Here is a 72,089-nt window from a genome sequence, read left to right as displayed (position 1 = left end):
CATTTACAATTTAAACACATAAAGACAGATAGCACTTTTGGCCATTCTATTTTTATGAAACAAAATGTACTTATACAGAATTGTGCCCTTGTAATACAATTCCAGCTGTAAATTGTTTCAACCCCAGCCACAGTGGCTGCAGAGGAATGTCCATTGGGGAGAGATGACCTTCACTGTTCCTCTGGTGACAGAGCTAAATCAAAGCTGCTGCTTGTTTAAGACAGCCACTGCACACTGGCTGCACGGCCCCTGGTGAATTATTTATACATGAAATGAAATGACCTCTGACACTTTGGAGACAGCAGGGATAGGGCAAGGACAAGACATGGAGTAAAAGGTAGGGTAAGCATAGCGAAAGTTGCAGCATCAAAGAAAGGATTTACTGTATGTATGTGGATACGTGACATTTTAAATTAGAAAAGGAAGAGAGAAACTGAGGGCTCAGCTCGCAGTAGGAACCTGCAGGGGTTTCTGTTTTGAGGTAATTCCCGACCTGTTGGAGCAGTAACTCCTCCTCTTAGCATCTACACCTCCGTATTGTTTTTAAGTCTGCTTTTGGATGTTTACCTTTGTGGAGACCTTTATGACGTTTACACTTGTGTGAAGGTTAAGACTTCATTTTAGATAAAGGTTAAAGTAAGAGCAGAATGTATCATCCGTTAACACACAACTATGTATGAGTGATTATTGGTGAATAGAATGTTCCGTTAGTGGCCTAAAGCGAGAAATTAATACATCGTAGTAAAAAGTAAAGTCAGGGCAAGTGTTTGCCTTTGGCTCCAGATTCCTGTGTTTGTGTCCCCTGCTTCAAGTCAGACTATATTTATAACATTACAACTTGACAATGAAACTTTGCCAGACCCTTACCGAGTGGTTCTAGTTGTTTTGAACTCCACATTTACTTCTATTCATAACAAATGTGCAGGAAAGGCAATTGATTGAGTGCTGAGTAATTTTGGCTGGCTTATCAGCTGATTTATTTATGTGCTAAATAAGACCTTCACAAGATGTTACCTACAGTAGTACATTCTTAGACAATTGACCAACTTAATACAGTGAGTCTGTCCGGTCAGTCAATCATGGGAATTTGACAAGTACAGGGTTTGGCAGCAAATTGTGTGAAGACAACAAGCACCAAACACAACAGAAGGCCAAACACTAAAAGGAGATGTGCGGGACAACATTATTATAGGCAAGTTGGCAGGGGGGGCTGACTGGTATGACAGCTTGAAATACCACATTCTATTCCAATGAACTCTCTAACACACACACACACACACACACACACACACACACACACACACACACACACACACACACACACACACACACACACACACACACACACACACACACACCACACACACACACACACACACACACACACACACACACACAAGTTTGTGCGTTTTGGATGAGGGTAAATCAATTATATTTAGCTGTAGTGAAAGGGAAATGACAGACTGTTTCGTAGGTTGATGTAAATACTACGTTGATGTAAATACTACGCAAGCTCTGTCTCTCTCCATATACTTCAAGTAATACTCGAGCACTATACTATGTTAGACATTGATGATTGTTATGTGTTAGGTAGATGCGAAAGTACTTTTCTAGCAGCCTCCTAAAAATAGCAGCTCAAAGCATCTGTCACCTATAGTCCAGCTGCAGCAGGCACATGGGCAGCAGTCACAGAACTACATGAACATACCAGAGGCCGTTACATTTGTTCCACTTTTACAAAAGGCTGAGTTATTAGACTCATTCTGTTCACATTTTGGTCAAATCTCAAAAAGGCACACACGTTTACACAACTACTAGTAATTGAGAATTGCCAGCACTGCATATTGGAGAGAAAAGGTAGTTAGAAAGGCCTCCATAAATGCATTCCAGGAAAAATAGAGCTGAATTGGCCAATAAACCTGAATATTGTTTTATATCAGCTCTAGAGTGTTCTTTGTGTTCCTTTTGTCTTGGCCCTGTCAACATGTATTTAACTGTGGAGGACTCTAAAGTGCTGTGGCAGATCGTCATTCCAGCTTTTCACATCCAGTTATGTTAGCAGAGAATGGAGAAGAAAGAGAAAAGGAGAGAAAGAGAGTGGGATTGTTTTCTATTCAAATTAGTAACAAATAAGCATTTAGAATTTAACCATAAATAAGAACATTGCAGACATCGTCGTATAGAACACAATGATCATTTGTAGGAAAACACTATCCCTACTATGCCTCAAGAGCCACATGGATTACACCATGTTAAGGCAATGCAATTTCCCACAGATGATGCATTATATATATGCCATATACCATTTAATTAACTTTTTCCATTTAAAGATGAGCAGTCTGTGTACGTCATTTTGTCTAGAAGAGAACATTCCAGCTATGTTTTCAGAACGAGGGTAGGCAGGACTCATAAAAAAGGAATTATTCTGCCTGGATACACAGCAGATACACACATAAACACACCACACCCACAACACTCACAACCAATAGGAGTTTATGGTATGTACAGCCTCTATAATTTACACATTGTTAATATTTCACTTATTAAAGTAGTTTGTGGTGCCTGCATTTGTGCACTAGTATTCTAAAGAGAAACTGAAGCGAAAGCAGTGGACAAAAGGACTGAGATTGAAAGTGTGGATTGGAGGAAGGTGGGGGGTCTTATTGTATTAGAGCAACAAGGACTTCAAACTGGCCCCTCCTTCAGATGCACTTATAGAGAAACACTGGGCGAGTGCAGGGACCGCCTTCTGTCACTGACCCCCTGCACGCCTCATTAAATCCCTTAACTTTGTCATAGATTCATCCCAACACGTACATAGGCGCACAAACGTTCATGCAAACATTAACACACACATATAATACACACAGTGCCCCACGCCTCCCCCTTCCCATGATGCCCCTGGCCCACGGGGGTGCCATATGTCCACCACGCAGGAACTGGCGGCTCCTCCCTGCTTTGTACTCTCTGCACACACCCTCCAACCCACTGCAACGTGTGAGGAACACCCGGCAGAATGAAGGCGACTACTTTTGTGAAAGATGGCGACTCAATTGATCTTGCCTAGACATAATCAAGCACCATCTTATATTACAGTTACCGACTGAAGGTTGTGGCAGTTTTATACCTAATGCATGACATATTCCCTTTTGCTTTGGGACATCAAAATTAGACTGTTTGCCCATAGTTTGTTTTACTTTGATAAGATATTTGTTTTGTGCCATGATTACAATATGTTTAGTTCTATTGGTGTAATCTCAAAATGCGCCCTGTAAAATATGAGTTTTCCTCTCACAATGCCTCTGTTTGACATAGAGAGAAATCCATAACCTTCCATAAGTGGATTATACACGCTTGAAGCCTTGTGGGTGTTGCTGTAATGTGTAACCATGTGCCCATCACTGAGACAATTGTGCTGCCCTCTAATGTTACATAGTACAACTTATGTGCAAGTCACCACTGTCTCTGCCGGGTTACTGTGTGCAGCAGGGTAATCATTTGACAGTGTTGATTTTCTTTTGTGTAGGTCATGGCAAACATTGACAAGAGTCCAACAAATATATTTTATTTACTTAGGATCTTGCTTTAAAGTGGTATGAAGTGACTTTGTTCCCAGTAAATTCATTCACCATGTGCTGTTTTGTTTTTCATAAGGGAAATGTCAAATGTCAAAATCAGATGAAATTGTCTTCTCTTGCAATATGTTTACACTACATTAAGAAATCTGAGATTGAAAGAAAATTCCCACCAACGGATATTATTAGGGAACAACATACTGAACTAACACTGGAAGTCACAAAAATAGGGGCAAGCTTTGAGGTAGCAAGGATGTACACAAAGAGTAGAGACGGGTAGCGCAGTGGTCTGATCATCGATCAAGGGGGGTGCTGGGGAACTCCAGTTCGAAACCCGCTCCTGCCGCCACTGCGTCAGGCCGTTGTGTCCTTGGGCAAGACACTTCACCCGGATTTGCTCCTGTGGGTATTGTCCACAGTACATGTATCATATCAATGTGTACTTGTAAAAGCGCCTCGATGACTTCGAGGCGTGAAGATGGACGGTGTGGCGCAGTGCGCTGTGCAATGATCATCAGATCAAGGGGTGAAACCCGCTGTGTCTGTAAAGCCGTTGTGTCCTTGGGCAAGACACTTCACCTGAACTTGCTCCTGTGACCATTGCATGTATAACAAAATATGTGTGTGTAATGTGTAAAGCGCTTTGAGCACTGGAAAAGCGCTATAATAAATGTAAGGAATTATTATTATTATTATGATGATAAGAAGAAAGGTCAGATTAAGTGAACAATGACGATGGGTCTCCCCCCTCCCCTTGGCAAACCGGCCTGGCAAGTGGCTGAAACAGGTAGAGTGAGCAGAGTGACTCAGCAATGGGCACTGGGACGCGACCCACATCCACACTGCTGTGCATTTCTGACAGAGAAGTGTCAGGTAAAGCAGGTCAGGACCGCCATCACTCAAAGTATTACTGACATTCAGAGGAAGCGAAGGAAACAGCATCCCTGGAACTACTTAGCAAGACAGCAAACTCAGCTGATACTCAGGGGAAGGCAGAGAGGGAGAGAAGCTGTAGTGTGTGTGTATTTGGGTGTGTGTCCATGCATGCGTGTAACTCTAAAGAGGTAACCTCCCAGAAAGGTTCCCAATAACTTTTCCCCCCTAGAAACAACAAGGAGTTATCCCTAATAATGTTTCTGTACGGCTTCAAGTACACACTGCTGACTTTCTCCTGACCCTTACTGCATCGCTTATTGAACACAGAGTCTTAAGGAGAATGACAAGATTACACAAGTGCATGTGCAAAAGAAGTGGGCTTTTAGAAATACACACAATGTGCTTTGTAAATTCACACTAACAATGAGATTACAGCTAGTTCACCTTATTAATTGTAAACAGGATTGGATTGTAAACAACACTAGAAACAAAGTTGTATTATTCAGAGCGATGAACGCAGCCTGCTGCAGAACATGGAATGTAAAACACTCCTTTGAGATGAGACGTCCTGTGTTTTTCTTCAAAGAGTGGCGGTAAGAGGGGAAGGGGGTGAGGCGGGGGGAGGCTAGTTGTGGAGAATGAGGGCAGGCAGAGATTGTACACAGTGGAGGTCGATAGTGATTCTGTTACTGGAGGATTTCTTGTGTTGAAAACAACTCACTAAATACAAAAAGTCTACGTTGTTAGCTTGATTGTCACCAAGAAAGGGCAATGTAGCATACTGATGATTATGACTTTAAAGGAACAATGTTTGACATTTTCAGAAATCCTACTTCTTCCACAAGATGTAGGAGAAACTGATACTACATGTCTGTGGTATGTAAAGAAGCCAAATCAATCAAGCGGATAGTTTTAGCGGCATTATAAAGAGGCACCTCCTAAAAAAGTGAAGCCAATGCCGAAAGGCCTTAAACTTTAATTCTTTCTCATATCCAGCAATGAGGAATCCTTTGAAACATGTTCCTTTTGAGTTAGTGGTCTCAATTGCTAGCTTTAGGTCTTTTCAATACAACATGATATTAATGTTGTAAGTTAGTGTCCTTTGCAGTATGTTTTTACTTTATGAAAGTTATGTTAGATTTTGGATGCATACATTGTCTTATTCAGCGTTCAGCCCAACTCTCTTAACTCTTCTGTTTCCAAAAAAACAAACATTGCAAAATCCAAAATGCCAATTTCAAGCTTCAAAACTGTAGTCGACAAACTAATGGGTAGGGTTGGGTACCGAGAACCGGTTCCGGTTCGGAACCGGTTCCAACATTTCGATTCCAACGGTATCATTTAGAAATGTGAATTTCGGTTCCGCTTTTCGATTCCTGAGGAACTGTTTCTCGCAGCTCTCCGTAGCCTGCTGCATGACTGCGGCGGGGCGGGAAATGTAGCGTTGTATCTACATTTCCTACAGTGTGTAACCTGAGACCAGGGCCGGCCCGTCGCACTGGCATTATAAATGTTCGCCTAGGGCGCCAGATCTGTGGAGGCGCTGCGCTGACAGCTCTGGGAGAAAAATAAATGTTTTGACCGTTGGGGCTCATCCTAATTTTCGACCCTTGATGTAACAACATTCATAATTAAGTAAATGTAACACCCTTTTCACCCCGGTTACACTTTTCATTTGCCCTGTACGATGGGCGCTGCAAGTGATGAAAATGGGGGATGTTGGCTTATCTGGCAACCGCAGCTCACAGCCAAAGTGCGCAGTGAGCGAGGGAGAAAGGGAGGGTGCACTGGAACCGGCGCTGTTGTTATAGAGAACCGCAGTGACGCGTCCTAAAACCCGGATGTAAACTTCTTCCGGTTCCTTCGTCAAAAACGCAATGCAATTTCTCCATAGGATTTTGGAAAATAGCTCGAAATAAGGTCTGTGGTTGACACACATTTAAGAGAAGGATCACGTTTTGTTCAGCCGGATAATCTCCACATGTCTCTCCTACTTTTATAATTTTTGAATCATAAATCTAGTCGCCAAAAGCGAAATGCTAACGTTATGCTATAAACGAACTACAAGCCAGTACAGCAGCAGGGTCGCACGACTTCAACGTCACGCCAACTTAAGATCGTTTCAACTGACTTGCACTGAAACTGCACTTTGAACACTTTAAATATATTAACATTTTAAACTGTATACCCCGTTTATCTAGGCCCTTTTTGTTTTATGTATAGGCTACATGTCACACTGTGGGAAACGATATTTCTGGATTTATAACACATGTAGAATTTGTTTACAATAAAGCTGACTTTGACTTCCGCGTGCTTGCATATTTTAACAAAGCTTTTCATTTTAGCCACACTGAATTTAACTAGAAGTCATGGCTGTGTCAATTACCAGTCTGATATCGTTTTACAAAGATGACAAGAAGAATGGAGATAGAGGAGAGAACCACTACAAGTCAGGACACGTACAACAGTGCAGCCTAGATGAAGGTGTGCTTACCGGTGTTGTCAGGGCTAGCATGAGGGACACGGTTTATAGAGTGTCGGTGAGTAGTGATAGCAAGAGTACCGTTAACCTAGAGTTAATTTATTCACATTAATTCCCATCAACAAATCCATTTTATGTGTCACATGAAATCTTTATTAGGCAAGGCAAGTTTATTTATATAGCACTTTTCAACACATGGCAATTCAAAGTGCTTTACAAAAAATGAAAGACATTAAGAAATGGCATTTAAAATCAGTCATTAAAAAGCAAAGCTAATAAAATAAACATTAAAAGAAAAAATACATGGATAAAAGTTACAGTGCAGTTTAAGATGTGAATAGTTCAATTAAAAGCAGCGACAAAAAGAAAAGTCTTCTTGCTGGATTTAAAAGTAGTCAGAGTTGCAGCGGACCTGCAGGTTTCTGGGAGTTTGTTCCAGATGTTTGGAGCATAATAACTGAACGCTGCTTCTCCATGTTTAGTTCTGACTCTGGGGAGAGAAAGCTGACCAGTCCCTGAAGACCTGAGAGATCGGGATGGTTCATCATTTAGCAGTAGGTCAGAAATGTATTTTGGGCCTAAACCATTCAGTGCTTTATAAACCAGCAGCAGTATTTAGAAAGCTATTCTTTGACACACAGGAAGCCAGTGTAAAGACTTCAGAACAGGAGTGATGTGATCCACTTTCTTAGTGTCAGTGAGGACTCGAGCAGCGGCGTTCTGAATCAGCTGCAGCTTCCTAATAGATGTTTTAGTGAGACCTGTGAAGACACCATTGCAGTAGTCGAGACTACTGAAGATAACGGGACAAGTTTTTCCAAATCCTGCTGTGACATTAGTCTTTTAATCCTAGATATGTTCTTCAGGTGATAGTAGGCTGATTTAGTAACTGTTTTAATGTGACTGTTGAAACTCAGGTCAGAGTCCATGACTACACCTAGATTTCTGGCTTTATCTGTTGGTTTGAACATTGCAGGCTGAAGCTCAGCGCTAACTTTTGTTCCACCTTGGCTCCAAAAACCATTACCTCAGTTTTATCTTTGTTTAATTGGAGAAAGTTCTGACACATCCAGTCATTGATTTGTTCAATGCACTTACTCAGTGTTTGAATTGGAGCATAGTCTCCTGGTGAAATGGTTAGGTAAATGTGTGTGTCATCTGCATAGCTATGGTAACTTATTTTGTTGTTCTTCATTATCTGAGCCAGTGGTAGCATGTAGACGTTAAAGAGAAGAGGCCCCAAGATTACACATTTTACACACCAGAAAACACAGAAATAAACATACAGTAGGCTATAATTGGGAAGGCATTACAAATGTAAATATATTTTAAATAATAAAACATTCCCACCACCACAGGTATCTACAGGAGAAGAGAGAATTCTCTCCACAGAATGTGAATGCCCATGTGGAGAATGGAAATGCAGTCATGCGGCTGCATTAGCCATCTTTGCCATCCACACTTTCAGCTGCACTGACGTGACACCCCGTCAGTGGAAGAAGCCAAAGGCAGCTAAACGTACGCATTCAGTGGAGGAGCTATTTCCTCCAACCAATAACTCACTCAACCCGCTGAAGAGAGCCCACCTCCGAAGATCGTGACTGGCTGAGGGACAGACTCGGGGGCAGGTTCTCAGGAATGTCTTGGCTTCTCTCCCCCGAGCCAGAAGAGGAACACTACAGCTTGGAGACACTTACTGTTCCTGAAATTCTCAAACCTGTTGGGCATCAGGGACCTGAGGCAATTGTGGCAAGCATGGCATTGTCTGAGGAGCAACAGAGGGCAATTCAGGTGGCTGCCACTGGTTAGCGAACCAACCCAAACTGGCATTTGTTCAGGAAAGGAAGGTTGACTGCCAGCAGCTTTGGAGCTGTCCTGAGGTGTGACGTGTGACTGCTTCCCTTAGTGCCAGGGTGCTAGGGCAACAACAGGCCCTTGATGGTGTTTTGTCTGTACAGTGGGGGACTATGAATGAATGTGAGGGCGTCAGGGCATTCACCACTGCATCCCAGATGCAGGTCCATGAGTCAGGTTTGTGGCTCTCCCAATCAGGAGTGTTGGGGGCATCTCCAGATGGTCTGGAAGGGTCTCCCGCTGTGCTGGAGGTAAAGTGTCTCTAGGGAGCCAGGGAAATGACAATTAGTGAAGCATTGCAAATCAAGGGCTTCTGTGTCAGTAAGGAAGGAGACACATTCAGCCTGCGTGAGGAGCATCCTTACTGGCACCAAGTGCAAGGTCAGCTTTGCCTCACTGCAAGAAAGAAGAAGAAATTAAGAAATTGTGAATCGTTTTTAATTTACATTTACTCGCCTTTGCAATGTTGTGGTTGTTAGAGTGTTACCCCCTAAACGCACCAGGAGCGTCTGCGCCGCGTTACGTTGCGGCTGCGCCACGCTGCGACCTCCTCCTGCGACCTAACACACCAGGTGCGTTTCAAAACGTTGCGGAAGCGGAGGGTCGTGTGTGCAGCCTCCCAGTTCTTAATTAACTTTAAAACATTAATATGTAGTTGTTACCTTCCACTCCACAAACTGCAGCGACTAAAAACCAGGCCTTGTCCTTTCTGATGTTGTCCTTGTAAAAAGCATTGGTTACATCGTATACAATGGTGTGTTTCTCCACTTCCATTATGAACTCCTCGTCGTCCATTGTGCGCATCGTAGTGGAGGTGTTGTGATGAAGGAGGGGGGTCTGCTAAATTAGTATATACGCGGGATGGGCCTGGCCCGGATGCTCACCTTTCCACTTCCTGCGAGGGGGGGGCTGCCTGCCCGACCTTACGGCTGCGCCGCGGCAAAAATAGGATTCATCCTAATTTTAGAGAAGCGCTGCGCCGAGCCGCTGCGCCGAGCCGCTTCTGGGACGCGTCTGAGCCGTAACGCGGCGCGTGTGGTGGAATAGCACCCATTGACTAGAGTGGCCGCGATCCTTACGACCGCCGCGGCGCAGCCGTAACGTGGCGCAGACGCTCCTGGTGCGTTTAGGGGGTTAGGCTTCCTGTCAGCTCGTCTGTTGGGAAGATATGAAATATTAGTTTCATGGAAGTCACATCGTCACAAATAAGAGCATTAAGACATACAGTACATAGGCTAAAACAAAACATCTAAAGATATAACCTTGCACTTTGTCTCGTGAACATTTTCACTATTTTGACATTTGTATAGATCAAAATTGAACTAAAGAAATAAAGGTAGATTAATCCATATTGAAAACAGGTGTCAGCTGCTACACTAATTATAATAGTTATATTTCTTAATTAATTAATATATTACTGTATTGATCCCAATTGGGGAAATGTTTGTGTTGCAGCAGCATAACAAGAAAAACAAAATATGAGTTATTATATATACAAAAGTATGTGAGGGATGGAATATTAAATTGAATATAAATGTAAAACGTACATGTGATGTTACGTCCAAGAGAAGCTATGGAGCAGAGTTCTCTGCCAGCCAGAGGTGATTTGTTATTAGTTCAATATGTCAAACTGATTTCCCTGACTACAATATTTAGTTACATGGTGAAACGTTATGCTGCTTGTACTAATTAGACTTATCATATAAGCCACACAGGTTTTAATAGGATGTATTCATTATCTTTACTTATTTTGCGGTCTTTTCAGCAGTGCCATCTCTAAAACGGCGATACACTACCCATCATTTACATTTCACCGTGACATGGACAACAATGTAACGTCAGCTTACCTCATGGCACGAATCCAGACTCTCCTTTGGAAAACATTGGTCGGGAAACGATAGAACGAGCACGTTTCATGCGAAGACCTGTGGCTGCAACCCGGAGCAAAGCAACAAACCATTGCGTAGCTAACTAGTAGCGCTAGCTTTAGCTAACGTTTGCTAACGTTAGCCAACGAAACGAACTGCCGAGTAAAATTGGAAAACACTGGTACTTAATTGTTCTATAATTTATAAAACTACGGTGTTAAAAATGACCATTTCAAAAATAGAGATTCTAATGGTAAGATATAGATATACAGATACTAAAGAGACTACAGATAGGCTACTAAAGATAGGCAGGTACTTGCTTTCAAGCAGAACACAGGGGAAAACAAACTTAGCGGGAGTGTTTACGTGTGTAGGCGTAATGACGTACAACGGACTCGACCATTTCTGTAGTCCTATTCAGCCACTCGGTAACAACCATCGTTTTTCAGACACGTAAACTCTTCACAAATCACCAGTGGGGTCACTGCTGATGTATCTACTGTCGTAGAACAAAACGTGATTTATCTCTTAAATTTGTGTCAACCACAGACCTTATTTCGAGCTATTTTCCAAAACCCTATGGAGAAAATACATTGCTTTTTTGACGAAGGAACCGGAAGTGCTAAAAATGCTAACTTACTTCCGGGTTTTAGGACGCGTCACTGCGGTTCTCTATTAGCATCTGGTGCTAGCTGCTCTTACGGAAGAAGAAGATGTTTCTTCAATGATGTGGAGGGAGAGTCCTCTCCAGTCTGACTGAGAGGCTGATAACTACAGCTCAGTGAGGTAAAGGACTCTGAGTGTTTAGATAGTTCACTTTAGTCTAAGTTATCTCAGTGGGTCTCAAACGTTTTGATCACAATTTATGTAAACACATATTTCCAAGGCTCTCCTTTATAATTATTGGGATAAAACAGGTTTGAAATCATTCCAATGTATACTATAGGACAGTAAACCAGACATATCGTTTTAAACTGGAGAGATAAAAAGATATGCATAAATAAAATAGTAAAATAAGATATGAATGAACAACAAAAATAAAATGCATTACATGTAGGCTATTTGTTATTTAATTATTAAAATGTAAACTGATCTTTTTCATATGGGTGTTTAGAGTTGTACCCCCTAGATCTAGTCTCTAGTAATTCTGCGTGTGCACCAGATTGAAGCATTTTACTTCAAAATGTTCAAACATTTCTTCCCGGTATGCCTGAGAGGCAAATATGCTTGTTTTTCTCAACAAGAACTGTTTTTAAAAGTTGGACTGTTGCAGCTTCAGTGGTTCTCAGGTTAACGTTACATAGCAGTGAATATAAACAGACTGATTAATGTGAATATTACTTTAAACTAACCTGTGTAAAAGTTTCTCAAATAAATGTAATTTTTTTGGTGGAAGAAGCATGTATCATTTTTTTACCCTGCCCCTCAAAGAATCGGAATCGAGAACCGTTAAGAACCGGAATCGAAAAGTAGAATCGGAATCGGAATCGGAATCGTGGAAATTCAAACGATACCCAACCCTACTAATGGGTGACATCACGATCACTGTCAGCCTGCATGTAAAACTAGTAAAAATCACTCATTACACAGGAAAGGAAAACAGCAAGTATGGCAAGCCAAAGTTGAATTAGGAAGCTAGGCTCTAAACTGTGGTGGGGGTTTAGAGTGTGTCTGTGTGTCAAAGTCTGTTTCCTCATCGATTAATGTTTCCCCTTATCTTAATCTGACCCCAACCAGTTATCTCCGCGAGGCCTACCTACAACATTAGCTGTGTGGGAAACTCTGATTATATGGGAAACAGTGAACACTGGAACAGAAGTTAACACAACACCATGGGACAGTTTGGGTAATGTTTTTATGGATGCTAGTTTATTTTATCTTCCAGATAAGTTTGACTTAACTGCTGTGGGTTTGTTTACAACCTGTATGATTGTCTGACTGCTTACTGAATGCCTCTTGCACCATTTCCTTTCTTTTGGCTTTGCTTATGATTCAAGATCTCAGCAATCAAACTAGTAAAATGGAGTAAAATGTGATTCACAGTAGAAAGGATGGACAGTCAATCCTTAACAAATAAACCAGAATATTTTTGACACATTGGGAAATACATTTATTATCATTCTTGTGGAGAGTTAGGAGCACTATCTTCCCAAAAGGTATTGGGAATATTTTCATTTTATACAAAATATATGAGTGATTTAAGCATGTCCTAACATCAAGTTATTTTTCAAATTTGATAGTAAAGGAGAAGGCAATATTGGAGAAATGGAGAGGCTGTAGAAACATGGTAACTGTAGCTCAAATTCACTCGTGTGAATGTGTGTGTTTGTCCAGTTTGGGACTCTGTTTCAGATTTGTTCGACATGTTTACAGAGAATCTTTTGGCTGAAAACTGTTCTGGCATGTGTGTGTGTGTGTGTGTGTGTGTGTGTGTGTGTGTGTGTGTGTGTGTGTGTGTGTGTGTGTGTGTGTGTGTGTGTGTGTGTGTGTGTGTGTGTGTGTGTGTGTGTGTGTGTGTGTGTGTGTGTGTGTGTGTGTGTGTGTGTGTGTGTGTGTCTCTGCATTAGATAATACTCTTACAGCAACAGACATCTTCCCCCCAAGCCCTGTGCCAGGCCTCAGTCTCCTAACATGGCAGTGCAACGCTCCTCTTGAATGTGATTGCACCACACACCCCCTGCCGTCTAATGAGAGGATTAGGCACTGCATATTTGTAAGGATCCCCTGTTGAGGTTGCCCCTTCCTCTCCCTCTCTCTGTCTCCTCCTCCTCTCTGCAAGGCTCTCTGCAAGGCTCTCTGCTGCGTTTATGAGTCTCTGCGGTTCAATAGAGTATCTACTGGCCTGCTGACGCATGCAAAGCACAAACATTCACGCACGCGCAAATTCAACCTTGAAACGCCTACACACACCCATACATGTGGGCACATAAAGGCCTGTATACACACACACAAACCTAGGCTACACACAGCAAAGGAGATATGTTTTGGTTTTAAACATGCAGTAGATGGGGGGGGGCTTTGTTTTCCCCTCACAAGCAGCCTGTTCCCTATAGTGTGGTGTTAGTGAACATAGAAGAATCTAAGGATGATCAGTACTATCCACGCATGTTTGTCGATAAAAGACATACAGCTGAATCAGACCTGCTAGTATAATTACAGAGAGGAATCTGGAGAATGCTGTGATCTGAACTGAGCTTGACATCATGTATAGGGCCCCCATGCAGCTGATTTACCTACTCCCAGAGTATGGGGGACATGTTGACCTTGGTGTTAGCGGGTGACATTTGTTATAAATTACACCGTTTTCCAAGTATAATGTATTACACAACACATCTGGTGGATCACTACTTTTTTTTTTTTTAAGTCAGAGTTGCATCATTCGCTTTTACAAACCCACTTTCATACTGTTTCCTCCGAGCCAATGAGCTCGCCTTAGTATACACATGTATTTCTTAGGTTCACCATATACAGCCTGCGGTGTGCTTTGCTCTCTCCTACATCCAGAACAGAAAGAGGCCATGTCACTTATCTGAGGAATTCACCCTGAACATCTCTTCATAAACACTCCCCTGTGGAGCTCATCCCTCTCACACAGTGTCCATCTTCACACACATATTCCCACCCCCCTGGATCCACACAGCGTACTTTATGAATTGCAGAATGCAAAACCTATACAAGAGTCTGTATAACTAAAACAAAATCTATCATGCAAACACAGCCACAAACACCTAGAACTTCCACAAACTGCCCACACTTCTGACATATTTCTTTGTCTCTGTGTTTTCAGTGTTGTGCGTGGTTTCACCAAACAGGTGGTCCTCATTAATGCTTGTCTTGGAAAATGAGTCGAGACAAAGAGTAACACGTGCAAGCGGATGGCTCATGTTGCTGGAGTTTTTTCGCTCTACTTTCATGAGAAAGACATCAGATCTGCAGAAATTCCTCACAGACCACTTCAACCCTCACACATATCTCCTCGTATCAGGAATAACAGGGACTGACAATGGTTTGTAGAGGTAAGGATGTTATTCGCCTCAGACAGGTTGATGAGTATCTGACAGCAGCCAAAAACATACATCTACACGGCAGCATAGAGGAAGGTTGTGTTTTACTCAAGAGTGGAATTCCAGGCGCTCCGTTTCCGACTGATCTCAGCGATGAGGAGAATGTCAGAGTACAACGACAGAGATAAGAATGGCACCTGGAGAATGTACTCTACCGCAAGTCATGTACGCCTGAAAGAAAACATATGCCAGAAATGAGCAAACATACCGTCACATACTGTACTGTTGCAGACCTTTCTACAAAGCAATGTTATAGATATACGAGCATTGGAATGTCTAAAATGTAAACACTTAGTAGTGCATCATGGTAGTTGAGAAGACTGCAGATGAATTCAGCATACTGTATAGTGGCTGCCTCAGACCTGTGAGTATTTTCACTGTACCCCATTTTGTGCAAACACAGATGTGTCTGAGCCTATACAGTAAGTGTGCATTAGTGTAACACGACACCCAGGTCTCGCAGGGGCGGCTGAATCTCTGACCCCATCTGGAGTTGCCGACTTCCAGACTCTCTAAAGGCCTGGCTGCTAATGGATCGTGAACCCAGATGAATGGATGCTAGCTGTGCACAGACAATAAGCCAATTAACCCCCCCTGCCTTCTAACATACAGAATACAATACTAGACAATCAGAAAAGATGGTTAAAAAAAGAGTGTGTTAGGTGGTGTATGGTATATTCCTGAATCACAGCATAATAAGTTTGAGATTTCATGTAGAGACATTTAGATTTTCACATCAGAAAACAATTTATGAAAATAACATTAACAGCAGCCATGTCCAGCGCCTTGTAAGCCAAATACCAAACAGAACACTGAAAATGAAGGAGCTAAATCCAAATTTAGCAATCATTTATTTCATGTATTATAAACTATGTGATTTTCTTATACTGTGATCTGTCAAAATGTCTCCAGGGACAAAATGTTTTAAACCTCAAGGGGTGGATACATTATTGACAGTAGCCTCATATGTTGTTTTCTGTCTCAGCTGTTTTGGCTCATAATATCAGTGCACTAACATTACATAATTGTTATCTACTTATGTCAGATATGATGCTTATTTAACACGCGTAGATGCACAGTGCACACACACAAACATATGTTGGGGTTAGTAATGTGGAAGTATTGCAGTAAACATAGTAGTGTTTGGATGTTTGCCAAGCAGTCTGTTTCGTGTTGTTATTTTACAGTACTTAGTTATAAGACGTTTAGCAAAATGAAAATGTCGACTTATAATCATTATATATTATATTCAGATGACTGTCTTTCATAAAGTATGAAATGGTTTCTCAGCTCAGCTCCAGAAACAATAATGTTTGGCAATTTTAAAAGGCAACATATTTAATGGTAATAGGATAGACCTGGAATTTATCATACGATGGACACATTTGCAACTTTCTATCATTAATGACATCTCATACATCATTGAGGGTCATGTCAAAAACTCCATTTTAAAATTATCTGAGCCCCACTGTGAGCCGTGAGTTTATTTTGCTAAGCAGCACAGACACACCCTTTACTCTCTCTCTCTCTCTCTCTCTCTCTCTCTCTCTGCTTGCTTTCCTGCATCATGTGTACATACTGAATTCTGTATTTCTACTGAAAATAGCCAGGAGAGGGGGATTGGTCTTCAAACACCCTCCAGTTCTGTAAAGAGGTCACAGTCATATCTCCTTCTTAATCAGAGGACTGGATACGAACTCTCCTATGTGCCTGTGTGTCACATGAACTCATTAACAATGCATCTGGAAAGCAGCTGTGACAGCTCCACCCTCACTCACGAGGCGGCTCAAACTGCCCTGCTGCTAGGTGTACAGTACACATAAAGCCTAAAGACCACATGCTAGTGTACATTACAGTGAAACATGTACAGGTGCTAATTTATTATTTCCTAATACTAATTTAGTACTTAAATTCTCTGTATTTATCATTTGTACGGTTTTAATGTAGTTTATAGTCTTTTAAATGTTGGTGGCATTGTTAAGTGTCTATTGTACCAATGCATTCCTCAGTCACAGCTCCATCTGTTTGTAGGAAGACTAGAGAGGCCCTCAGCAGACCCCTGAGAGGTCTAAAGTATGCTGGCCTCCCACAGTCTTGGAGAAAACACACTGAATACTCCACTCTGCTCTGGCAGGCCGGTTTTAATTCAGCCTGGGCCTCATGAGGAGGTGAACCAGTTGGACCCCAGCCAGGTAAATGGCTAAAACTAACGGCAACAAGCCATCAGAAGACATCATTCTCCACCTCCTCATGTCTTTGACTTTAGCTGCCTTCAGTCTTATCTGTCTTTGCAAAAACGTTTTGTCCACTAACAGGGTGTGACAAGGGGACATATAGTCCTCGTCCTTGAGGGAGATATGACCACCAGTCTGCCACCTTTACTGTGCAGTTTCCTCCATTTCAAGATGACTCATCCAGTTCCCTCCCCCCTTTTCTCTCCCGTTATTGCTTGAAGCGTCCAGTGAGAAGCATCGTTGGCAGTTTGGCCATACTGCGGACTGCGCTCCTGATTTACTGATTTATTTCAGCATTAACGACCAGCCTCTCCTCCCCCTCTACACACACACATATTATCTAATGTCGGGCCTGTCCTGTGGCTCTAAGATAAAGCAGTTACAAGCCGAGCTTGAATGCTGAAGTCTTGATAATGTATTGATGAGGCAGAGATGTACATGGAAGTGTGGTAGCATTTTCAATCAAGCTTAAAACAAATGTGTGAGGTAAGTCTGCGTGGATTTAGTTTTCACCTGTTTTTTATTATGAATTTGGTTGGTTGGGTTGTGAATAATAATCTCTCCTGGACGTGGATATAATCATTACTTTGTTTAAATGTGCAATGTATCAAATGACAAGTTAAACAATGTTGACAATGCAAAGGGGGTCGATTGTACTGAGGTATCTACAGATGATAAGCACCTGAATATAAACAAACCAAGTTCGAAATAAATGCAGCATATGTTCCATAACTGCTAGATGTGCAAATAAGCAACTGTTTGGTAACACATTTGCATTATTAACAAAGTGGTTATATTTAATGTTGTGTTCAAATACTGTTTCTGCTGCCCTATAGTGGCCAGTACATTTATTATTGCAGGTATAATGTAAGAATACAAACATTTTGGAGAATCAAAAGCACATTCCCTCTCAATAAAAAAGCTGAGCTCACAACAATAAAACAAGCCCTTGCTCAATTCCACTCATGGGTTTTTGCAGCTACCATTTTGTGGTCTGGTTCACTAGCGTGTGGCTAATATTAGCATACTTTAGATAATGCTGTGTCATTTGCCGAGTAAGTTTACTGACTTAATACTCCACTTCTGCACTACATTTTTATAATTTTACCATTATGACTTACTGTCATTTGTGGCCACAGCTGCTGTTCAGCGGAAGACACATGTGCTCACTTTAATGCAACAATGCTTAAGGCCACAAGGCTCTAATTCTAAATGGATTTGCATCAACCTCCTCCACTGCAGACTGTGTTGATGGTTCATAAGATCCTGAGACCTCTTGAGAAACATGGCACTGTAGTTCATTCTGAAGCTACTGTGTAGTGGTTCCATGGTTTATAAGTCCTGAAATCATGACCTGCAGGCATTTGAAAGCTATGAGTCTTTTGGCACATGTTCCATGACCGATAAGCTGAAATAAAACACATTCTACGTATATATGTCAGCACGGGGTGAACTGAAGTAGGAAAGAACAGCCCCAATGAAAAGATATAGAACCAATCAATTTGAAATGTAAAATCAATTTGGTATCACATGGTAAAACTGAATAGAGGGTAAAGAAAGTAAGAGTTAAGAAAAGGTTTCCTTGGAAAGTATGGCCTCTGCTATTTTTTTGAAGTTCAGAATTTGTGAAAAATGTTATTCTTTCCCCCCTTTCAAAACGGTTATGATCATGTTTGAATGCCCTCCTTCTCTTTTTCTGTTTCCCATATGAACACTTATAAAACAATAAAAAAGTATTCAAACTGAAAAATGGGCCAAAAATGGTTGTCGGACCTCCTGCCTGTTTTCTCTTATCAATAACCTTAGAAAAGTGTGTGTACAGGGGAAACACACCAATCTTTGTCAGGACTCTGATAGTGCAGCAGATACAGTGCAACACATGAAGCCATGCTGCTGTTTTTTTTTAAACAGTCAGCAGCACTGAATGTCACATTTAGTGATGTTGACACAGCTGTATACAAATTGGCTGGACGCTCACTAATCAAAATGTGACCGTTAGCCCCTTGCAATGTCTTGAAGTCTCATTGTGAGAAAGAAAAAAGGTGGAGTATGTTTCATGGAATGAGTTAACAAAATGATATTCAAGAGTATAAAGATACATAATTTATGATTCAGAAATCTGCTTCAAGACACCAGAAAAAAAAATGGTTGAATGATCGATGATTACCAAGGCTAACTTCTCAATACAAGAGACACATCTGCTCTCCTATATCTCATGCAGCTAAGAGATAAAATGACCAATAACACACATTGTTCAAATAATGTAAATGTTTAGTTTGCTTTAAAGGAAACCCTACACCCTCAGTGTCGTCTTTATTTGAGAAGACACACAGACAAAACTGGGAGAAAGAAGAAAACCTGGCAGGAATTAACACCGTAAAACAGATGTAAAGGTTGCAGGGGCATATTTTAACAACTATGGTGACATAAATGTAGAGGATTGCATCACATTAAAAAAAAAAAGTAATTATGTCTAGTTTGCCCTCATAAACCTGGCACTGACTACAAGATAAGAGGCAGTGGGTGGATTGATGGACACAGGATAATCTTTGAGGCAGTGGATAAAATCTTCATTTAGGAAATGGCCAGAGTACTACTTGGCTTAGCTCTATTTTCTCAGACCCCATTTACACGCAAACACAAATGAAACGAACCGAATACGATATCAAAAAAGTATTCCGTTCACACGAGACCGCTCGAAAGCGCTGGAGACGCTGTAGTACATATGCCTGGCCTGTAAGTGGCGCTGTACTTCCGCCACAAAATACACCAAAAGCAGCGAAGAAGACCCCCGAGCATGGTTGCCATGGTTGACCTTCTGTTTATGCCCCGCGGTGGATTTAGCAAGATGTAGTTCATGTAATTCTCCATGTCCACTTGTTGCTGATGGTTGTGGTAGAGGAGCTGTAGATTTTGAACTAACATCTGTTGCATGGTCAGTAGCAGTAGCTGTAAGCTACTGACAGTAGCTACTGACAGTGGCGGCGCCAGGGTATGGCTGGGGTAGGCTACAGCCATACCAAGAAATGGCTTAGCCCTACCTTAGCCCGACCATGAAAAATGATGTTAAAGTAAGCAATAGCATGTTGAGAACACGGATTGCGAAAATCTACCGGTCGTGTCCACAACACACAAACTGATCCTGCTGTAACAACAAGTGCACGTTACTGACGCAATATGGTTGAGACCATTCGTGCTTATGCTAGAGGGGTGCAAGGAATAGTCTAAGTAGTGGGGGAGTTGTATACACTAAAGGTGTGGAAATTCTCTCGCGTTATAATATCAGCGCGGCCGCGGTCAGATCAAAATGCCTGCGAATGCAATTTGAACAGACCTACAGCCAATCAGAGCAACGAAACGTTGGGCGCATTACTGCATTATGCATTACTGATAGGCCTACGTCACGTTCACAGTGAAAAGTCCCCAAACTCGCGCCGAGTAAATTGCAGCAGACAGACAGCAGAACTTCTAGAATTAATTGTATATTTCGGATGGATAGATTTGTTCTTAAATGCCCTCGCATTGAGGTACAAGTCGAACAGGTGCCAGAGTCACACGACCCACTTGAAGAGTGAATAGTGAGTTTTGAATATATTTTGTAATAATGGGTCATTTGAAAAAGTGTTTTGTATGACAATAGAGACACAGGCCACCTGTTGTGTGCTGCGTCTGTCTCTCTCTGTTTACCTGTGTCTGTCTGTCTGTCTGTCTGTCTGTCTGTCTGTCTGTCTGTCTGTCTATCTGTCTGTCTGTCTGTCTGTCTCTCGCTCTCTCTCTCGCTCTCTCTCTCGCTCTCTCTCTCTGTGTCAATTCTATATGCCAACTTTTCTTGTTTCTGCCGCTGCGTAGCATGTTGTAACAACGTGGAATTAGCATAATAGGCTATTGTATTGTTTAACTCACACCTGTTGCTCTCGATGTAATTTAGCTGATAAAAGGAGACTAATAAAAACTAATAAAAGCCTCACGCGTGGCGTTTCACTGTCAAGGGGTGCGATATAGCGTGTATGTAATTACATTACAAATACTGACTTGAGCCCCACCACTGTATGGGTTAGCCCTACCATAGATTACCCAACAAAAATACTCTGGCGCCGCCACTGGCTACAGCAGTGAGCAGCAGAGGTGGGGAGAGGTGGGGCTATGGCTTCATCGTTATCAGGAAATGATAGGATACGGTACGCTGACCCCTAGGGGTACGTTGGAGTACAGCAGGGGTACGTGAGATTTATTTTATGTTAATGAAAAAAAAAAACATAAGTAATGGATTTATACAAACTACTAATAGTATTTATTAAAAGGTTTACAGTAATTCTGGATAATAAAATGGGAAAAATAAACGGGGTGCTCTCTTTTCCTCTCCTGACAGCCTGTCAGTCTCGTGTAGCTCGCTGAACCTGTAATAAGTAACCCGACAGTAAAGAATAAATATATTTCTTATAACTAGTTTAGCTAGTTCCAGAGTAGATAAACTAGCGTGTTAGGTCTAACTGTATTTTGCTCCACTCAACGGTCCATCACAGAGGCGGAGCTGTGATCATGCAGAGCTGCGTGTTCTCCGTCAGCAGCAGCTGATCTGATCTCTGTCTCGCGTCTGGTTATACTTCACTCGCGTTTATGTCCAAATCTATCAGATCTAGCTAGTTATAGTTAATTATATGACTGCCTGCTTATCAAAGGACCTAAACAATAAGTGTTGCTTGGCAACGGCTTGTGGCTGCAAAGTATAGCGAAGCATTATGCATATGTTCAATGAGGTGTCAAAATCCCATGCTCATAAAATGCTCATATTTTTTGTTCTCTTCATTCCCCACGCCCCAAAATAAATAAATATACCAATTTTAGGAAAAGTAACGAAGTTTGAGCAGTGTGGGTTTTATATTGACAGAGTTACACATATTTCAAAACACCAAGTGTAATAACTGCAGTGGCCTCCCTGTCAGAATGACAAAGGTCCTCAGTGAAGCACAAGCCCATGTTTCTCACTAAACAGTAAGTATAACTTATTAAAAAGATCAATGTCGTCTTAGTGTTATTGCATGATATTAAAATTGGTTTGCCATGAATTTAGAGATGGATTGTAAACATTTGAAAGGTAGCATTTAAGTGTTTATCAGTTACAATGTTGTTGTTTTAATAAATCAGACACTGATGGTGCAGCACTTTACTCTACCTCTTTATATAGGCATTTTTTCCCTAACAAATAGTTTTTGCGCTGATCAGGGGGTACTTGGCTGAATTTTTTTTCCGAAGGGGGTACATTATTGAAAATGTTTGAGAACCACTGGTATAGGGCGTACACACTGAGCCGTTTGGCCCCCCAGAGCGTTCCGTTTGCAGATCTGATGGGAACCGTTATCGTTTGTCGCGGTCCGTTTCCGCGTTTCCGTTACGGCCTCGTGTGAACGAATGGGCTATACGAAAGAGAAAAGTAGCGGATACAACCGTTTGCGTTCTCGTGTAAACAGCACCTCAAGACAGAGGGTGTGAGTGTTAAGCCCTTGCCACATGAGGACGAAAACGATAACGGACCGCAATCGTTATCAAAAAAGTCATCCGTCCACAGGCACCAGAAACGTGTCCGTTCACACGAGACCGCTCGAAAGCGCTGGAGACGCTGTAGCACATATGCCAGGCCTGTAAGTGGCGCTGTAGTCCTGCACAAAGGCAGCAAAGAAGACTTCCCGTGCATGGTTGCCATGGTTGCCCTTCTGTTTATTCCCCGCTGTGGACGCTCTCTTTTTTTCTCCCTCCCCGAGGCAAGCGTTTGCTCCTATTCTCCGGTAGTCCACCAGCAGATGAAAAACTATAGGTTACTTACGTAACCCATGTGTTCAGAGTAACATGAAGTGAGATGTCTCACTATGGGATGCGCCTCATCGCGGAGCAAACAGAAGCATCAATCTCATTATGCCAATCCTGATTGGCTGGTGATCTTGATGTCAGCATCAGGGGAAATCCCCCCCTATAAGTAGCTTGCGCCACAACGCATGCGTCATTCAAAATAAGCACCTCTTCTCGCTTCACCATAGCAAGGAGGGCCGTCTGGTGAGACATCTCACTTCATGTTACTCTGAGACTGGGGTTACGTAAGTAACCTATAGTTCTCATTCATAACACTCCGTTCGATGTCTCACTATGGGATATTGTAGCTCCCGTATTGCCAGACGAGCTTATCTCTAAAATCGCCAATCGATCAGAATTTTAACAGGTAGGACTCCGACTCAACCAGGTGCGCAGCACTGCTTGAGTCAACCTGGGAGTAGAACGCCCAGACTGTTAAAAGGCGGACACAAGTGAGCAGCGAGCAGGGGCGGACTGGCCATCGGGACGTTCGGGACGAATCCCGATGGGCCGGTACTGAAGTGGGCCGGTCGGACGATGTGGGCCGGCCGGTAACCGGCAGGGCTCGACATTAAATGGCCCGCTGGCCCGGAAGCACTATTTAGACACCCCGGGCCAGCATAACGTACTTTCCACTTGCCCGCTCGGGCCACTAAAATATAAAAATTGTCCTGTGGTATTCGTATTTTGACTAGCAATTTAGTTAAATAGTTTCGTTTATCAACGCTACAAGATAGCGTTCCGTGAGTCGGTTGTCGTTGGGTGAAAAGCAAACAGCTGTTTGCACCGGAGAGCAGCGGGAGCAGGCTCCGGTGAGCGGGAGCGCGCTGCTTCACTACAGACTATCGCGCCACCTAACCATTCGCCAAATGTTTTTAATACCAGCGGTAACCGGCCAAGCGCCGGGCAAAAAACAATCTTCAAATAAAAGAAAGTCACCGGAGGAGTTAAAGGAGAGTGACAGGGAGTATGAGAAGAAGAGGGAGAGAAAGTTTCAGCCAGCTTGATCGATGGAGTTGGCTGCAGTGACGCGTCCTAAAACCCTTTTATAATCTATCGATTAGATTTATGATTCGAAAATTATAAAAGTAGGGTAGACATGTGGAGATTATCCGGCTGAACAAAACGTGCATTTATCAAACGGGTTTGTTTTCCACAGACCTTATTTCCAGCTATTTTCCAAAACCCTTGTCGAGGGAACCAGCAGCTTACTTCCTGGTTTTAGGACGCATCACTGGCTGCACCTCTCAATATGATGCCAATATAAACATTACATTACATTGCATTTAGCTGACGCTTTTATCCAAAGCGACTTACAATAAGTACATTCGACCAGGAAGACACAACCTTGAGGAAAACAGAATCATATAAGTACATCAGGTTTCATAGAGCCAATCATTCAAGTGCTACTCAACTGGCTTTAGATAAGCGAGTCCTTTATTAGTATATAAGTGCTCTGTTAGCAGTTCTTTGTTAGTCATTCTATCGCAAGGTCTTCTGTCGGCTCTGTACATCAATGCCGACCTATGCTGACAAGTAAGTGAAGAGTAGACAATATAAAGGTATTGGCAAAATGTCCCAGCAGTTTAGGATAATGAAGGTTCTAATCAAATCTATTACATAGCCATTACATGTCTAACTCCTAATGACAGGAAGGCAGAAAGTGCATTATACAAATAATAATAATAGCAGACATTTTTTAACAATGACCACAATATCATTATTTTAATAAACCAAATATGAACAATTGAGGAAAATGAGGAAGAACTGATGATTAAAATGTTGTAGTACAAGTAGTAATGTAGTTAGTGCATACATTACTATTGCAACAAATGTGTTAATTCATTATTAGTCGATTTTTTTTTTTTTCGACGAATGCTCCGGGCCAGTGGTTACAATGGTGGGGCCAGTGATAATACAAGTCCACCGGCCCGGAGGTAGACATTATTTACCCTTAATGTCTACCGCTAGTAAATTGTCCCCCCGACAATTTACTAGCGGTATTTACTAGCGATATTTACTTGCGGTACCGCGGTGGGCCGGCGGTACCGAAGTGGGCCGGTCGAGAGTCCCGGGCTGATTTGTAGTCCCAGTCCGCCCCTGGCAGCGAGTAACAGCTCGCCGCTTGCACCAATGTCTTGAAAGGGAGACATCCTGAACAGAGCCCAGGATGCCGCCAGACCCTGAGTCAAGAGAAAAACTTGCGAACCCGAGGGTGCATGCGAGCTCTGACTTGTATGGGCCCCACAGCAATTGCCTCCACAATCCGTCAGGGGTTTAGTTTTATTATGAGCCCCATGTTGAGCGGGTGCTTTACGAGGACATTTGTCTGCGTAATCTGACTCTGCTCGGCGGGCATTATAGATAAAAACCCTTCTTTCTAGGAGAGAGAGGGCCTCTCTCTGGGCTTGTGAAAACAGATAAAGTATAACTGTTTTGAGAAGCCCAGGCAGATGTCGTGAGTATCTCCTGCTGTATGCTCCTTAGAGCCAGCTGAGATGTCACGCTTACGGCTCCAGCCGGTGTAGGTACCAGATATGTTCGGGGTACCAGATGTGTTTGGGTGTATTTCCGTCGCATCCGTCATATCCGTCATATTTTACGGCAACTCAAGAGGGCCATGATGGTCAAATTCCGAACATTTAAACATAGTCGACACTTAATTCTTTACTTTGTCCGTTATTATATGTAGAAGATTATACTTTTTCTCCGTCATGTTGTTTCCATAGCAACAACTTCAAACAACAACAACTAACCGCTAGCCGCAAAGCTAGCATCACAGCCACTGCTCCGTTTTCAGAGACTTTTGCACAAAGTACTTCCATTCGCTTCGTCTTGATCTGTAGATGTGATTTGATGTGTCGTGTGTCCCCCAACTACTCTCCAAAGTTCAGATATTTAATAAAATACTCAGGGGAGTTTCCTGAATTTTCATGCCCAAAGCCAAGCACTAGGCCAACCTGATCTCACCAGAATGCGTGACTCCACCACGACTCCTTAACACCACAATGCTGGTGGAGTCACGAACTTTGTTACATTTGCGTGTCGGCACCACGCAAACAACCCCAATGTAAAGTGAATGAGGCTCCTTTGTCGTGGTGCACACACGCATTTCTACAACGTGCATTGTGTGTAATGCAACTGTTATTTTTATTAAATTAGTTAGTTTTTAAGGAAGGCCAGAGCTTCAGCTGTGTCAAATAGATTGTTCCCTTCAGTTAACGTTATTTAAAAGATAATGATCATGTCCCCTGTATTTTATTACGAGCGTCCATTCCCATTGGATAACGGAGAATTTTACACCCGGAAGTAAGTAGCCTATTCCCCTTACTGTCGATTGATTTTACAGTGATATCTGCACTACTCATCGACTAAAAAACACCAAATTGTCCTTGTTAATTACACAACATTGATTGGTTTGAATTGTGTACAATGCTTTTGTATTTTCCCCCTTCGATTCGGAGAAACAAATATATTTTCGGAGTTTTTGGACGGCAGAAGACACTACACTACCCAGAATCCTCAGCTATCGTTTGGGACTACACCATGTGCTTAGCTTGACAAACCCCGTGATCAGTCCTCAACCTCTGTGATTGGATGCGCGACGTTTACACAGAGCGTCCAAAAGGAATTTGAAATGGAATGAAACCCGGCACACTATTCAAAACAGGAATCGAACGTGTCCTACCCCCTCCCCCCCTTAGGTCACAGGCTCCTCCAACAGTGCTACGCAATAAAACAGATGCACAGAGAAAATAGTGAAATAGTGCAATAAGAGTCTATATACAAGTGATTGGAATATGATATATTAGATAAATAATTTCTAAGTAGCAGCCAGATGAATGTTATTTCTAAGTTCAGGTGTTTAATAGTCTTCTGGCCTGTGGGATGAAGCTGTCTCTGTGTCTGGTGGTTTTAGTCCGAATGCTGCGGTACCGCCTGCCAGACTGCAGCAGACAGAACCGTTTGTGGCTGGGGTGATGGGGGTCTTTTATAATCCTGAGGGCTTTCTTTAAGGTTAACCTGGTATTTTTAATCCACTACATTTATTTTAGTTACTTTACAGATTTGGATTAATGATGTGAAATATAAACAACCCTTAAATCAGACTTTAGTTACACCTGAATGAAATGCAGTGAAGGTGATTGTCAAGTGCCAACAATCAGGCGAGATATTTGATAGTTGGTGCTTGAGAAGACTAAATATTTATCTGCAGATCCGTTTAAAGCATGTTCATTACTCGTTATTCTCTAATAGTTCATTAAAGACTGTATATAATTGCTATTTTGCACATCCCTTTCAAGATTTCAAGATTTTCTAAGGTTTATTGACATATCATATACACAACAGTGTAGTTATGCAATGAATGAACAACTTCATAGGTTCCTCAACAGTGCATTACAAGACATCTATCAATGTGTGTGTATACTTCCACCATTACACTGTCGTATTCTGCACATTTCTTTAAATAAAGCCTTATTAGTTAGCACATCCTCCTATCAGGCACTAAACTGTTTTACTCTAGATATCATTTGAGTATCTTCTTGATATTTTCTATTCTATATTTATATAATTGACCTTCTACTTTCCCACTATTTTGTATGTACTCTTAATATTTGAATGTTTTCATAAAATATAACACATTCAAAAGTGCGTTACAAAAATGAAAGACATTAAGAAAAAGGCATTTTAAACAGTCATTAAAAAGCAACACAATCTTCCTGCATTGCAATTACTCTAAACGTGTAATAACGTGCTTTAACCAGTAGGTGGTTTGGGTTAAAAGCATAGGTTAAAAGGCTGTCAAGTTTACAGTGTTAACAAAATAAAATATACTGCTGTTTCCGGTGTAGGTACCAGATATGTTCGGGGTCATAGACATATAAATTTATATTTATATTTATATTTATATGTCTATGTTCGGGGTACCAGATATGTTCGGGTGTATTTCCGTCGCACCCGTCATCCGTCATATTCGTCTACTCACCTCCCTCTGCTCCCAGCGCTCTGCTCCCACACATCGGCCGTCTGCGGAACTGCAACCGGAGGAACTCGGTACAGCTTGTTATGTGTGTGTACTTGTGCACATAAATAATGTTTCTAATTATTTACAATTAAAAAATATATATATTCTGCGTTACTTTAGCCAACACTTTTATAAGGCCACGAGATTATATAATTACGAAATGTGTAGATAGAATACATATCTTTCAGGTTGTTATTTTGTCATTGTTTAATGTTTTATTTACCTTTTAGTATTTTTATATAGTAGGCTATCTGAACTTTGGAGAGGAGTTGGGAGACACACGACACATCAAATCACATCTACAGATCAAGACGAAGCGAATGGAAGTACTCCTAGCGTGAACATGTTTGTGAAAACGTGTGCAAAGTCTCCGAAAATCCTAAAAATAAGCTCATATTTGAATTCCCCATAAAAAAACACATCATTCAGTAAAAACAAGGCCCCACTGATCATCTGCTCCCTGATCTCTCTGCGAATTGAAAGTACTTATTGCCGGAGATCGCATGCTGTGGTTTTATTAAATGTGCCAAGTGCTAGGACTGTCTTATGGAAGAAAGCTTTTAGATGTGCAGCTCCACTAACATGGAACAGTCTGCAAAAAGAATGGAAAATTACCAAGCTAGTACCACTACATGTTTTTAAAGCTTGGTTGGATGCTACAAAATCAGATGCTGTTGGTACCTGTACATGTGGATAGATATGTTGTTTATGTTTATGTCTTCATGTGGAACCTACTGCTGCAGGTCTCCCTTGAAAAAGACATCATTGATATCAATGGGATTTTACCTGGATAAATAAATGTATTGAATTGAATGTTCAATGAAAATATATCCAAGTGTAACAAACATCCAGTATTAACCTTACTGTGTTTTACTAACAGTAACCAACTAATAATTTTCATAAACTCACAATATATATATGTAATAAAACAATGCACAATGGTACACAGTATCCAAACTCTTTAGGCACTGGTCAGAGACATTCATGTAAAGCAGATACTGAATCCAATACTGGTAAAAACGTTGCAGAGATCAAATGTTTCCTTGTCTGAACGGAGAAACCTAATTTTTAAAACAACATTTTCAGTGTGTGATTTGAAAGATAAGTTCTGATCAATAATAAAACCTAGATATGTGTATGTAGTGACCCTTTCAATGTAAATGTCAGTCCCGAAACAGTACAAATGTTGGGGAGAAAAGAAGTTAACTTTTTGCCATTTGAGAATGAGTTTGGAGTTGTCTGCATTTAATACTAACTTGAGTTGAGATAAATGGGATGGAATAACATCAAAGGCAAAACATAAACAACAGAACAACATATCTATCCACATGTACAGGTGCCAACCGCATCTGATTGTGTAGCATCCAACCAAGCTTTAAAAACATGTAGTGGTACTAGCTTGTAACATGGGGGTCTATGGAAATTGCTCCTTTCTGCAGCCATCGCCTATCGGCCAATATATGAACCGCAGTGTGTGGCACTTCCGTATTGGCTTCCCGGCTGTTCCCCAGAGTTTGCCGCTTGGTTTACACCTCTAAATGACACATTTACACCATAGATTTACACCTTAAAACGATGTAAACATTCAGGGTTTTTATTAAAGGAATGGTATGCTCATGACACTCATTTTTTAAAAATTATCATCAGATAAAACAGACCAGTCTCTGCCAGTCTCTCTTTTTTTTTTTTAATCCGATGACATTATCAGTGATTTTAAACTGATTATATACCGAAATAACATCAACACTGTGGGCGCCGCCATTTCCCGGACGTGACGTAATCCATGCGTTTGGTTTTCGAAGACACGTTGATCTCCATGTTATTTACTGTAGTTTCTCTCTTCAAATATGCCTCACTGTATCGCGAAATATTGCCATAATTCGGATAGGAACAATCCACGGAATGCTCGGTTCCATCTGTTGCCAAAAGGTAAGCATAAGAAGTACATTCGGAGGCAGTGGCTAGCGAAATGTGGCCGGCCCGAACCGAGAGATTTACAGGCTCATGTATGCAGCGAACATTTCACATTTCCGGACGACTACTCTGAGAGTATGATCAAACATAACATGGGATTTAAAGAACAACCATTACTCAATGGAGATGCAGTACCATCGGTCTTTCTGGTGTCATCACCGACCAGGACACCAGTTCGGCCAGTTGAGAAATCGCCCTCTGCAAGTGTGAAGCGACGGAGGAGCAGAAGTAGTGCTCGGAGTAAGAATAAGGTATGTTATAGCGCATTTCCATTGCAGCGGCTAGCCCCGTTTTAACGTCCAGGCCAGGACCGTTTTTGGTGGCCTTTCCATATAGCGTAGTACCGGCTAGTGTGTATTTTACCCCAGTTTTTTCCGGCCCCATAAAATCGTGATTCTATGGCCAGGGACAACGAAGCTGAGTATGCTAAACTAGAGAGGGAATCGCTAGCAAGGGTGGTACTACATGCATACATATAGTATCTTATATCATCTTCCCATTATACACACATGCATTTCCAAACATTTGGACTACCTATGTTGCAAATGTATTATCTTTTCAATTTACACACGGCATCTATTGCACGTCTGTCCGTCCTGGGAGAGGGATCCCTCCTCTGTTGCTCTCCCTGAGGTTTCTCCCATGTTCCCTTTAAACTGTGGGTTTTCTTCGGAAGTTTTTCCTTGTACGATGTGAGGGTCTTAGGACAGAGGGTGTCGTATTGTCATACTGATATGTATGGATGAATTCCCCCATCCAATCTCTTCACATTGGTCAAAACTTGTTCCTCTGCTGACGAGTCCGAACTGAAATACTCCACCATATTTCCGTGTGTTGACAAAGTGAACGCATGGATGACGTCACGACCATCACGTGACTACTGAAAATGGCAAACATGGCGGCGGCCAGACGGAATATACAGGTCTTGATAAAAAAGAGCTATAAAATCATTATTTACCGGGGAATATCGCTGATTTCTTCAGGGTATGGTTTAAACATAACGTTTCACTAAATACTGAAGTTTTGATTAATTATCTAATGAGTGGACCATTCCTTTAATGGTAATTTTCAGACTGTGAGTTGTTTAGTGGTAGCTCATAGTCTTGATTCTTCTGGTTTAATTTTTCGCTCCGTATTTGAGGTGTCGAAATTCATTCGTCACTTCCTTTTCAGTTTTTGTTTTTTTTAATCTTTTTTTTATCATTATTGTTACGTCCTGTCTGTATAAACGTGCTTTAAAATGTATTGTTTAATTTTACATAGTTGTCATCTAATAATCAAAATATATGTTTACAAATGTTACATAATCTTTGTCAGCATATTATTATCTACGCTATGCGTACAAAATAAAAGTGTGACATTCATGAAACTTGCTACCAGTCCTAGAACCATGCTTGACGGTGGGATCCATAGAAACATCTTTTGGGGTGGGGTGCATTTTATGACAGGCCAAACAATAGTTTTATTGATTGAAATGACAGTGGACAGTTAATGATGGTTCCTTCGGGGCATTATGTGCATCCAGGGCACAGAAATAGCGGCTATTTTTAATAACCATTTTATTGATTCTGTGAGGCTGACTATAAACAGTCCCCAAATTGGTCAAATACATTCATCACCTATTGATTATACACAGCCAGTCTTCTCCCTGACAGAGACTTCTCAATCCAAAGTTAATTCTATAATTTCTTCTTTAAACAATTCCAAATCAAAAGACACTTTTGGACTGGATTCTCTGTTTCTAAAGAAACATGCTACTACCCTCACAGGGACAATTACCAAAATAATTAACACCTCTTTTAGGGAGGGAACATTCCCAAAAGACTGGAAGTTAGCCATTGTTGTGCCAGTCCACATATCCGGGGACACAACTGATGCAAACAACTATAGGCCCATTAGTATTTTACCTGTCATGTCTAAGATCTCTGAGAAATGTGTAGCTGAGCAATTGACTGGACATCTTAACAGTAGTCCTTTCACACTACACCCCATGCAATTCGGCTTCCGAGCCAATCATTCCACTGAGACCGCAAATTGTTTCCTTGTGGAAAATATTAAATTAAAAATGGACAAAGGAGGCATTGTTGGAGCAATCTTCTTAGATCTTAAGAAAGCTTTTGATACAGTCAATCATCAAGTACTCATTCACAAAATGTCCTATTTTAATTTCTCACCCAGTGCAATAGACTGGATGAGCTCCTATCTGTCAGACAGAGTTCAGTGTGTAAGGGTAAGTGGTGAGACATCACCACCCCTGAGGAATGAACTGGGTGTACCCCAGGGATCTATCCTGGGCCCAATACTATTCAGCCTTTATATAAATGACTTGCCCTCAGTGTGCACTGGATGTGAGGTGCAAATGTACGCTGATGACACTGTCATTTATGTCCATGCAAAAACCAAGGCCCAAGCTGCGGCCAAATTAAATGATACAATGGTTCATGTAAATCAATGGCTTACTGACTCACAGCTATATCTGAATGTTAAGAAGACAGTCTGTATGTTTTTTAGCAAGACCAACACTGTATCACACTGTGAACCCAAGGTCTATGTGTCTGGGGAGGTCATTCAAACAGTTACACATTTCAAATATCTAGGCATTATCCTTGACACTACTCTATCCTTCAATAAACAAGTGAGAAAGGTAATGCAAATAACTAAATACAATCTAGCAAATTTTAGATATATAAGGAACTGTTTGACAACACCTGTTGCAAAACTATATATGACTGCCATGATCCTTCCCCACCTAACATACTGTATGACCAGCTGGACCCAGGCGAATAGCACAACATTAAGGCCTATCCTGTCACTTTACAAGCAAGCTCTCAAAGTTTTTGACAAAAAACCAAAGCTATACCACCATTGCAAAATTCTGGACAAACATAACCTGCTCAGCTGGGAAAATATATTAAAACACACTGATGCATGTCTCATCTTTAAAATTCTAAACGGCAAGGCACCCCCACCACTCTGCACTTTTATACAACAGAAAAATTCAAACAGTAGAACCACAAGGTCTGCCCTAAGAGGGGACTGTGTAGTCCCTCTTAGGTCCAGTTCCTTTGGCAAACACTGTTTCTCTGTGAGGGCATCTACACTCTGGAACACAATACCAATACAGATCAGGAATAACACCTCTTATCATACATTTAACCACAATCATAAGAACTGGCTTTTAAACAATCAAAAATGTGAACACTTTTAACTGAATCAAGGTATGATGATATTTCATCTGTTTGCATGTTTGTTTGTTCCTCTCTATTGTTGTACTACTGTTCCTATTTATTGTTGTACTGCTATTTATTTATTTATTCTTGTACTGCTATTTATTTATTGGTATACTGATGTTGTCTGCTGTACTCTATTTAATTATGTTTTTATTTTCTAGTCTTGTTGTGGTCAGTTAACATCTTGCCAAGGACAACAGTTGAAAATTAGCCTGCTGGCTAATACTGGCTCATTTACAGCAATGTGAATTAATGTGCACTGTCCTTTAAATAAAATAAACAAACAAACAAAGTACGGTTGATCCACTGGAGGCCTTTGTACACATTGGTGGTGGTACCACCGCTGACAAATGTCACAGCAAATCTGAGAAAACAATAAATACTTGTTATGTAAGGTATGCATTATGGGATTTTTTTTATGATAATAGAATATCTCTAATGTATATCCCACTAACATTCTAACCATTCCTTCAATTATCGAAATCTTTCAAAAACATAAATGTTGTGTTATGAGAAATAAATAAATATTGAACAAAAATGTATGGAAAAACAAGCAAAACATTAATCCTTTATCAGTTAATGCTGAAGATGCCAAATATAGTAGCAATTACCAACGCAAATGTTATGTTGATAAAGTCTGGAAACATATTTCTGCTAATTTTCTTTATTTGTAATGTGCAATAGGAAATTACCCAATGTTCTTCGTCAAGGTGACCCATTCCATATTTTGACTAAAAGGTCAATTATATAAGGACACATTTGTTGTTGTCTTTTATTATTTTGTGTGAAGAAAAGGCAAAACACACACAAACACATAGATTTTCTAAATTATTAAATCTGAGCACAGAGGAGCCATCTGCTCCTTCTTTCATACTCTCCTTATCCTCTGTAGAATGGGAACCTGCACATTAATGTCATTACAAAACATCCAAAAACTTCTTTTGCACTGTCCGCATCAATTTAAGTTTGGTTCTCATGGTTCTTTTGTTGTTCATCACATGTATTAGCTTTACAGCTTTGATTATAATAAGTTCAAGGTAAAAATTAACTGAGTCTATCAGGTAAAAGTAATACACACCAATGACCACATTGAAAGGAGGAAGATGGGGAAATCTCACATCTTAAATAAACCGCAGAATTGAAAGGGTGTGTTAGAGTGTGACGTGTGTAGCCTATATGAAATTGCAGTTGAAGATGCCTGCCTGCGATGCTTCATATGTTATCTGTTTGGAGTTGAGATACACAATACTGTATGTAGTGACTATTTACCCTAATCTATACTTAAGCCACTGTGTTGCTTTTAAAACCCTGATAATGTCCCTGGTCAATATTAACCCAACAGTACCAATGGTCCAAGCAGTGATACAATACAACAATTTGCATGGCACATTATTAATATACTAGGTTATTGATGCAAACTTATGAGATACAATTAATAAAAGTAACTACATGAAGTCATTGACAATGTTGAGAAAAGGTAACAAACCAGATTCTCTGAGGAGAGAAGTAGCAATGTCCAGCCTCAGCTCGTGCACTGCCTTCTGTGAAGTTTCAAAGTCAATTGCCACCCCCAGTAAAATCTTCTCTGCAAACTGAAGAGAACCTTGATTAGTATATGGACTGCATGGTCTATGATGTTACCCTCAAATGAAATACAGACAAATGACCCAACAGATTTAAAGAATGACATGTTGTATATGTGTAGTTTGACACAATTCAATACATCTTTGATCAAGATGTATAAAAGCAAGTCAAGATATTCAGTCTAATTGCTACTGAATTTGAGTTTGAGAGTAATGTTTGGCTAAATGCATTTCACACTCACTTTTAAGGCCAGGACACCACAGGATGTGCTGTCTTGGGGGAGGCGTGTGGCGCAGTGGATAGAGCCTTGGTGTTCGGATCAGGGGAGCACAGGTTCAAACCCCACAGCAGTCAGCATGTCGTTGTGTCCCTGGGCAAGACATTTCACCCCAAATTGCTCCTGTGGGGATTGTCCACAGTATTGAGTATGTAAGTCGCTTTGGATAAAAGCGTCTAACAAGTGACATGTAATGTCTTGTTGGCGATTATGGGGGAGGGTGCTGCATGTCCACCTTGACACCTTGCAGCCTTTCATCCTCATAAAGGCTCTACAGTATGTAGATAGTACATGTGTCAAGATGCAGCACATCATTGTCAAAAAACTCATACAACACCGGAACTAGTACACTGTATCAAATGTACCTTGTAGACTGTAGGCACACCCTCATTTTGCCTTTCCCTTCTCCAAGTGGATCCAAGAAGAGGGTTTTCTTCTCATGGGGGTACATTACCTTTTATTATTCACATGGAAACACAACTTGCATTAGGCAGGAACCATACATTACACAGGTACGATGTAGGGTATTGTTTAGATGTTATCAATAATAAGTGACAGCATGTATGTGTGGCCCGGTTATCTTGCAAATCACTAATTATATATGGTGTATACAGCACTATAGATACAGATTGGAGCTTAACATATGCTCCTATTCTCACCACCAACATCCAGTGATGGTTCTCGATTCCCACGATGACTGTGTGTGCCATTGGATCAACCTGAGAGTAGTTGTAAAAGTATTACATTCCTGTTGAAAAATGCACATTTGCAACATTTACAAATGCAAAGTCATTTCAATCATGTACATACCCGGATTCTTCCAAATTTGTGTTTCGAGATGGCGGTCATAGCGTAGCTGTCAATAACAGCTGCTTGACCGTCATTGCGCTGGTTGAATTGTCTTACAATGAGTGTAAGGTAGGCATTGATCACCTTTGAGAAAAATTATATTAAAAAGAGGCATGTTTACTGTAATACTATCAACTACATTGTTGTAACGTCACTGAATTTCCTTTTATGATTTAAGTCAATAAAACTGTAATACAATGTTTTGTGACTTTCATTAAAACAAATATTGCCCATTAGGGAACGGAATTATATAAAATATAACAATATAAATTAGAATGTGACAAAGCAATACCTCACTCTCCAGCTCCTTGTTTGGACCAGTCTTTGTGATGTCCCTAAAAAAGTTTGTATGGCCCTATTTTTGAAAGGAGGACGTGTACATCCTTCCCAGCCCATGCCTCCTGCACATTTGAAAAAAATACATTAATGCACCAACTAATTCTTTAACTATATCATGTATAGTGTTAGGAGATATGAGTGGACAACTAGTCCGCATTTTCAAATCTCCGCGCGTCCCTAGACAAGCTGGTTATATTACAGGAAGGAGTCCAGAGCATACAATTAACCGTTAAACAATAATCCACTTTAATGGTAATATACAATGCAATACAATCAAATACAGTACAAAATAAATACAGATCTGTGGGATCCCACATTTACCTGATACTCACGTGAGCCAGCCAGCCAGAGAAAAAGAGCGAAAAACAGCGTGGTTCCTGTATTTAATACCTTGCTAACAAAGGGAGGAGTTATCTGATCCTCCCTTCCAGACCTCCGTGATTGGCTGCCCAAATTATCATCAACACCTCACATCTTAAGTTCCCCAATCCCAGTGGCTTAGCTTCATTATCACAGGGATCTGAGATGACTGTATGTTAACTCCTCTCCTTCCCCCTCTTCCTTTGTCCTCAAAAACCACATGTTAGCAGGCCCAACACCAGCTCAGTTTTCTACACAAATCATTTTCCCTTTTTAAGCTTCTTCATAGTTTACTAACATGAATACATACAAATATTTCCTCACAATTCCCCCTTTTGCACTCTTAAAAAAGAGTGCAACTTACACAAGGCACTTGAAACATAACTATTGTCGCTCCTCTCCACTGTGTTCATCTCTCAACATTATATTTAGAGCCCTTTAAACATTTGGAAACCGCCCTTCATAGCAATTTCTTATGGCAGAATGAGAGGGAGACCAAAAAATTTCAAAACTGCATCCTTGTCTGCTGAGTCTCCATACTTGTCCTCTCCGGATACAACTCGAATGGTTTCATCAGACCATCTCTGAGGGCAGGATGGGCTGGTTACACGCAGCACATTTAGGCGCCAGGACCCTGTGGTAGTCTTTCAGACAGTAGATTTTATTCTCAGTGTCTACAGTGAAGGGCACTCCGTCCAGGCTCTCGCTGCAGATGACGCAGCGGAAGCCAACGGGGCGGTAAGACTTCCCCAGGGCCTGCCGGCCTGCATGTCCATGATCAGATGTCCACCTGCGTTGCACTTGTCTGCAGACTGCTGGAACCCAGAGTACAGAAAGTCCTCTTCACAGAAAACCCTTCCTGCGTCATCGTAGAACGCCTTCCCTCTCAGCCTTCGACTACAGGCGCTGCAGGTGAAGCAGCTGTCATGGTAGAGGCTGCCCATAGATTGGCAGGCCTGGCTGGCTCCATACACCGTCTTGTTGCACTTAACACACATTTCTGTTTCCGCGGAGAGTGGAGTCCCCTGTGCCGTCCTGGCTTGCCGTGTCTTTGTCCCCTCTGATCTGCTGACGGCGGCTTCTGGGCTGCCTGCTAGAGAGATGTCTTCCTTCTCCTCCGGCTTGCTGATGGCGGCTTCCGAGTCGATGCTGAATAGATGTCCTCCCGATCTTCCTTCTCCGGTCCGATGATGATGCCTCCCGGGACGACTGCTGGATGGATGTCCTCTCGATCCTCCTTCTCCGCTCCGATGATGATGCCTCCTGGGACGACTGCTGGATGGATGTCCTCGAGGTCCTTCTCCTCCAATCCGCTGATGACAGCATCCGAGTCGACCTCCATGACGAAAGCCAGATCCGTCCTGATGTCGTCTAGGGTCCTCGCAGGTGTTTTCCCCCGCCGCACACTGGCTCCCGTGGTACCAGTTGTCCCCCTTTCCTTGTAGGCGGACGGCATGGGATGTCCTCTGGGTCACTCGGTCGGGGCCGGAGAGCCTGGGGTTGACAGTCAGCCTCCTGCGTCTCGGGTCCCCCTTTTGGCATCCACAACCTGTGTGGAGAAATCTGATACAAATCCCTCAAGCCTACGCTCCGGGCTCTGGGGCCCTCGGCTGTTTGACCCACCAGTGCGTGGCCACTTTGAGCCTGTTGGTGGTTTTCTAAATTAATTGTGCAGCTTCAGAATCTTAATACTTGGACTGTGCCAACTAAATAAGAACCCCAACATCTTTAGGTAAACTAAATAACATATTTCAATAGCTCTGAATTTCTGACAAGCATCTGTGTTTATTTAAAAATAAAATCCCTGAGATCCCATTAAAAATCTAAAAATATGATTTGAACTGCTAATGTTTCTGGTAAAGAAACACACTAATGTTATGGATTCAAAAACAACCAAAATCACAATACTAACAAAGTGAATGGCTTCCTGGTGATACTGCTTCTACCCGTCAGTGCTTAGATATTATCCTACTGAAAAAATGAATACAGAATTCCAACAAACTGTCATCAAATGTCTTTCTATTACAAATGTAGATGAAATGTATATCCCCATAATGACCTAAACAATAAAGTCTATGGCTTTTACTTCTTTACCAGACTAGTTACATGATGTTGTCTGTTGAAACATTACTCACAGGTCAGCTTCTTCAGTATTCCATTCTGGACTTACATCTCTCCCAGCAGCCCCTTGGCCACTGATTCTTTATCTGTGTTACCTGCTATAATTCAATCAATATTAGAGACATGTCAACATTCATCAAACAGTGTGTTATCCCCAAATATGGAGCAGGTCAATTCTAAAACTGTCAATCAATGGTCAGATTGAACAATGGAGTTGGGCCAGCCGGTTCCTTTCAGTCCCTAAATGAAAAATGTACATTGTAAAGTTTACACTCCCCCTTTTTTACACATTATCTCATGTGTAAACAAAAACCTGTATGGGAAGAAAACCTTCAGGTCATAATGGATTATAAGACAATACCAAACATTTTTCCCAAATGTACATCCATCATTTCCCCAGTAAACACTCCAGTAAGTGTCTCTCTCCATCTTTCAGTCCTAAAAGAAACAGAATCTTCATGTTTTAGTTTGAGTTTCACATTCTGCAAACAGCCACCTCCTGTGGGAGTGAAACATCATCCAGCAGATTAGATACGGTTTCCCCTTTTGTGCAATGTTAGGAAACCTCTCATTTCACACATTATTATCACACAAAAATAATGTGTTAGTCCAAAAACATGCTTGAGTAGTCATCGTTTTAAATCATGCAGTTGCACTGATCAGGTGCAGACATACACTCACTCACACTCACACTGTTAGGTTGTAAAGTCAGGTTTGGTCAGGTTTGGTCTCAGTCTTTTTGGCCATGTGTCGTGCTCTGCAGAGACTTTGATGTTCCAGCACAGGCCAACATCCTCCGTCTATAAAAATCTGTATATATAGAGCGCCATAATTTATTAATTCACAATTACAACTATAATGTTCAAGATATCTCCAACCCCTCATTGTTGTTTCCCACATTCCCTGAAAAGTGTCTAGCCAAACAAATGTCACTTCCTTATTGTACTATTACTATTACTGTAATTCATTTACACCTAATTAGTATTAAAATGACTAATAGATCTATTTCAGAAACATGTGTACATCACTATTATCTTGTGTCAAAACATTACTAGGATCTGTAAAGATCTGCTATGTATTCCATAACTCATTCTATCAATTTATCTTCAATTCTGATGCACTTAAAGAACAATGTTACCCTCTTTAACAGTGCGTGGAACTCTGGGTGTCTGAACATGAAACCAGTACCTCAAATTGAAATACTATATTTTGTTTAGAACCAGCTTTCCCTTCAACATGACCTATATAAATAAATATTGATCTGATCTCATAGAGCTGTTACTAAAACTCTCCCTTTGAACTGATCAATACTGTAACAAATTAAAACACTACCAAATTCACACACGAATAAAAATTCCAGTGCATACTTCCTACATGCCCCCCCCTTTTCCTATCAGTGTGTTTTAGACTGATTTTCCACTTCACTTTAATAGTTCTCCTCTTTTCCGCTATTTTTATTTACCAATTGACTAATTTATGGTCCATACATGTTCTTATCTTCACTTATTTATATTTATCTTTTGTTCACGATAACAATGGTATAACAACCACATGTTGCAGTGTAGGCGGAGCCGTGACGTCATCTTCAATGAGAGCCCCAGAAAAACAACACAGCCGTTATAGCACTCAGAGCTCACAGCTCTTCATATCTGTTCAGAAACTAGACAAAAGTTAAACAAGTACAAACCACAGACTGCCTGTGTCATGGCGAATACAGTCGCTAGTTTATTTATGTCTGTATAGGCCGTTGTTGTGAGTGTGGACGGTCGGAGCATATATAACGTTAGCTTAGCCAAGCTCCGTTTAGAAAACAAGCATTTTAAAAGGGTTTTTCGCCTGCCGTCTGTCTGCAGACTTGTCAAAGCATTAATTCATGGTTTTTACTAACCGGTATCAGTATGTTGTTACGTCGGCATCATTTTGAAACGTGTATTACATTTAAATCACGGTCAAATATGTTCATCTTGTTGTAGTTGTAGCCCCCTTGCCAGCGATTCTCTCTCTAGTTTAGCATACTCAGCCCGACTCAGCCTGGTTGTTCCTGGCCCTAGAACCACGATTTAGTCGGGCCAGAAAAAAGGTGAAAAAGTAGCCCCGGGCCAACACTAGGCCAAGTGGAAACGCAACGAAAAACGGGCCCCGCACGGCTGGGCACGCTTAAAGCGAGCTACTAGTGATGTGTCGGTCGCAAACGTGAACGACGGGAGCCGGCTCTCGCCCGCGAACGAGCCGTTTTTTGTTTTGTTTTTGCGGAGGGATCTCGATCGGCATGAAGGCACATTATGCAATGTGCAATGTGCACATTATCCCGCTTAATACACATGGCCACATTCTCAACAAAGTAACGAAATGACTCCCAATATTAATTGAAATGCTTTTATGGATTTAGAAAATGATTTTATTGATTTAAAAAATAGTTGTATTGATTTAAATTGACATGCATCCGCTAAGAAAAGTAGTCCGTTGTTACTGTTTGAACTCACGTAACAACGGCAGGAACTGCTTCGATAGTGTTTTTGAGGTGCTTTTTGATTACAGATTTGAAAACATCGTTGCTTGCTTTAAAAGTAGCACAATTCATTATGTCAAACCTTGGAAAGTATCTAGATATCCCTGCCCTAATGCCAAAGTAACTGGCAACTGAATATGTGTCGCCGTTTGATGTCTATGTCTGGACCGCTGCGTAAAAAGGAGGGTTTCTGCCCCATTACTTCTCTTCTTACTTCTTTAAGAATAAAACACGGAGGACGGAGATCTCTTTTTGTCCCCCTCTTCTCCCCCCGCTGCAGCCTAGCAGCTGATCTCAAAGCACGCTCCCCTCTCCTGCAGGGTGGCGTGGTCAGCTGCAGCTCACAGAATCAGCCCCCTGCAAAAACAGCGCTGGAAAGAGCAAATAGAGCGAAATTAGGCATGGTTAAAATGCAGGATCTTTTTGGTATTTTTTTTTAATAGTTTTTATAGGTGTTGCTATCTGTTTTGTGTAGCGTGGTTCTACAAGCAAGTCAATGCATTCATTGGGTGGTATCAGAGAGTTACACGGTCTGTAAATGCAATGAAAACAATTGGCCACAGCAAATCATTTATATTAAACATGTAATTTTTACTTTTGAATACTTCAGTACAAAGGATGTATTGAATAATTTAAGTGATATATGTATACACATATAAATCATTAGTCAAAACAGGGCTACATTTGATTTAATGCAAAGGTATAATAAACTGAAGAGCCGTTTGGGAGCCGGAAGAGCCAGCTCTTCTTGGTGAGCCGAGCCAAATGATCCGGCTCACCAAGAAGAGCCGGAATTCCCATCACTATGAGCTACCCGCTGCAGTGGAAACACGTGGACAATCCCCACAGGAGCAATTACCTGCATTACATTCTTTCTTGATCTGGGCTATAATAAGGGGAGTGTTGGAGCTATATATCTCTTAATATTATTTAATAGTTTAACATTTATTTTCTTGCTGTTTATAGTGTTTATTGTACATGTATTCTTAGTTAGTGTCATAAGTTAAAGTAGTTTCTATGCTTTTATTTTGAAGGCATGTTTTGGGCACTGGGTGATTAGAGCACCTGGTGTAATTGTATATATTGGAGACAGGTGGGTGGTGGGAGCCAGAGCACTAGTAGGCAAACTGTTTTTTTAGCAGGGTGTTTCAAGTCACACAAAGGAAAGCCATAGGAAAGGCTTAAGGAAGAGATATATAGGAAACCTGTTCATTGTACTTTGTACTTTTAATAGAGTAATATTTTAATAGTACTTTATTAGCAGCCAAAATCATATATAAATAAAACAGATTTATATATGATTTTGGCTGCTACAGGGAGACTGCAAGGTTTCTTATATTAAACTTTGCCTATAAAAAATCTAATAAATCTTCAAAATAAATGTTTATTTTATGTGTGATAATGTCAACCTGATCTCACCAGAATGCGTGACTCCACCACGACTCCTTAACACCGCATTGCGTGGTGGAGTCACTAACTTTGTTACATTCACGTGTCTGCACCACGCAAACAACCCCAATTGGATAATGTACACAATTTTAGTATGGATAATATGTCACTTTATTTCATTCAACATGTATTATTAATTACTGTGTGTATGTAAATGTATTGGACAATTGCAGGACTAGCACTCACTCCATATTGGTTTTATTTCTGACTCGGATGATAAACCGGGCCTGTCATAAAATACCCCCACCCCCAAAAAGAGGTTTCTATTAATCCCACCCTCAAGCATTTTTCAGGTTCTAGGACTGGTACCAATAAATGGAGCAAGTTTCATGAATGTGACACTTTTATTTTTGTAAGATAGCAAGGGGGGGCATATTGTGATGGCCAGGCCTGTCATAAAATCCCCCCCCCCAAAAAAGAGGTTTCTATGAATCCCACCCTCAATAATTTTTCAGGGTATGGTTCTAGGACTGGTACCAATAAATGGAGCAAGTTTCATGAATGTCACACTTTTATTTTGTAAGATAGCAAGGGGGGGCATATTGTGATGGCCAGGCCTGTCATAAAATGCCCCCCCCCCCCCAAAAGAGGTTTATATGAATCCCACCCTCAAGCATTTTTCAGGGTATGGTTCTTGGACTGGTACCAATAAATGGAGCAAGTTTCATGAATGTCACACTTTTATTTTGTATGCATAGTGTATATATAATATGCTGACAAAGAATATGTAACATTTGTAAACATATATTTTGATTATTAGATGACAACTATGTAAAATTAAACAATACATTTTAAAGCACGTTTATACAGACAGGACGTAACAATAATGATAAAAAAAAAGATTAAAAAAAACAAAAACTGAAAAGGAAGTGACGAATGCATTTCGACACCTCAAATACGGAGCGAAAAGTTAAACCAGAAGAATCAAGACTATGAGCTACCACTAAACAACTCACAGTCTGAAAATGACCATTAATAAAAACCCTGAACGTTTACTTTTCGTTTTAAACATCGTTTTAAGGTGTAAACGTGTCATTTAGAAGTGTACACGTGCCATTTAGAAATGCGCGTTCCCGTGACGGGGGGCATTTCATGACGGGGAGGCATAATGTGACACAACACCTGTTCAGATGATTGGTCGTGCTGTTTATAGTACTACGGCTTCCATAGGTGACATTTTTTTATGGATTTTTTTGTCAAATCACTTAATATATTCATTGCTATCGGATGTTAAGAGCATTCCATGGAATATAACAAAAAGTGTATCTCGATCCAGTTTCTCAAACTTACCTACCCCACCTTTAACCTTTACACATAACACCAAGCGGCAAACTCTGGGGAACAGCCGGGACGCCAATACGGAAGTGCCACACACTGCAGTTCATACATGGGCCGCTAGGGACTGGCTGTAGAAAGGAGCAATTTTCATAGACCCCCATGTTAAAATGCCCAACTTTACAGCAGAAAAAAACATGTTTCTACTCATGGATGCAATAAATATTATTATCGATATAGTTAGATTCCACCTTCATGATTATGGATCTGTGAGTGCATTTTTTTTCTAACACGACCCTTTTATTTATATTAGGTCTTAAAGTGTTTGCATAAATTAGGGCTTGGTCACGTTGATGGACACGTACATGCCTCACTCTCAGCTAACAGCAACTTGTCCACTCTGCTAGGCTACAACGTTAGTTAGTCATAGTACGGTACTTGACCCTTTAGCTTTAGCCGTGTTGGTGGTGATTGTGCCTTTTAGGGAATATTGTTACAAATACCAGACAATTAAAATGTCGTGCTGTGTGCTTGAATGTACTAACAGAACTTCCAAGAAGTCTAAAATGATAATATTATACATGTTAACCCCGTTCGCAGGTGTGTGTGTGTGTGATTGGTAGCTTAGCTTGTTACTTATTAGCCAGCTAAGGACGTAACCCTTTATGCATACATATACATTTTAGTTTATGATTCAACCTTGGGTAAGACTTTTATAGTCTATGGCTATGACGCCCATAATGCTAAACGGGAGAAAATGTGAATAGGGGACCCGATTATCCCAGTGGTGGCCGCCGGAGCTAACGGAGCCGCAGGGGGCTAGCTCCAGCCGGCGTCCCGGAGCTAGCCCACTGCGGCTCCGTTAGCTCCGGGCGGTGGAGTCCGTCTTTTCTCAATGTGTGAATGACAAGCATTAAGAATAACAAAATACAGCTAATTCTCTTGCAGATTGTCACATTTGATTATGAATGTAACGTTTATATAGGGGAACTACACTGTTAGCAGTAACTTGGTATGCATGTATTTCATGTTAGTTTAGCTTCTTAAGGCTCTGACACACCAAGCAGTCACCAGAGGACTAGCCGACGCTGAAGTCGGCTGTTGCCTGGCCGTGTTCTCCTGCGTTTTGGCCATGTGTCGCACGGGAACACACCGCACCGACTTCAGTGCGTGAGTGGCAATAACTCTCCTTACCAGCAGGCGGCGGTAGTGTGTATTCGTCATTCAAAAGAGGCAACAACCGGAAGAGAAGAAGAAGAGTATCTTTTCTCCGTAATATCATACAGAGCTGGCCTCTCCTGGATCAAGGTGATGAGCAGGTCTTCGTTTGCATCATTCCAGATAGCCATGATGAGATGAAAATGAATAGCAGTCTGTGTGTGCCTTCTTAAATCGTTTGTTTACGTCCCTCACTTCCGCTTCGCTTCTCATGCACTGATTTGCTAGCTGAACAGCCAATCAGAGTGATTATTTGGTCCGACTGCCAGACCCGATTCATGGCCGATTCAACATGTTGAATCGGCCATGCATCGGGTCTGGCAGTCCAAATAAGGCGTGTCACGGTCGACGGTGCGGGACACACCAACCTGACTACGGCGCCGCGAATGCTCGACAGCCTCTGACGGCCTCTGACTCCCAAAATCGGGTTGGTGTGTCAGGGCCTTTAGCCTGAGCTAGCTCTGTTTACTTCCAGTTCGGAGGCAGCAGGTCCCGCCTCGGCTCCGCCTCTTTGCCCTTATTTGGAGCAGGCGGGATTAGACTCTGACGTCACAGTTGAGCCGTTAGTGGCCGACTCCGCCTACTAAGGGCTTCACGGCAACTCTGCAGAATCCTATGGGTGACGTCACGGACACTACGTCCATTTATATATAGTCTATGCATAACACAGACAAAAAATACAGGAAACACAACTAAGTAAACAAAAAGACGAAAAGCAGTCACTACATTGTGCGCATTTGGGACACACAGGAGGTATTTGGAAGAGAGGTACAGAGGAGAATATTACCAGCGAAAGTGAATGAGGAGGACAGTCATCAACCGAGCACAAGCGCAGGCTCCGCCAGCAACGCTAAAGTGATATGCACAGCCGCTGTGGTGGAGGAGAGAAGTGACTCAGGAAGAAGGCATTTGCTCAAAGAATGGAGAGAAGGCTGTGACCGAGGTCAAAAGCTGAAAAAGCACACACTGAAGTGTGTGTTTTTTCCCCCTTAATTGTTATATTTTTTACTTTGCCACCACAGAAATGGCAATAGCAAACAGCAACAGACTGAAGATGAGCTATTAGCCCTTAGGCTCATCTGCTCCTGGAGGATTTCATTATTATTGTGGAACTGAATTCCCAAGAGGACATTTTCTGTTACAATGTGGGTTGTTGCAGGAGGCCTACATTCACATTTTGGTATAGGTCCAGGTAATGACATGTATGTACAGTTGTCATTTGTTGTGTGAGAATAAGTTATTATTTTGTTCTTTATATTCTCACTTGTGGTGTGTGTGTGAGTAAGTGGGAGAGAGAGAGAGAGCACAATAAATAATGTTATTATGAATACATTTGCATCCGAGTCCTGCATGAACTGTGCATAGACTGTATTTTAACATTGGTCGTATGGTGGTACTTGGAGAGCCAACTATTTTCTCTGGTCTAGCAGGACTATGTGCTGCCTTCAAGATCGTACTCATTATGAACACAAGTGTCCTATACCCTCTAGGCGTCTTAAGGCAGCAATTGAGAAACAATTTTGATTAATAAGTTACATGACTAGTTTTTTGTTAACATCCTACAGCTGATTACCTGAAATGCAGTCGGTATCCAACGGTGAACAGGCAACATGGAACTACATGTTGATCTGTGAGAAGAAAAAGATGGAAGGGTGCCCTCTGGTGTTTGGAAAAAATAATGACACCAATTTGCAACGAAACTTATCTTAACCTGCCAGGGGGCAAGTCCCGTCCCATCACGGGCTTCTCAAGAAGATCACATGCTTGCCATGTAACATTTATTCAGGCTACAAAACTGTGTAATCCTTGTTTAAACAAATCAAAAAGCTTATCTCAAAACTGTTTTCCAGACTCTCGTTGACCTAAGGCAGGGGTGTCAAACTCAATTTCATCGCGGGCCACATTCGCATAAAGGTTGCACTCAAAGGGCCAGTTGTAACTATATAAATATATATAAAATAATGTATTATATTACATTATTGCCTCTGCATTGGATTATTATCGGATAGGATAATAACTTAGTAATTAACTACGTCTGAAAGCAGATGTCCAGGGCAAATAATTGCAAGTCTCTTCAGTGCACGTCACAAAACGAGATGCATTGTGGGACATGTAGTTTATGGGCAACCTGCTTCTGTAAAGTGGCATGTAACCATAATAAACGTATTATATTCTTTGCAACCTCTTGCAGGGCCACATAAAATGAAGTTGCGGGCCGGATTTGGACCTCGGGCCTTAAGTTTGAGACCCCTGACCTAAGGTGAAGCCGAAAACCGGCGGATAAGCAAAGGACATTTTTGATCAAGTCATGTCTGCTGAATTTGTCAACTCTACCTTTGCAATAAGAATAAACAAGTGCAGTGCAGGGCAATTATTCAATGTTTTATATCAATGCATGAGAGTGAAATACTATATACAACACTTTTTATTTTAACCAAAAATCTTCCACCTTGTTCAAAACACAATACAATAAGAGGCCGTTGAGACTATAGTTTAGAAAGTACTGCTATGTTGTATAATCATCCTTTAAATCCTCTGTAGGTGCCATCCTGATGTCTACCCCTTCACAAACTTTAACAAAGAAGACAAGGCTTTATAGTCGATCCTTTAACATTAGAAGCATTTTTCGATTTTAGTGCATACATTTGAGCAGTAATCCTATTCAAATTTGATATAAAATGCAATATTTCAGTTTAGATTGAATAAAGCAAGTCGGTAAATGCCTCTTTTGATCTGGTTCTGTTTTCTGGATCAGTTTCTGTATTCACAACTGTAAGGTAGCGGAGGTCTGTGACATGGCGTTGTAAATGAAAGTGTTGTTGAAGGGCACAAACTGGTGGCTGATGATCTTGATGGCCTCTTGAGCAGCAGATCCTAAAGAAACACCATTAAAGAAGATGAAATAAACATCTTTGATTTGTTAGCACTCTGTAGGACGAAAATATTACCTCCTAAAAATGCAGCGACTGTGTGTGGCTCTGCTGCACCATATCGACAGCTGCAGGTTTAAAGAAAAAAAAAAAAAGCTTGATCATAATTTGATAGTCTTTTACAATCACTTCATCAGTAAACTGGACATCACTTACAACTCATGGATGTAATCGTCTTTAATGTTGACGTTGAGGCTGTACTCCTGCAGGAGGCTGTTCACACAGAGCTTCAGTTTGCTGATGTCATCTTCCACCTGGTAGTTATAAACTCCTGGGAAGAAAAACATGGGGGGATAATAAACAAGACAAAAACATGTTGCATCAAGAGGAAATATTGTCATAATTCCAGACTATGAAGTATTTGAGTTTGTGCAGTGTCAAGACAGAAACATGAAGATCTTTAACATCTTCCTCAAAATCTGTATGATCCTTGGTCGTACCTGGGTAGCGGGAGTGCTGCTGATAGAAGCGATCTACAGCACGCAGCATGAGGTAGAAGACCATCTCGCTGTCTGGATTGTCCATGCTTGAGGCTGAGGACACGCATTTATGTTAACGGGCAAATATTCTTCACGCTTAACAGAAGATAATATTGTACAAACTCAAAAACAAGACATGACATAAACAAAGCTGAACAGTTTAATCTCCAGCTTACTGATTTCATCTTTATTTACTGAATCCACACTATATTCTTCAGCCAGAGATCTGCAGCGCACCACCCTCAGAAATGATGAGTTCTTACCTAGGCAAGGCAAGGCACATTTATTTATATAGCACCTTTCAACACAAGGCAATTCAAAGTGCTTTACAAAAAACAAAAGAGACCTAGACACCAACACAAATTGAACAGTTAGCAATAAACACATTGTAGGTGCAGCAAAAAGTGTATATTTTGCTCCACCTGTTTGCAGTTTTTTTTAAATCGAGAAGGAACACACAGTGACAGCAGTACAAATCTTAATATTTCCATAATAGGAGACATGAAAACATATGAAGTCAGAAAAGTATGTATCCGTCATAATACTTACAGAACAGTTTGATGTCCTTTTCCAAGATGCTCTCTGGTGGCTGGTACAAATAAAAGTAATACAATTTTAATCACAATGTAATATAAGTAGCAGCATTTTCATCCATATATTCAGTATTTCAGGGCTAAACCTGGTAAAGCTTGTTATTACTTGGGACCTATCAGACATTTATTTTGAGCACAAATTAAAAAATGGATTTAGGACCCAAATAAAGTCATGACTAACTCCAGTACTTTCACACACTGACTACGTGGGTTTATAACATACCTTTCCTATAGACTGCAATAGGCTTTCTACGTGCTTACAAACAGCTGCTGCATCCTGCAAGGCCTTTTCCCTGTAACTGAAATCAAAAAAATAAACATCAACACAAATCCACATAATTACTGGTAGAAAGAGGCATAAACCAGATGTACTGTTGGATCAGAGGTTTTCTGAGTAGCAGACTTACACATTTTGGAGGTTGATGAACTTCTGAGAGTCTGCGATCATATCTGGGATGCTTCCCCGTACAGGAAGGCTTCCATTGCCTTCTTTAAGGACAAACTCCTTTACAGCTCTGAGCATCACCCAGAAGGACGGGGACTGGTAAACACAAACAAAACAATACACACTTTAAAAAAAAAGCATGAATTACGTACTAGGGAATGACTATGATATATCCACGTGTACTGTGAGAGAAAAGGTCTCAGAAATAAAAAAGTTCTTACCTGTGATGTGATGTTGTTACACTGCTCACTATTGAAGAGGTCTTCAACAGCACTAGGAGTCTGCAGAAACAAGGAGTGTAATCAGACCTCACAGGCAAATGTCATACTATAGAAAACATAAAGACTTGGAGTTCAAAGGAGGAAATATGTTAAACAAGATAACTCCTATAACCTAGGAGTATTTGGGGTCTGGTACCTTGGTTGGATTTAAAGCAGTATTGACATTCTTAATAGCTTCTTCAAAGTTTTCTTCATCCTCTGGGACACCATTCTCTTTCTTCAGGATCCCTAAAGGCACAAACAAAATGTGTAAAATAAAAAGTCGTAGATAAGTTGAAACACCAAAGTTACTGAACTGAAAGTTTTACACAATACAGAGGGCCTCAGATACCTTCTCGAATTAACTGTCTGAAGGCCTCTTTCTCCTTGTAGTTCTTCGGTGCCTGACAGTCGTGCTACAATGACAAAACTATTGGCTTATTATTATCGTAAAACAACCCAACAATAGCAGTGATTAATTTGTCAGACACTTTTGCATTGGGGAGGCCACAGACACTGTAATGTACCTCACTCAGCCATTTCTCCAGGTGCTTAGCAATGATGATAACCCACGGTGTGTGACTGTGATCCTGCAGATTCAGTAAAAAAGAGAAAGAAGTACATCAGTTGTGTAAAGCTGGCATAGCTTATATGTTCATCAGTTTAAATGTGCTGAAGAACACACCTTCTTGTCCATGCTGTCAAGATCGTAGGACTCAATGTGGCTCTTGAATTCAGGAAAAGGCTTGAATAACCGGAGGTCCTCCAAGGCATTGTCTGGGTGGGATTCAATCACTGAAAAGGAGGCAAGAAAACGTCAATATATTTTTACAGTTTACATATAAACCATGAACAACGGTGAAAAGACCAAGTAACAAAAAGTGTGGCTCCAGGCAGACAGGATGTCAATAGTCTCATGAAAATAATCATGAGTCATGACCAGTGTTTCCGCCAGACCAGGGCTGAGAGGGCGTCCACCCCCCGCGCGTGCTCCACTAAAAAACCCCCTGCTCATCGCGTCCAAATCGTGCACGTTCCGTGTTGTCCTGTAGCAGGTGCCTTCGATGTCGGGGAAACGATCTTCAATACTCCGAAAATAATCCCACCAGACTCCTTTGCCCCTCCAACAGAGGGATGTCTTTGTCCTTTTCGTAATTTCAAGCAATAAAAACTTGATCTTCTCTCGAATTATTAATATTTTTTGGATGCCCTCGGCTCACGTTCAGGGCGCCCCGAGCTGTATAAGGGCGTCAAATGACGGCAAAACGCCCCCCTGGCGGAAACGCTGGTCATGACTATAGAGGGAAATGCATGACATGTTATTTACCAAAGTGCTGCTTTTGCAATTTAAAGTGTTTATTCTTCAATGTGAACTGAAAGGATACTTTTAAATGTGTTAAAATATCATAATAAGAAAAAGTGGAATTCAAGTAGAATGCTAACCTGTATGCTCCTGCACGACGAGTCGCATGTAGCCAATCAGGCCGTAGCTCTTACAGACGAAGAAAGGTACCGAGGCGCTCCACAGAACTGAGCCCAGCCTCAAACATGTGCTGTTGGATTTAAGATAGCCTTTTACAACTTCACAAAATAAAATAATGACCAATCAAGGCGATAAAGACAGTTTATATAAAACAACATATAAATAATGAAATATAAAACATTTTTTATTTTTTTTAAAAAGCTATAAATCTCTTTGTAAATTACATTAACTTTGTCATTTCATCTTTTATGGACTGCACAAAGTTTAAATATTTACACAAATAAAACAATTCTAGTTTACTAGGATACTATAAGTTCCTTAATAATGAATCATTAACTCTTTTGTTATAGTGAAATGTGAGTGTAAACATGAACCATCTCATACCTTTCTGGCAACTGGACACCGATAACTATGCTGAACCTGTGGAAAAACTCAGGATCATTGTCCAGAAGTTTGTCTGGACTCTGCAGGAGTGACAGAAAATACAAGAAAGATCGCTGTCACTGTCAGAACAATAATACTGATTATTACATTTAATATTTTACACTTAAATGTAATGACATTTGCATGCTTATTTTATAGTGGTATGGAAGTTGCCATTGGTTGTATGTCAACTGGTTTATGTGTGAAATGTATATTTATTGTTATTATGAAGATGGTATAAAAGAAGTTCGATATCAATTCTTACTTAAAAATTAACCTTGTTAGAACGTATATGGCATCATGTTAAAGCTTTGAAAACGACAAACCTCCTCGACAAAGTTTCCAGAGACATCAGTGTTTAGTTCTTGTAGCAACTCAGTGGCAGCCTGTGCTCGATTCTGCAACATAAAAAGTAAGTTCAGGGCTCATACAAATACATTTACCATTTCCTACTTGATACGTTTATTTAATATAAAAAATGACTCCATGAATAACCAAGTAGGAGGAAAGATGCAGATGCAAGGAGGAGATGGTGTACTTGCTTGTGCATATGTTCACAAAACATACATTCTTTGATTTTGGGAAAATATACCTTTCCAATGCTGTTGTTGGTGAGGAAAAAGCTGAAAGACAAAATCGAAAGATCAAGCATGAACAAACGTACAAATATAACACACTAATTCAAGTGTAGATACATTTACAAAACCAAAACAACTGCTGTCTTACTTGTTTCCAACATCTTCTCCCGAAACAGTGTGCCCATCGACTATGGTGAATGCTCCAATACCTGACAGAGAGATACATTAATTTTAATAAGGGGGATTATTTCATTATCACTTCTCTCATATATATATATATATATATATACATATACATATACACACTGCACAGTCTATGATCAGCACCTGCAGCATTAACACAGAGCCACATGTGTTTTACCTGGAAGCACTAGGTTCTTCAGTATCTCTGTCCCAGTTGCTGTGGCGTTGATGAGACAAACATGTGCATTCTCCAGTGACTCCTGACCATGGTCACCCCACAGTCTGAAAAATAACATGGACATGTGTTGCCACCTAGTGAAACAATGATTCCTCAAGCCACTGTGCAAGAATGGCTTAGCTACAAGAGCTTCAATAGCATTCACTAGCATACAGTTACACTTGATAAACCATCAAACACATTACATATATAAAGTCAGCGGCTGTCATTAGACAAGCTGGCCTTTTGATTGACAAGCAAACACCAAACAGAGACTCATCCCTATCATAACATTAGCCATTAGCCATAGCTAATGTTAGCACAGAGATAATGTTTGCATACAGCTAGCTCACTTTAGCACTCCAGCCTCACCGGTGCATCTGATAGCACCTCTCAGAAGAACATTTAAAAAACAATTAGCTAAAATAATATTTTTTGTGAAATTTGCAGTATATTTTTAAACGTACCTGAGTTGTCTGTCGTATTTCTGTTCTTTGGAAGCTTTGGTGGCTGCCATCGCTCTCAAATGACAGACGCTTATAGACGTATTTTAACTTCCTCATTGACTGATTCGACAAAAAAACATACTAGTGTGACAATTCGGATGCGCACTTTCCACACAAATGCTGAGACCGACTTGAATTGACATAAGGAAGGTATTGTTAAATTGTTCTATAGATATTGTGTTGATAATACAGTAGGATAAACTACCTTACTGTGAGTTAATATGATCAATATAAAGTTAAACGTGTTGGAGGCAGCGGGGTCTGCAGACTCCCTGAGAGGAAGAGGCATAACGGGCATAACGAATAACAAAGAAGGGGCATCTCACACAAAAGATGGTGGGGACTTTGTGGACACTAGTGGAAACCAAAGCAGCAATGATATATACATTTTTTAATTTAAAATATCCAGATATGATTCATAAATGTAGCCTCCATGGGTAACATAAATGACTAATCTCATGCACACCAAGCCTGATCCTGACATTAACCTGTTATATGATTAATTTGCTCTTAAGATGATTTTGGAATTGAACCCTATATAATTTGGACTTGCACCTTATTTGCACTCTTCACACTTTGTATTGCCACTGTTGCAAAGCAATACCCCTAGGTAACAGTGTGTTATATCTTACAATATTTTTAGAATAATAATTCCATATGCACCCCTATAGGCGTAGAATTTAAAATAAAAATGGAAAACAAATGATTTAAAATGTATTATAGAACTTAATATTAGGCCTATACAATATTGAAAACAGACCAAAAACAACGAAGACCAAATAGGCTACGTTTAGATGTAATATGATGTAATAATAAGTCATTTTAAAGCAGAATTTGGTCCTGTACAGGATCTTAATACAAATGGATGTCAAACAAAGCTTGCTTTGATGCCTAGGGTATATTGAGAATTGTGTGTAATTAGCAGAGAATTACAATACACACTGGTCATAGGCCTACCAGTCTAACATGATATGCTATCATCAGTTACATTTTTAGTAGAGAAAAAGACATTATGCAATATAATAATGTTGTAATCATATACTGAAGTCGTTAAATCCGAAAAAGACTGACTGCAGTGACTTTAGACAGGATAAGCTTTAAAACCACAGACAGGTGTTTAAGTGTGTGTGTGTGTGTGTGTGTGTGTGTGTTTGTGTGTGTGTGTGTGTGTGTTTGTGTGTGTGTGTGTGTGTGTTTGTGTGTGTGTGTGTGTGTGCGTGCGTGTGTGCGTGTGTGTGTATGTGGGCGTGAAGGGGCGTGCCAAGAAAGGGATAATTTCCCTTCGCGTTCGGTCCCTATATAAACTTAATCAATAGCTTGTTTGCTTTGCTTGAAATCCGTGTCCGTCCTCCACGTGCGCACCGGAGTGCGGGAGTCACACACCGACAGCTCGCTCAGACCCGAGTCCACTCCAGGCACAATGACAGGGAATCAATGGGGATATGGGAAAGATGACGGTAAGATCTCATATCATCCATGCTCCCTACTGCTTCCCATCCACAGTGGAGGCATGTAACCTACTATTCTACACTAGCCTACATGTAGGCTACTGTTGCGTCGAGTAGCATTGCGTGTTTCTAACGTGGAACACTTACGTTGTTAATGCGAGATTAGCCTCATGCTTAAAGGGATGCCTGCTGCTGTGACCTCCACCAGCTTTACACCCGATTTGCTCTGGGCTCTAGAGTTCATTGCATTGGACCAGTGTAATGTTCAAGACGTATTGTGTTGCAGTGACAGGATGAGATTTGAGATCTGTTTTCCCTTTTGAATACTTTGGTCTTTATTTTATGCAAATCCCCACCAAATCCAAATCCCCACCTATTAGTTGTTGTTTGTAGACAGTCAATTATTGGTTTAACTTAAATGCAATGAGCTGTGTATAATTAGAACTGCAGATTTATATTATTACTATGCTTTAGAAATAATGCCATCCTCTTTTTTGTATAGACCCAGTGAAAACTGTTTATTTTTAAAGTAGCCTTCATATGGTCATCATCCTAGAAATGAAAACTGAAGGTGTAATTGAAGTATTTTCTGTTGATTTCTAATTATCTTCTTTTATATCAAGGACCTTCTGCATGGAACAAAAACTACCCCATTGCTGATGGGGACCGGCAGTCTCCCATAGACATCCTCCCTCATCAAGCTCGACATGACCCCAACCTGGGTCCCATTGTCCTGAACTACGATCGTTGCACCTCCATCAATATTGCCAACAACGGACACTCTGTTGTGGTAGAGTTTGAGGACTCGGATGACCGTTCAGGTGAAATAATTTGGTATTCTTTTAAAAGTTTACATATCATTTAACCCTGAATCTTTTTTTTAATTAAAGAAAGCAGTGTTAAGGTGTTAAAATGTGTGGAATCTTGGTTTAGATGTGGGGGAGAAGAACACAAGCAGAAAGGTGAATTTATATTTCTTTCCTTTTTGAAAACCTTTAATGATTGCGTTGCAATTATTGACAGAGATCACAGTTCAGGTTTTATCTGATCTCTGTTTTCTGCCACCTACAAAGGAAATATGTGCTAAAAGTTTACCCTCAATAAACATAAGTTTAAAAGGAGGGATTGCCTTCATTTTAAGAAAAAGTGCAAACCATGTGAATAACTGACCATAATCAAAGGTTATAAATAAACCCCTGATTATGCTGCAGGGATATGCAGGCAGCAGTTAACTGTATGAGCTTCTGTCTGCTGGACAAGAGATGTAATAACATCTGGTGATCTCAGTGGTTATTATGACCCGATTGGCTTTTATCACTGGGTGGATCCATGTTAACCACCCTGTCATTAGCATGAATGATAAGCACAGAGACGCAGGGCTGTTTGTCTCAGACGGTTTCCACAGAGCAAGCAAGAAGCTATCATCGAAAGTCATTAATGTAAGAGGAGAGGGAAACTAATGCACTTCCTCAGCACTTCTCCACAGTTTGAACAAAGTGCACAAATCCCTTAAACTGGCTGTTGTCAGTTTGCCATGTGTGGCTTGGTCTGGCTGTACACGCATACATTCACACACGACTTGTATTGTGTCAAAAGAACATTTTAATTATATAGATTAGTGGTGCCCAATGCACAATGAAGTTATTAAAGAGTTTAACAACATATCATATTATGATCGAAAAAACATGGCTCTGAATAATGTAATTATAATAAATGCCTTTCTTCCCTCATGTATTAATGTACGTATTACCAAGTTTAGGGCTTACAACATTACTTCCATCTGTAACGACCTGAACATAATTTATTTTTATGTGACAATCTACTGATCGCCTCATATTTCTAGATAAGGATTCTTCAGACCCATTACCATCACATTTGTTTGGTAAGCACATTGCCTTATAGCAGATCAGAGTTCTTTTGGTTATCCTACATCTATACTGTAAGATGTGCCAGATAAGTGTTTTGCTCTTTGTGCCATTTCATGCCTCACTAATCTGACCTGCACTGGTGTGGCCTGTTTGTCAGAAGGATGTCAGCAGCATCACAATGAATAACAGTCAGACTACACTGCTGTACTTCAAACCCAGCAGTGCAAGCCATAGGTTCTAAGACAGTCTTCACTATCCTTCTAATGTGCTAAATATCACTAAGACATACATCTATTCATCCATGGTCCACAATGAATAGCTCAACCAAGCTAAAAGTAGATGTAATGTTTCTTTATTTAGAATAGCACCCTCTATTTGTGTCTCCAACTGAAGCTTGTGCCACTGAGCTCTAATGATGGATTTGTTTGTAAAGCAGGCGGACTCTCTGTTGACGGTGCTCATGTCATGTCTCAGCCTTGAGTTAGAAATTGAATAAATTACTGTAGGTTTTTCCGGGTTAACTCTTCCTGCAGTTGTACCAAGCTGTTTGGATGATGCTGCTCACAGAATACTCTTTCTAAAACCCATGGATAGAAGGATTGTGTGTGTTTTCATTGTTATTTTTGTTTACATGTCATCTTCTACAGTCATCCAGGGAGGCCCTCTTGACAACCCCTACAGGCTGAAACAGTTTCACTTCCACTGGGGTGGAAAGGGCTGCCATGGCTCTGAGCACACTGTTGAAGGAAACAGTTATGCTTCTGAGGTCAGTGTCAGGATACTTCAGAGTGTCGGTGTCTAACACACACAAAGACAGGTTTAGCAAAGGTGTGTCATTAGGTTTATTTGGTAACATCTTATGCTAGAAAATAAAATCTAAATACAGCTTTTCATGCTAAGAAATTCCATGCGACTTGATTTAGTTTTTTTTTTCACAATAAAGGCTGGTTAATGTTTGTTTGTGTCTTTCTTCCTTTCTTCCTGTTTCCCCACTCCAGCTTCATTTAGTGCACTGGAATGCAGTCAAGTTCAAGACGTTTGGAGATGCAGCATCAACTCCTGACGGCCTTGCTGTCCTGGGCATCTTTTTAGAAGTAAGATATTCCTCTTGATTGCAATCACATTTTATGTGAATTTAAGTGTTTGTCAGCTTTGAAATTAACATTTTCTATAGTTAAGAGATCTAAAGATATTTATATTCAAACTCAAAATCCAACCGCAATCTTCTCTGTTACGCAAGACAGGTGACGAACACAGATGGCTTCACATGATAACAGACGCTCTGTACACGGTGAAGTTTAAGGTCAGTAGATTGCAGCTAGGTCTTATTACCTGTAATATTCATGTGGTTAATGCTGCTGTCAGCATTACTGCAGTAATATAAATCTGTTGTCTTTTCATATTCCTGTTTCAGGGCAATGTTACAGATTTCAAAGGTTTCAACCCCAAGTGCCTCCTGCCCAGCAGCCTCCACTACTGGACCTACCTGGGATCCCTGACCACCCCCCCTCTGCACGAGAGCGTCATCTGGATTGTGGTCAAGGAGCCCATGAGAGTGTCTGAAAAGCAGGTGGGTGTGGGTCGCAGAAATGTTCCTTTGACCACAATACATGACAAGCTTCCAACACCTAGAACACTGTTGAGTATTTATTCTCCAACATAATGAAGCACAGCAATAAGTCCAAATCCTGTAGTTGGAAACACCTTGGGCACTAGATCTATGTTTTTGTTTAGTACAACTCGATCTACCACCATCACTGCCTCAAAGGTTATGTTCAACTGTACAATATTTCTGATTGCTTTCAGTCATCTGTTTGAGCAAATGATCTGCACACAAGTAGTATTTACTCTCTGTGTCAGAATCAGAAATCATTTAAAGGGTGAGTATACTAACGTATTAAATAAAAGGGTTGAATTAATGTTTTTAGATTTGTAAGTAACACAGCTTCACATATGTATACCCAGATATTGTATTTTTTTTGTAATTCAGTGAAGCTCAAGCTATTGATGTTTCAGTTGATCAGTCAGTTGTGACATCCATGTTTCCTGGCCTGCATGATGTTAGACCATGCTCTACTAGACTTTAAGTATCCACTGCCTCCATTGTAGTCCCATCAAGGTTAAGCATCACTGGATCAGTATGTTAGGTGTGAGTAATGATGGGGGGATGTGGTGGTAGGGTTTACATCATCTAAAAAAATGTAATGTTTGGCCCACGTACGATGCTATGTTTAGAGGCAACAACATTAGTGAGCATCATTCATGGGGATGCCGTGTTCGGGGTGAACTTGTTTTTATCCACCCCTCTTGGCACTGAGTGGAATCAGAAAATGTAGGTCTGGTAACCCCAGGTTTGACATGTTAAGCTGACCAACAGGATGCCTGCAGCACATGCCCTCCAGGTCCCCATGTGGCGACTGCTGCCAGCCTCTGGATTATGCTCACCCACTTTGATCTTTTCTAGTCCGGTTCCAATTTTTTTTAACTCCAGGACTAAACACAAGTAATCAGGAGTTTAATGGCAGCGGCACCACGGGTGTAGGCATGAGCGATTTGTCTGTAAACCAATGTGTGTCGCATGGCTGGGGGTGAGAAGTAAGCTAGGCAACTAACCTCACAGTCTGTGTCTGCAGGCCTCAAGCCTTTGATCCCCTCCAGCTGATTATCATGATGGATGGATGACTGGATGTGTTCTGGGCTTTAATTGAGAAATGCTTGCAAGCAGACCCAGCAGGGAAAAGTCCTTTTTATAACAGGGTATTATTTTGTTTTTCATTACCCGGTTATTATGGACATGGCGCTAATGGGGAAATAACAAGAGAATTACAGTAAAGTGAAGGTAGATTCACATTTTGGAAGTGAAATTAGCTAGTATTATACAATATATTCCTTGTAAACAAAAGGAACAAAAAGAATACAACAACATTTGATTTACTACTAAATCTTACTAAAAGCATCGCCTGCAGCCAGATCTTAACGTAGCTTCTTACATTTCTGTCATAGAGCTCCAGTGTTTTTCAGAAACGATCAAACACATCAGTGAGTCACACAGCAGCACAATAAGGGTAACAAAGTATTCAGGGAGGGATACATCTATTGTTGGATTTGTTGCAATAACATAAAGAACATCACCGATCTTATTTGCCTAGTTTTTACATTGTCAAGTGTTGATCAAACGTTGTGTACAGAACTTGTTAAACCAATTGATTTCCTTGCAAACATATTAAATATATCTATCTTTCTCTGCCGATGCAGCTGGGCAAGTTTCGAACGCTTGTGTTCACTGGAGAGGAAGAGGATGAGAGGACACGCATGGAAAACAACTTCAGGCCTCCCCAGCTTCTCAAGGGCAGGACTGTGCGTTCCTCCAATTAACCCGTCCAAAGTGGTAGACAACAAAGGCTGTTTTAGACAACAATGAATGCATTAATGTGATTGTACTTTTTTACCTCATGGTAGCTTGACCTGAAGATTTCTGCATTACTTTGTACAGAAAAGTAATTCTGATCACTGCCAGTACATGGAGATGCAGACTCTTCAATGGCAGAGGGAGGAATCCGTTTTTGAATGATGTAAGGAAAGTTAAAGGGATGTTAAGTAGAAATCTAATAATATATTAACTTTTCTAAAACTCTGCAAGTTTGTTATTGACAAAGATGAAATTACTATAAGCGAGACAGTATGTTAATGAAGATTCACAGGTTGGATGTGTACTACCTCCACAGCAAGATGAGCTTTGTTGGGTGCTAGTTACCGTGCCGTGTGTTTCTGTTCGCAGACTGCTATTGCACCTCTCTGCTACCTGCAGATTCACAGCCCTGGCCTCTTAACTGATCCCTGCGTTGATCCAGCCTACTGCTGATGGATTCCCCGTCCTTGTGGACGTAGATCCCTCAGTCCAACAATCTTAACTGGAGGTGGGATTGGATAAACGCAGCATTTGCTCTGTTGACCATGACATCGAGCATGAAAGTCTCAGGTCCTTTTTAAAGCTTAACAGACTGGGTTACACCCCACAGCAGGAGGATTTATTATTTTTAGCGGGCTCTTCAGATTTGACAAAAAGCAGTGTTCACTCTAGTTTCCCATTCACGCAGCTCTAAACAGGAAGCCAATGAATTCAATATTTCAATCAAACTCTGAGATGTTACACTATATTGAACCGCTTGAAGTGTTGCATTGTCTGTTCTGACGTTTCTTCTATGCAGGAGGTGATGCACACTGTCAGCAGCTCATCTCTGAAGCTGCCCTTTTTTCAGAGAAACTCATGTAGAGTCTAGTATGAACTGTAAATGTGTGACAGAAGCCCTGGTGTCTCACTGAGGAGAGTTATGGCAGCTTTGTGTAATGCTGTTCCTTATTTAGATGGGCTTGGATTACACTAATGCAGAGGTATGGCAGGGATAAACCTACAACAAAACGCACATTTGGGGAATGACACCTCAGTTATGATTGTTATGTGTTTGTGTGAAAGACCATTCATTTATGGGTGGTTTGAATATTTTTGTAATGCATTCATTTGTGATGTTTGCTGAATTAAATAATAACATTTCAAAGTGACTTTGTTTAACAGCTATTTTTCATCACATTTAAAGCCAGATTATTAGACTTGACACAATATTAAGAATCTTCCTGCATTTGATCATTTGGGATATTTTGCTTTTGCTTCCAAACAAAAACGGTTGTGTTTTTGATGTTTTATAACGTTCAAAGCAGACATTTGCATTCATTAAATACGGTTGATAGTTTTCCTTCTCACCAAAGAGCATAGTTCATCTTTCTTGTTTAGATCGCTCTAACTGAACCTTGTACCTTCTATCTAAAACAGGTTTTTGGACAGAGGAGACATTCAAGCAAATGTTTAAACTCCCTCTCACTGATCAGAGGCAGCAGTGCTGGTGCTAAGGTAATTAATAACCAGACTGTAGCCTGGAGGAATTAGAGAAGGAACACAGGTTGTGATCAGTCAATTATTTACCAACTGTGTCCATTGAGCCAGTTATATTTGGCCCTTTAAATTCAGCAACGTAAAGTGTTAAATATTAGCCAGTAATCATGTAGCAAATACCTATGGTATAGAGCTGCAATCTTGAGGGAGCCATTACATCCGTTTGGCACTATACATGTGTTTCTGTCTTGGTTATTTAAAAAAGAACAAATGTCCTTAATTATATAAACTAACCAACCCAATAGTGAACAATAGATACATTCATTATCATGTACTTTTAACCTTCCATCTGACAAAGACCATCTTAAAGAAGGTAGAAGAAACATGCCTCTGTTCTCCCAGAGACACATACATAGAGTAATAAAACACAATCTTCTTTAAATTAATATGCTAAGAGGATTGCATTTATTCTAATGAAACTCTTTAAAATAAAGATTGTGTTTTTTTATGCAGGAACTACAGGAAGCATATTATCTGAGAGATGTTTGTCATCCAGTTTTATAATCGACAACATGGAGTATGATTTAAACTTCAGAGTGTAGCTATAGTATTTGTCCAGCAGATGGCGAGGTGAGTTAAGATTCAAGACTTATATTGGGTGTGTAATGTACTTGAATTAAGTTTATCAGACAATTATTTACTGAAATGGTGTATTTAATTCTTCAGATATACAAAGAGCAAGGTCTGTGGTTTGAATTGTGATTGAAAGAAACATACTAATCACTCTGAACCTGATGCACAATGGAATCATTGGTGTTCCTGTAGGTGGCAGCACCTGTCTGTTGTATCACATGCAGTGAGACAAAGGGATTTCATTTAATTACAAATAAACCACGCCTGTACATCTTTTTGAAAACATGTAAATGGCTTCATGTGGATGTATTTAATTGAAAAGGGCTGACTAAAGCAGAAACACATATCTGACATCCAAAGAGACAGCATTTATTTAGCTATCAGTTACACTTGCCCTTGCCTTTGTCTGTCCTCCATGACACTGTGCACGTTTTGTTTGAATCAAGAGGTTGCATTACCCCGTCTGGTTGCATTTCATATAATTGCTGATGGTTGTGGAAAAATGCAGTTCCAGGTTAATGAATAAAGAATTAAAGTGGGTGTGTGTGAAGTATATTTAACACCTATTCTCAAATAATCCTTCCAAAATAGCATCAGGAAGCTTTATTGAGACTGAGAATACCTGAGCATGCACATCATCCTCAGCCACAATCGATGTGCCATGTAATATGATATTACAGTCAGGCCTCAGAAATAGAGTCAGTCACATGTATTTTTAGCATCAGGATATCTACTTGCTTGTTGTAGTGATTTTTCCCAGACACAGCATCATCTGAGCAGCTTCTGAAATACTAACCTTTGGGTCAAGTGACCAGCATGAGGTTTGCTGGCCAGACAGAAGAATAAGCCTAAAGAATGGCTAAATTATTTACAGGTTCAGAACACAGAGAAAAAATACATTTCAGCGTAAAGACTCCGGCATGCGTGTATACAGTCTATCTATGGTATAGGGGGGGGGGTGCGTGTGGCGCAGTGGACTAGTGCGTTGGTGTTTGGATCAGGGGAGCAGGTTCAAACCCCACTGCAGTCAGCATGTCGTTGTGTCCCTGGGCAAGACACTTCACCCCAAATTGCTCCTGTGGGGATTGCCCACAGTATTGATAAAAGCGTCTAACAAGTAGCATGCAATGTAATGTAATAAATACACGCCAAACATGTATTCATACCCATCCATCCATCCATCCATCCATCCATCCATCTTCTCCCGCTTATCCGTGGTCGGGTCGCGGGGGTAGCAGTTCCAGCAGAGAGCCCCAAACTTTCCTTTCCCTGGCCACATCAACCAGCTCTGACTGGGGGATCCCAAGGCGCTCCCAGGCCAGCGAAGAGATATAATCCCTCCACCTGGTCCTAGGTCTACCCCTTGGTCTCTTCCCAGCTGGACGTGCCTGGAACACCTCCATAGGGAGGCGCCCAGGTGGCATCCTAACTAGGTGCCCGAACCACCTCAACTGGCTCCTTTCGACGCGACCCATGCCAAACTCAAATGTTTTACGCATATAAAGTAAAGCTAAAAATAGCATAATGTGCATAATGTTGCAGCTGCTGCAGAAGGAGTTCATTTTAATTCATACTGTTGATTTAATTACACTATAGCAATGCATCATATTTTGTATTTATTATTATTATTTAAAAACGTAATGTATCAAATTAACTTTAGCTAAACCTGTAAAATAAATGTAATATATCTGAGAAAATCTGATGTAGGCCAACAGTATACATGCATACAATGATAACACACTTAATTAGAAATACCTCAACATTGTAGGATAGTACTCAAGTAAATGTGCTTAGTTACACATGAGAGATGGTATTAACAAGACAGGTAGGCATTAACTAGTGATTTACTTTATGGTATGTCTTTAGAGCATAGCCGACACTGATGTCTAAAAGGGAAGTTATCCTGACCTGTAATGCTTTGATTTTGACCCCTAATCTTATGAAGGTGCAATAATAAGTTGATGTACAGCCCCTTTACTTTAAGGGTTATTATCTATATAATTAATATTATTATTTGTTTGAATTTGTTTGAACTGCCACGTGTTCATAGTTTGGTTTATCCAAATCAAACTACTGTATCTAAGCTTCTAATCTCACAGTTTGTATGACGCCACAGACGGAATACCTTCTTCTGTTACAGCAGTAAAGCCATAAATTGATATACTCCACTCCTAAATCCATTTAAGTTTTCCAATATTGTCAAGGACAACGTCTCTCTATCTGGCAATCAGGGGACATATGCTAACGGTGCAGTTGCCATGGATACAAACAGCACATGTAGCGCAACAAAATTGTTTGCCAGCTCCTATCTCCCCTACTTGATCCATCGCCATCACCCTGTCAGAAAATAAAACGCTTCTTTCCCCTAAACACTCTCTGCTGACACGTGTGTGTGTGTGTGTGTGTGTGTGTGTGTGTGTGTGTGTGTGTGTGTGTGTGTGTGTGTGTGTGTGTGTGTCTGTGGTCTGTATTCATTAGTGAGCTTTATTTAGCAGCACGTTATCTATTTCTCAGTGAGCAGGCCTGTGATCTCAAACTTATTACACACACACACACACACACACACACACACACACACACACACACACACACACACACACACACACACACACACACACACACACACACACACACACACACACACACACACACACACACACACACACACACACACACACACACACACACACACACACACACACACACACACACACACACACACACACACACACACACACACACACACACACACACACAGCACCTGTCTGTCATGTACGCTGATGTTTGGCCTTCACCCAGGATCAGGGTTGGGGTTTTTAAGGTTCAACTGTAACAACTTGTTCAACAATATCCAGCTTTTATGGGTTGTGTATATACACCAAACAACATTAAGGTTGTCAGGCAGTGGCCTTGGTTCACAGAGTGGACTGTAAATCAGAGCAGAGGAGACGAGATGAGGTTCCCTCTCTCTGACACTCTGTTGGTGGTCTGTTATGATAATTAAAGAAAACAGAGCGCCGCTGTCATGGGAGAGAGGTCATGATCTGTAATTCTATACTCTACAGTCGACTCATATACCATAAAGCAGGGTCTTTAAGGTTTCAGGCCAAGCTGAAAGAGAGACGGAGCAGGGACCCCCTACTACTGTCCACATGTATATCATTAATTGAATACCTATGCCATAAAGGGTTTGATGTATTTGTATGTATGTATAACACCTCTGGCCTTGGTTTCTTTTTTTTGGTACTTTTCTCTTGCAGTATACCTACTGTAAATGTTGATTCAGACGGTGACACTGTGAGAGACGGACCCAGCCTGACCCCTGTCATCTGATCCTCACAGTCTGGGTTACCCATCATTGGGTCATGACATATTCCGAGAGGGCCACAGACACCTACACGGTCTTCAGGGAACTCGTCTGACTTTACTCAATGACCATTAAAGCCCCTTGAGTCCATCCAAGACCTCACTGTTTGCACATGGTGACTATAGCAACGCTCACAGTCAGCGCTGCATCATCATGGCTCAGTCCACCCCTATTTATTTCATACACGTCTGTTCAAAATCAGTGTCAGACTCATTTGGCTTGCTAACTAGATACTAAAATTACCTTTAGTGGAGTTAAGAATCATAGATTTACAGTCAAAGCTATTTCAGTCAAAGTTGGATGAGAGTAATGGTCACATGTATTGTAATAAACACAATTTCCTAGGAGTGAATTATTAATAGACCAAACCATCTTTTGGGTATTGACATGATCGATTTTAAAGGCATGATTTTTGGCATTTTTTTAATGGTAAACCATCAATATGACACACTGTTTAAACATCATTAAGAAACAACCTACCATTTATTTTGGATGACTGTTGATCATTAAACATCAGGTTTTTTAAATGTGACATAGCCTACTGTGGTGTTTAAGAACTAACCAGACTGAGACTATGCAGCCATGCTAACAGCTCTGTGACGTTGGACTTAGCTAAATGCTAATAGTTGTATGTTGACATGCTCACAGAGATAATGCTAACACACTGATGTTTGGATAACATGATTTAGCAGATTCACCATCTGTGATTGAGAAAGCCTACATTTCTAAATAAGGTTAGCTAACATATAACACATATAGCTGAGACTGAAACGTTGTCAATTTGCTGATATAATAAATCAAAGGATTAGGCAAATTGAAAAGGACATTTTGGAAAAACTGCACATGGGCTGAGACATATTGGTGAATGTAGGCATTCTAAGCATATTTGATCTACGTAATACAATATAATCAACCCGGTATCACGGCAAGACGTGAACATGTGACGATTTACCATGCTGGGAGACGTGAAGATGTCACGATTTCAAACGTGACAGTTACACGGTATTGTTAACCCATGTTAACTAGTGGAGAAATAAACGGAAATACCAACCAAATGCTACTCCGACGTAATGATTTATTTTGTAATAGTCACACTCGATTACGCCGATTTCTTGTTGCCCCAGCTGGTCGACACCTCTTTTAGCAGAAACAAAGGCTCCATTAATGTATTAAATCGATGTTAATCCGTGTGTGTGAATGTGGAATTAACGGACGTGACGTTGTGCGATTGAGTTGCCAGGCAACAGCTTCGGTTCATGTTAATTTACAAACTCTTCAACTACAACCGTAGTTATATTTAAAAACATGTTAGAAGGCCTCACAAAATACTTTAATGCAAATTCAAATGTAAATGTGAAGGAATGTGTGTATAACAAAATACATCGGTTATAAACGAAATCGGAAACAGACGTAGGCAAGATCCTCAGCTCGATGATTGGATGGTTTAGCCGCAATGCATGCTGGGATTTGGTGTTTATGTGATGTGAAATCTGAAAACGTTTTTTAAAAATACAATAATACTTTATTCCGAGTGTGCTTGCTTTTCTCTTTGAAAGTCATCACATAACGGCATTGTAATACACGGTTCGGCTGCATTAAATATTACATATCTGCCGTAATTCTCTATTTATAGAGCCCTGCTGAGAAGACTTCTAGACAAACAGGAGAACTGCCGCCAAAACTGAAGATGTGACGTGGATCATAAATATATAAGCAATTAAACAACATCTTACATTTCTTTTCACACAATACGTCTCCTTGCAGTATCAACACTAATTCGGCTGACTTTTATATTTGATCCAATTGGTAGATAGGCTGTATTTACACCATAACGGTGCACAGCTGATAGAAAGGGACACCTGGTGGTTAAAGCACGTTATTGAATTGTCTTATTTTATTATTAGATATTAATAGGAGGATGTGCAAAACAGACAAACTAATAAGGCTTAATTTAAACATTAAAGAGTACTTTAGGTTAAGGTCTTCTTTTGAATAAGAAAAAAGCTTTAAGAAGAATATGGAGGGATGAAACCCTCTTGAAACCGCAGGTCCTTCCTTCCTGCAGCGGTCAGACTTTACAACCAGCACTGCCCCTAGTAGAACCTCCTACACACACCACAACACAGACTATAACACCCCTTGCTGCTAAATACAAACCAACTTTGTGCAATATGTGCTATATGTGCAATATATATATGCCATTAATAACTGTGTCATTTATACCTGGCCACTAAATCAATATATATATGCCGTTTTGTTTTTTATCTGTATTTTTGAAAATTATGTAACTTTTTATCTTTTTTTTAGCATATTGTTTATTATATTATAACTTAGTACTTTTTTAACACATGTAAGATATGCAACACTAAGCTGTCTGTGGCTCTTTCCTGCTGTAACGCTGCACATTTCCCCTCTGTGGAACTAATAAAGGTATTCTGATTCTTTAATGGTCACACATGCAGAGCACACAGCACACACAGTGACATTTGTATCTACAGATTAATATTAAGCCTGACAAAGTACTTAACATCTAATATATTGCTTTCCTGCAATGTTAGCTATGTTTCAGCACTTATTTGTTTATTATTTGTTTATTATTAAACTGATATTATACATATGTATTATACTCTTATAAGATGTAGCCTATGTAGAAAGTATAAGAAATGTGCAGAATGACAGTTTAATGGTGGAGTACACACACATATTTATAGATGTCAGAGATGGAGTACTCGAGTCCTGGACTCGGACTCGAGTCGGACTTGAGTGCCGATTTTCGGGACTCGTGACTCGACTCGGACTCGCGCACTGATTGACGCGACTCGGACTTGGACTCGTGAATTCTCGCACAGGATGACTTGGACTCGGACTCGGACTCGTGAATTCCCCCCCCCCCCCCACGATGACTCGGACTCGACTCGTACATTGACGCTCCGACTTGGACTCGGACTCGAGCACATTTTCTCTGGAGTCTGATGTCCTCTATCCTGTATGGCGAGTTCACGTACTGGGCCCCGCTATTCCAGTCTAGAGATGTCTACAGACACACCCCGCATCGTGCTGGATGCTTTCACACATTCTGCTTCCACATTGGAAAAGAGCAGCGCAAAATGCTCGTTATGTGGAAACAATATAGAAGAGAAGGCTCCGTAACACATTACTCTAAGGATCGAGTTCAGACATATAGGCTGTCGTGAACACTATCATCAGAGTAACGTGATCTAATCAATAAATAAAGATTCAGCCGATAACGAAAGCACATACTTAACATGCAGAATGACGTCATTTTGCATGCTAAGTAGCCATGTGCTTTCTGGGGATAAATCTTTATCATAAACTGATTTAACCCGTAAAAGTTCCTTCAAAATAAGAGTCCCGATCTTATTACTATCAAAATAAAAGTGCAAAACGAAAACTTTACCATAGGAAAATATTGGCATACAAATATAATCACTTCTCTAAAAGGTAACTCATTTTAAATATAGTTTATTTATATATACTAATAATATTAATATTAGAAATAAGCTTTATATTTGTATAGCACCTATTACAAGAATTGTAGCCAAACTCGCTTCACAGCAGTTCAATAGACAGGATAACAGCAATGTAGAGGAGCAGCTACATTTCAACACATATATCCACGAAGATTAATACATGAAGACTTGTGACTCGGACTTGACTTGGACTCTTCTTAAGTGACTCGGAATTGGACTCGGACTCGAACACAGGTAATGATGACTCGGACTCGACTTGGACACTCCTTGGGTGACTCGGACTTGGACTCGGACTCGACTATGACTCTCCCTTGGTGACTCGGACTTGGACTCGGACTCGAAGAGTGGTGACTCGAGGGTGACTTGGACTCGTGAATTAGTGACTTGACTACAACACTGATAGATGTCTTGTAATGCACTGTTGAGGAACCTGCGACCCAAGTTCTTCATTCATTGCATACAGTAGTTGTGTATAATATGATATGTCAATAAACCTTAGCTTAGAAAATCTTGAAAGGGATATGCAAACTAGTCATTATATACAGTCTTTAATGAACTATTAGTAGAGAATAACGAATAATGAATATACTTTATAGGGATCCTATTAATATCTAATAATAAAATGATAACATGCTTTAACCACTAGGTGTCCCTTTATATCAGCTGTGCACCTTTATGGTGTAAATACAGCCTATCTACCAATTGGATCAAATATAAAAGTCAGCCGAATTAGTGTTGATACTGCAAGGAGACGTATTGTGTGAAAAGAAATGTAAGATGTTGTTTAATTGCTTATATATTTATGATCCACGTCACATCTTCAGTTTTGGCGGCAGTTCTCCTGTTTGTCTAGAAGTCTTCTCAGCAGGGCTCTATAAATAGAGAACTACGGCAGATATGTAATATTTAATGCAGCCGAACCGTGTATTACAATGCCGTTATGTGATGACTTTCAAAGAGAAAAGCAAGCACACTCGGAATAAAGTATTATTGTATTTTTAAAAAACGTTTTCAGATTTCACATCACATAAACACCAAATCCCAGCATACATTGCGGCTAAACCATCCAATCATCGAGCTGAGGATCTTGCCTAGTCTGTTTCCGGTTTCGTTTATGACCGATGTATTTTGTTATACACACATTCCTTCACATTTACATTTGAATTTGCATTAAAGTATTTCGTGAGGCCTTCTAACATGTTTTTAAATATAACTACGGTTGTAGTTGAAGAGTTTGTAAATTAACATGAACCGAAGCTGTTGCCTGGCAACTCAATCGCACAACGTCACGTCCGTTAATTCCACATTCACACACACGGATTAACATCGATTTAATACATTAATGTAGCCTTTGTTTCTGATAAAAGAGGTGTCGACCAGCTGGGGCAACAAGAAAATCGGCGTAATCGAGTGTGACGATTACAAAATAAATCATTACGTCGGAGTAGCATTTGGTTGGTATTTCCGGTTATTTCTCCACTGGTTAACATGGGTTAACAATACCGTGTAACTGTCACGTTTGAAATCGTGACATCTTCACGTCTCCCAGCATGGTAAATCGTCACATGTTCACGTCTTGCCGTGATACCGGGTTGAATATAATAGATGTTAATGATAATTTAACTCAGGTATACAAGATCTTCTTTGTTCTTGCTTTCAGAGTATTCAATTAATTTAAATTCTAGTGAAGCAGTTAAAGTGACCTCGTCCAAAGCTTTATTTAAATTCCATCCCCAGACAGACTAATTAAAAAGAGATCTGATAACTTAATGGGTCTGGCTGGGATAGACCCATGTGATCATCTTTCTGTCTTTGCCCCCTGGATTGTCTCCAAAACATCACAAGCCTTAGATCCATCCCTCATCTGCTATCTGCCACAGCTCCCACAACCAACCACTGCTGACACATTCGAGTCAGAGGGGTCAGTCATGCACCCAGAAGCGTCACAAGTTTCCAAGATCACAATCCCCCAACAAGCCCACTGTGGCAAAAATAGTCCCTGTTAGCCTTTTATAAATCAGAGTGTTTCTATAAAAAGCCTTTGGCTGACCAGAAACCTGGGCTGAAGCCACATCACCCTATCTTTAGCTTTATTTATGTCCCGGTGTTGACAGGGCCACTTGCAAAGCTTTCCAGTCACCGTTCAATAGGTCACATGTGTGCCCGGCCCTCGGCCCAATGTTGTAAAGCAGCATTGAGTGAAAACGGTAATCAGAGGTCCTGCAGTGCGGGCCAGCCTGCATCCCTTACAGAAAAAAACGCCTGACAGCTGCCGAGCTAACGGCTTGATGATTCCTGCCCTCAGATTCTTTCCATCCACTTAGTGTTTATGGAGCTCTCGTCTGATGACCGATAAGCATGTCCACTATTGTGAAATGATGATTATAATTCTGTCACATGGCGAGAAGAACTATTGTTACATACAGGCGGTGTTTTGCTGATATTTTTTAAGCATTGCATTACAAGCAACTCTCCGGCTTTTTGAATTAAGAGCTTCAGTCACACAAACTTTTATTACTCAGCACACAGATTGTCATGGGAATTCAGCACCTCAAAAAAGCAGACGGCATTAGCAGAAAGGTTGTTTTTTTATACAACAAAACAATATATGATTGGATGAATCCAGGATCAATACAGACAAAGATGGAGGACAGAAGCATTTAGGAAGAAAATTACTTGAAGTATTGTGTCATGGTCGTGAAATGTAAGTTTTTCTAGCCTCCTTTTTGTTTTGAATTGGGTGGATGATGGATGTGGAATTTGTTTGGTATTGAGTATAGGCCTTATGTATATGTACGCAAATGATTATGCATGGCATCTGTGGGATGTAGTGTTGAAATGTGAACATGCAAAGGAATATACTGTAATTACTAATTTTACTATTTTACATGTTGCTTTCCTGAAATGTGGGGTCAAAGGAGAATAAACGTCTGAAGAACTCAAGCTTAAAATCTTCGCAGAGACACGTCATTAAGAGATCCTGGGAACATACACAGTGACCGATCAAGCAGCAAAGATTAAAACTGCTAAAAGTCCCTTTTGGGAGTCAGGGATCAGTAAACCTGGTACACTTCACATTAGAGAACATTTTTAGAAAAACTGGGTGTGTTATTACTCCTAACGACCTCTCCTTTTCCTCTCTCCTTCCAATATTTCAGAGCAAAGTTTGCCCACACAAGGACATCAAGGTCTCATCCCACTTAAGCCTCAGTTCATGACTGATGAGCAGAAATGGTGTAGGTGTCTGTGTCTGTGTGCGTGGGCTTGTTACTCTCCTCTCAAGACCATA

The 72,089-nt window shown here is 40.7% G+C and overlaps 2 protein-coding genes across 3 annotated transcripts; one reads left to right on the top strand and one right to left on the bottom strand.

Moving 5' to 3' along the window:
* Nucleotides 1–47,415: 47,415 nt before the first annotated feature.
* On the bottom strand, nucleotides 47,416–53,158 carry nae1 (nedd8 activating enzyme E1 subunit 1). Its single transcript, XM_034104833.2, has 20 exons — nucleotides 53,067–53,158; nucleotides 52,561–52,664; nucleotides 52,348–52,408; nucleotides 52,214–52,244; nucleotides 51,948–52,019; nucleotides 51,583–51,662; nucleotides 51,159–51,268; nucleotides 50,401–50,510; nucleotides 50,243–50,305; nucleotides 50,068–50,131; nucleotides 49,873–49,964; nucleotides 49,677–49,736; nucleotides 49,418–49,551; nucleotides 49,234–49,309; nucleotides 48,967–49,006; nucleotides 48,594–48,680; nucleotides 48,379–48,471; nucleotides 48,095–48,209; nucleotides 47,957–48,006; nucleotides 47,416–47,882 (listed from the first exon to the last, which is right to left on the bottom strand). The coding sequence occupies exons 1-20, from the start codon at nucleotides 53,114–53,116 to the stop codon at nucleotides 47,773–47,775; spliced, it is 1,602 nt and encodes a 533-aa protein (XP_033960724.1). The 5' UTR covers nucleotides 53,117–53,158; the 3' UTR covers nucleotides 47,416–47,772.
* Nucleotides 53,159–54,373: 1,215 nt separating this feature from the next.
* On the top strand, nucleotides 54,374–60,929 carry ca7 (carbonic anhydrase VII). 2 transcript variants are annotated; one of them, XR_004554001.1, is made up of 8 exons: nucleotides 54,374–54,562; nucleotides 55,177–55,374; nucleotides 57,069–57,187; nucleotides 57,420–57,515; nucleotides 57,662–57,724; nucleotides 57,836–57,991; nucleotides 59,677–59,993; nucleotides 60,200–60,929. XR_004554001.1 is itself a non-coding variant. In XM_034106629.1 (7 exons), exons 1-7 carry the CDS (start codon nucleotides 54,526–54,528, stop codon nucleotides 59,794–59,796), a joined length of 789 nt encoding a protein of 262 aa, XP_033962520.1. In that variant the 5' UTR covers nucleotides 54,374–54,525; the 3' UTR covers nucleotides 59,797–60,929. The 2 variants fall into 2 exon arrangements, 1 of the variants encoding a protein (XP_033962520.1); XM_034106629.1 differs by having other exon boundaries at nucleotides 59,677–60,929.
* The last annotated feature ends 11,160 nt before the right edge of the window (nucleotides 60,930–72,089 follow it).

This window comes from Pseudochaenichthys georgianus, chromosome 3 (assembly GCF_902827115.2).
Source record: "Pseudochaenichthys georgianus chromosome 3, fPseGeo1.2, whole genome shotgun sequence".
Classification (NCBI taxonomy): Eukaryota; Metazoa; Chordata; class Actinopteri; order Perciformes; family Channichthyidae; genus Pseudochaenichthys; species Pseudochaenichthys georgianus.
Note: the sequence above shows the minus strand (reverse complement) of the source record. Positions and strands in the feature narration are given on the sequence as shown.

Coding starts and splice junctions, on each gene's coding strand:
- nae1 (XM_034104833.2), bottom strand. CDS start 53,116: ATGGCAGCCACCAAAGCTTCCAAAGAACAGAAATACGACAGACAACTC. Junction 49,310..49,417: donor TTCATCAACCTCCAAAATGT/GTAAGTCTGCTA, acceptor TTTTGATTTCAG/TTACAGGGAAAAGGCCTTGC. Junction 47,883..47,956: donor AGTCGCTGCATTTTTAGGAG/GTAATATTTTCG, acceptor GTGTTTCTTTAG/GATCTGCTGCTCAAGAGGCC.
- ca7 (XM_034106629.1), top strand. CDS start 54,526: ATGACAGGGAATCAATGGGGATATGGGAAAGATGACG. Junction 54,563..55,176: donor GGGATATGGGAAAGATGACG/GTAAGATCTCAT, acceptor TTTTATATCAAG/GACCTTCTGCATGGAACAAA. Junction 57,992..59,676: donor TGAGAGTGTCTGAAAAGCAG/GTGGGTGTGGGT, acceptor CTGCCGATGCAG/CTGGGCAAGTTTCGAACGCT.